Below are 72,089 nucleotides of genomic sequence, written 5' to 3' on the forward strand. Positions count from 1 at the left end.
CTACCTCTTCTTGTTCTTTTTTTCATCCAACTATTGTTTCTATCAAATTGACGTTTCTTTAATTAAATTTTCTCTTCTTCGGGTTTGCTAGAAAACGAAAGAAAGAGAGAAACAGAGAGAGAATTGTTTATAAAGTTAAATAATGTAGGTTTCACAAGGTTATATTTTAATATTTATTTAAATTTCATATTTTTATTGAAAGATTTCTTTATTACGTTGTTTATTTTACTTTTTTTTATCGATGTGTGTAATGATATATCGTTGTAATGTAGTGTGTGATGACCGAAAGTTTTAAGTCTATTTGATACTTCCAATTAGATTTTTTATGTTTGTGAAAAATAAAGTTTTCTATCACAGAATGTGTAACATACAAGAAAACACATTAGCAATCGGAATTTTTCCTTGATCTCGTAACATTTAATGACACGTCTGCGGGCACTATCTGACAGAAGTGCGTTGTCTATTTCTACACACGTTCCGTTTCTTGCATATGCGCGCATGATCTAGTAAAGCGAACTATGGATAAAAAATGCGCGCATATGCACAAAAAACGGAACACATTCTATATTTCTCAAAAAATACAATAAATTATATGTATATTTTTCAGAAATCTGTTATTTAGCATGTCACTAAAAAAGTCGCAATCACTTTTACGTTTGTATTATTTTACCGCACAATCGCAAATTGTTATAATAAAAACTCACAATCAGTCGCAACTCGTGTCATATGTGCCATACACATAATATAATATAAAATATATATCGCAGACACTTATATATTATAATATGTACACATTAATCGGTTTAGTTAATATATTTATCGAAAGATACCAAAGTGAATTTGCTCGTTTTGTGTACCTGAACTTTAGAATATCAATACAATGATGATCACAGTGTAACGGAATATATATATATATATATATATACATATATATATATATATATATATATATATATATACACATATATATATATATATATATATATATTTATTACATATTCGTTGTAGCAAGTAAGAAATATAATGAACGTCTTCCGTATAAGGGTCGTTTTATATTAAGCAATGCTCATTGAAGCAACATGCAGGTTTTGTTGCACAAATGTAATATAGCCTTTTATTTACCAAGCGTTCTAATTTAAGCAATGCAAGACAGATTGCACCAGCTGACGTTGTGCGCACAAAAAAAAAACATTGTACGTTGCTGCAATGAGCACTGCATAGTGTAAAAAGGTCCTAATACTTACAGCGTGCCTACCTTCAGACGTGTTGCAAGTGTACGAGGGTAACGCGGGGGTTGCTTGCGCAACGGATGATATATTATCGAGCGCTGTTTGCACTTTGACAACATCGCGGGGCATAAAAACGCTGACTCATTTAAAGCGGCCCCCGGGATTGCGCGGTGTGCTTCGGGAGGATCCGCGTGCCGGCTTTCCTCTCACCCTCACCGCGAGTTTTCTCCTCTCTTCCGATCCTCCGGTGTTCCGACCACCCTCCCTTTTCCGTTCCGGCGCAAACCACCACCCCAATTGCACCCCCGTTCTCCTTTCTACCACCCTCGCTTTGTCCACCGGCTTCTCCGTCCCGGCTTCCACCGCATCTCTCTCGACTTCCCCGCAGCTCTCCTACTGGGTCCCTCACACAAACTTACCAGGCATCTCGTGACTCTCTTTTCTTCCGCGCCAACGGCAACCGGACTCATCCTTCGTCCGCTTTCCCGCCTTCAGCCCTTGCCGCTGTCCCGTTGTTCATTCTCACTCCTCTTCGTTGCCCGCAAACTGTTCCCAACATTTTCCCATGACCTCCTCTCTCTTTCTTTCGCTTTCTTCTTCGAAATTTCTCCTTTTCCTCGGTCTCACTCAACTGGCGATTAACGATCGTTTATAATTACAATTCTCAGCATAATTTCTATTAAAGCTAATTAATCGCAATGGCTTGTATAATTCAGTTTACTATCGTTTTCCTCTTCGTCTGTTCGCGACGGTGACCGTTTAGTTCGGTTGGTATACAAGAATTACGAGAAAAGTTTGCAGGATCATCCCTTCGACAAGTGCGATTTTGTACGCGATATTTGTCGTGCGATTTAAAAAAAAAAACAGTAAAGAAAACAAGATCATATTTTAATTTATGCTGTTAAAAATAATGACATATACATGAGTGTTTTCTTGACTTGCGGGATTAGAAATCTTATGCGAAAGTTGATAAGTGGGATGGGGAAAATGTGGGTCGCGCAAGTCTCCCTCGAGTGGATTCAGTGGGGTATTCAATGGGGTAAATGGGGTATTGCATATTAAATGCGCAGATAGGGGGTTATAACGATAAAAGGAGAAAGCGGAATAGCGGGATTTAAGAGGAACGTGTAGAACAATGTGTGTAAGCTTGATGCGGTTATTGATTACAGATCACTGTCATTGACGGCTCGTTGTATGAAACAGTAACAGTTCTCGTTGCGCGTACATGTGTGTAGATTTGAAAATTGTAAACATTATCGTTTTGAATTTCAATATTTATTCAATTAGAAATGATTATTTCAGAAAATTTATTGCGTGTCAATCAAAAACAATCAAGACCTGTGTAATTAAAATTATTTTTAAATATTTATAACTCAAAAACGTGTGAGTATCGATATAGTTAAAAAAAAAAAAAAAATAGAACAAATAAAATAAATTACGAGAAAAAATTCAAAGTACTTATTAATAAGTCGCATTTAAGAGAAAAAATCTGTGTTGTAAATTACTATAAATCGCAAAACTAGAAAAGAATGGACAGAACGGTAGGCCCGACGACGTATGTCCCCGAAAGCCATGGAGCTTAGCGTTGAGTGATCGCCGCTCAGTCGACCTCGTAACCGGCGCCATATATCATTCAAGATGGCTGGCATCTCACGCTGTTCAGAAAGAGACAAGGGTGACAACCCTCCCGTCGCTGCTTGCTACTTTTGACTGGCTATGTCTACGCCTTTGCTGATAATCGTGTTAAGAAGGATATCAACCCTAAAGCGATAGAGTTTTTCTATCTATACCGTATTAACATAGAAAAAACACATGTTTATGTAAATGTTGTTATTATACGGTGACACACATTATGTCTTAACAACAATTAGTTTCTTTCTACTTGTAGATTCGAGTTTTGAAGTTTTCAGAAATGTAATGTGCAAATTCTTTTAATCGTGTTAATAATGCCGAGTAAAATTAACAAGTGACTTTGAAACATATGTGTTAATTTTAATATTTTGTAATAACAAATTAGGTAGCCACGCGTATAAACATTAAAAAGTAAATCAAACCCATCGTTAATATAACCGATAGAAATTCATTATATGAAAGTCCAATATTCAAAATATACCTACGTGTATTTGCATCTAGTTGTAATTCTCGGATAATGTCATTGTATCGATCGATCGCTTTGTATAAATAATCGGAGGATTATCAAAAGCTAATTAATTTGCATTTGTGGATTTAATCGCACGAATAAATGAATTAATCTCTCTCAAATAATTGAATGGCTCGTGAGAAAAGATACGCTTTAGGGTTTATCCGGAAATCCGGATTTGCATGAACAATTACACAATAATGTACGTTTAGCGTAATTTAATCTAACTCATGTGCGCGCCTTATACGTATGCACATGTACATTCATAAAATCCTCACACCTTGAAAAACCAGATAGCAAGGAAAAGTATTTTTCCTCAGTTCCATCTATCGTTTCTAAACGTGCCTCAAGCGAAGATACGTACCAAAGGTCGGTAAACTAAATTTCTTTGTAGCAAACTACTTTATTAACGTCAGGTTTAGAGAAAAACAAAAATTTAGTAAAGTTTGTTTTTCTACACTGACGCAGTAAATTTTTTAAATAATTAAATATTGATCTTACGGTTTTTAAATTAGACAATGAACAATTTAATAAAAGATTCTCAGAACTTACGTTCAAATATGTTTTACAGAGTTTTTTCATACGTTTCGTACTATGTTACAGCACATATGTATGAGAGAATTGTTTTAATTTATACATTTATTAATTTTTACTTCATCATTTTTACTTTATAGTAACAAAAAATAGATCGCACGACATTGCTTTTCGCTAAATTATTAAACAGACATACAGTGTTCGACGTCTACACTGTTTTGCGAACGAATATTATTGCAAAGTTATATTCAGTACATATTTTTCACAAAGAAACGACCAGTCTTTTTATAAAGACAATATAGCTCGTCTATCTATCATACAACGAGTAATATTGGCATGCCCCATCGGTTGTAATATTGAAATTGTACTTTTTGCAATATGAGAGAGTTATTTATGAAACGTAGCAGGCAATATAGGAACACGTAGGAAGGATGTCGGCGTGTGATGGTGGCGTTCTGATATGATGTGATGCGATGCGAGGAGAGGATCGAGCTTGTTGAGATATATAATGCTTGATGTATGAAGCGCGTGTACGGAAAAATAAATTGTAAAAGATTGAAATGCAAAATGACTTTGTTTTCTTTGTCACAAGTATAGTTTTGTCTACTCAATTTCATTAAACGACCCTACAGTTATCTACATTGCCATTATCCTCATTGTTTTACACGCAAAGTTTTATTTATTTATATTTACATACTTTTACTTTTATCACTAATGTCACAAAAATGTTTACACGCATGTTATTTGTTTTAGAAACAATATAATAACAATATAATTAAAATTAAAGCTTTGGTTTTATTTTAAAACACATAATACACAAAAAGACACGCGTTATTTATGCAATTGATTTTCTGCATCAATCTTTGTTTTTTTTTTTTTTTTTTTTTTTTGTTTTTGGTAGAAGTGCAGTAGCAACGTGTAACGTGTACGGTTAGAGCCCACCGAAGCGACAGCTGTTCGCCGGTTGGCTGCACTATTCGATTGTCTCGCTCTTGATGATTGATGATCGTTCGGGGTAGCTGCTACTGTGCCTTGACTCCGCGTCTGTCTTTTCCCTCTTTTCCCTCCAACTTTTTTCGTTTCCCTGACAATTTCAGTGCAACGTACTGAGCGACATACAATGTTGAAATTTTTCTTTGAAATCGTTAAGAAAAATCATGAAAATGGAGCAACGAACGTAAAGAGAAGACGGATGACAGGGGAAACCGGATAAACTTGAAACGATCGCAAAAAAGTCAGAAAAATTCAATTTTAATTCAAAAAACACTGTCTATCGCGTAAAAAAATCGAACTAACTACACGGTACGCACCCCTATGTTTATTATAAATCTCTGTAATTCTTTCTCGCTTTTGTGTTTCCCTTCTTGTCTACTTTACAAGTGTGACGCAATCATATCGTCTTCATGGGTATCATCAAACATCCGAATTACAAGCTTGCAAAATACATGTCTGTCGGTGCGAGATCAAAGCGAGTTGATGATCATCTTTGCATAAAAACAGTTGCGAGGCATCGCCGAAGACATCAGCAACACGGTGGCATCACATGCTACACAAGATATATCTCTCTCTTTCTCTCTCACGTACCAAACCCTCTTATTTCTCATCGCCAAGCTTCCCTGTACCCCCCGACTATATACCAACGCGACGGATTCGCCGTCTGCTACCGTCTCCGTTCATCCCTTGTTCCCCATCGTCGCCCCTGTCTCGCCCAACGACTACCAGAGCTGGCTCTCGTCATTAGGCCAACGAGATTTTATTAAACTGCTCCTCCTGCTCTCCTCCGCGCACAGAGAGAAAGAGGGAAAGGAGGCATTTTGTTCCCTTCCCTCTTCTGTTCCCGTTTTTGCCCATCGCTGGTCTCGCGTAGTTATTACATGCAAAGTGAAAAAGTTGCCCATAGGGCTTGAACATTATTTCATTCGTTGCTTGCACACGCATATAGCCTAGTCTCCACAGTGCGTGTGCAACAGCACTTATGCGAGCGCGTCTCTTCTTCTCTTTTTCGTTTCTCAGAACCAGCATGGCTAGCTTCGTGCAGCGCGTATTACAAATTAAGTTACATAAATTCACGCGTGTATCTCTGAAGATATTACAAACCGCGTGCGCGCACATATGCCGCCACAGCTGATTTCCGAGGACTAATTTCCTGCCTGCCTTCGCACAGAAATGATACATCCGAACGATTTGACCGAACGATCGCAGGTAAAGCTCTATACGCACGCCGATCGAATTCCACACTTGTCCGAAGAAATTTTCACTTTATCTCATGTCACAATGTGACATTGGACAATACATAGGTATTGCCAGATTGTCTCACAAAATTCAAGAAACTTTGCATCTATCGCGTGTAATTATTTATCGATTTACTGTCCCGGTTGTGAAATGCACAACCAGGAAAATGATTAAAAAACGCAAGATAAGATTATCTTATCTTTATTTACAATTATTTTATTTTTCTCACATTTGTTAAATTTTTTATAAAATTTTTCTAAGTAAAATTTTTTTATATTTTACACACACACTGCGTGCGTGTGTGTATACACTTGTCCGAAGCACATCACACACACAACGCTGAAATACTACATCTACACCCAAACACGTAACGCAATATAATTTAATTATTGAATACATAGCACAGTAACGACTTACCGTGACTTTTCCGCTGTTGCTCACGCCGGGATACGAACGTTCAATCGTAGATCGATTTGCGAAGTGAATTTCGCACCACAGGTCAAGCACAAAACACAAAAAATCAACATGTTGTACTTTAATCACAGCACAACTCCAAGAGATACGTGGAATTCGTCTCATGCCTATTGCGCAAATAGGCCAACTGAAAACGCATTGACATCGCAAGTCACTGTGTTGAGAGAGGGAGCATCGGAGAGGCGGCGGAAGAAGAGAACGAGCCTGGTGCTGAATGGCGCCCTACCTGGTCCCTGAAGTCATAAATCATTCCCCCGCAATACTACCCCTCGGCGTTTTCCTGCACCATAACATCGCTGATCGGCGAACGGTCAACATCACCTGGAGCGCACCAGAGAACCCTATCTGCTGTTCCGAAGAAACCACCGAAACAAGTTTTTCCGTAAGAAAATCAGGTATATATAAAACAGATACTTCAGCAAAGGTTTCTTTGTAAAAGGTTGAAGGGACAATTTTGCACGCTTTTGTGAAACGTCAGTTGAGAAAAGAGAGAGAGAGAGAGAATGAGAGAGAAAAAGTCTTTTTCTTCTTGTCTTTGTATATTGATGTAGTTTTTAGTGATGATTATTATTGCTTCTCATTCACGTAATTTAGTGTTTATCAACATAATGGCAGCCACTGAATGTCGACACTTTTTCTTCTTTTTGAACGCGATTCGTCTTTCGTATATAAATTATTTTCCCAAATTTGTAGAAAATAGAGCATGCAGAAATACCGAGCTGCTTGGCGCACACCAAACGTAAAATTAATAGCTCGTTTTTACTGAGCAGCACCGACGGTCGGAACTCTCCTGGTGGGAAGCCATAAATTTCCACGGCACAGATTCAAAATGCTCTCCTTTATTGCACGCAAGCTGAGTTAGTTTCACCGTAGCCTGCCTCCTGTACAGTCACACCGCCGCGGTTCCGTGAGCGGAATGCGATCTTCTTTCTCTTCCTTTTTCTGCCTCACCGAGAAACTTTTATTAGTTGGAGCGATTAATTGTATGATTACGTGTTATTCTTCCACGTGTGATTCAGCCATGTTGAATTTGCCGCTATATATCAACACCGAAACAAATATGATTACGTAAATAATAAATTAGTGATTAAACAGTGATAACAATGTTTACAAAGATATAATAAACTCGTGTGCATATTTGAAAATATATTACGTGCGATGCAAAGTGTAACATAAATATATACATATGTGTGAGATTGAATATTTTACTTGTATCAATATAATGTTTACTTTTAATATTCAAAAAAAGAAAATCAAACACATATAAGTGTAAAGTGAAATTGTGCTTTTAATTTTTGTCTGTTGTAAACAATACAAAATAAAACTATACAATTTACAATTCCACATATGTAAATTATTATACGGTGTAAGAAAGCGTATGAATATAAATATAAATAATGTAATATAAAATTTTCTTTGAATTTCATAATAATGGATTTTTAGTTTTCTTTTTTTTTTTTTGAATTACAAACAAGCTGACAAACGAACCGCCAGATGATGCCATCTGTTGGTGATCTGTGCACACTATAGTATCAACGAATATGCAAAAGATGACGTTGCTGTTTCTATTTTGATGCGCTTTTCATAGCATATATGTATAAAAACAAAATAAAAGAATCTTAACAACAAGTTTATTAATTATATTAAATTGTATTAAATAATATGTACGTTACAACTCTGTCTTTAAATAAAATCAAATAAAATGTTTATAATCGTGAAAATAAAAAGTATCAGATCAATACATGTGTCTATATAGTTTATATTTCTAAGTTTTTTAAATGTTATTTTTAAAACCTTGATACATAGTGCTTTATATTTTTTAGTGTTTGGACTATAATAAAAAATCAAAATTTTTGTCATAAATATAAAAAGCAATCTCTGTAAAAACCGCCTTGAATTTAATTAAAAAACTGAATGCTGTGTATGTAACGCACACATACAAGTTTCTTATATATTTGTGAATTAATAAAGATTCCCTATTTTACATTTGCTTTACTCAGTTCAAGAAAACTTTATCTCTCAGATAAACGCACGGTGTGTTTATCTTATTTACAAAAGAAAATGCTTTTACAGAAGATTTTATTAAATCAAGCTTGATATACATAACAGAACAAGATATCGAGACAAGTATTCGTACGAAATGAAAACACCATGGATTATGCAAACTGTGTGTTTTTAGTCATTCTCTAATATTTTATACTTGACATGTTTTATCGTTATTAATATAAAGATGAAAACTTCTGAAGAAAATTGACTTGATATCCACAAAAAGTATAGTTTAAGTAAATACTTCAACAATAAAATAATAATGAATAAAATTTTGATTTGTGTACTTAATTGTATAAACATATGTACACTTTATATCTTATATATATACATATGTATGAATATGCTTTGAAGTTTAAAATATATACATGCTTACATGCGGGAAAGCTGCTCTCTTTCACATATAATGATAAAGCGCACAACTTTTTGCATGTAGAAAATGTACAATAAAAAGTATTTAATTCAACATACACGTGTAAAGGCAATATTTGTTTTCCGCCTTTTCGAGAGAAAACGTTTTATGCATGGCGCGCTCCAAATACTGCAGCCATTTTATATAGATTGCAATGTATTGATCGTCTCCGCCAACTGCCGACATTGTACGTAGTATCAGAATGACAGGCTGGCAGATGGAATCGCAACTTCCTCTTCCCTCGCCTCCACCTGCCATCACGATCCAACCCCCTTCAATGCTTTGGACTGCCTGCCAACCCCTCGTCTCCGCCTATGCTTATATATATACATATATATATATCTATGGGTAGGTATTTCCACAAGTTGCGAATATACATATTATATGTATATAATATACATATACATATACATATACATATATATTTGCGAATTGTAGAAATACTTACCTCTATCTGAAAATGTATCTTTTAATTAAAATGTGTACTCTACACGTAATGTGTGTGTGTAATACGTTACATGTAATTAAGTACGTTGATTTGCTTGAAGAATTTCGAAGGATTTTACATATTCTTGATATTGTAATGATTTTTATGTGGGAACTAAAAATATGACATACTTTTATATACTAACATAATTTTAAAATTACGCAACGTCTCATTCTTAACAGTTTCTTATTGCCGCATAACGGTTCTCGTTCTCTTAAAAATCTCTTTCTTGTAAGAGACATGCGATAGATTACCTCGGTAAAGCCGCGATAACGTGTTCACGTTCGCATCCACTTCACTTTGACAAATGATCGTCTTTTGCGGAATCTCTCGCGCTTCCTAAACCATGTTACGGTGTTTTATAGTTCAATATTGCTGTTCACAGAAACATTTTTCTCGACTTATTTGCAAAAGTGAGAGTTGTAGCAAAAAGACAAAGTTGGCTAAAAAATAACGTCTGATTGATAAAAAAATTCAACTGCGACAAATGAAGTATATATATATATATGCGTAATATTTATTTATATTGCCACATATATCAACATAAGTAGGTGAGCATAGAGAACATAAAAAAATTTAAACAAAAAGAAAATAATAAAACAAAAGACAAACAGAAAAAAAACGATACAGAAAACAATACAGAAAGCAAAGCGCAAAACATTTTTTGTTTTTACGTCAAAAATAGAGAATGGTCTTTATTCGTAAAAGTGTCCCGCGGGAGCTGCGTCAACATCCTTACAGAAGAAGCCACCTTCTTCGTTTTCCCTCCCACGATCTTTCAAGTTGCGAGAAACCACTTCACGGATCTTCACGAATGGACAGGATCACAACGGCAATGAGAATTCTCTGAGAGCGGAGACGTCACTCAGATTCCGACCTTTCCTCATTCTTCTTTCCATTATGATTTATATGATTTATGATTTCCTTAATGCAACATACAAGGTTTTCTCGGTCGCAAAAAGTGAAAATGTTGATTAACTATTTTATTTCCAGACATTCTAAAACAAACATATAACGAGATATATTAAATTTGTTACTTTATATTTAACGAGCCGCGATCAGATATGTTTCTACGTAGATTTTTCAAACGTAGAGTTAGGTCTCTTTCACTTAAATGTTGTGTTATTTTTAACGAATAGAAAAGCCTTATGAACTTTCAAAAAATATATTACAATACATACATAAATTTAGTAAAGAAATATACTTAAAAAAAAAAAAAAATCATAAAAGTGAAAACGCGAATCTAAATTCTAAAGTAGGCGGTTTGCAATTCCCTGTTAAAGTTTCTCCATCCCGCCCTTTTCGGTACGGATTCATCTCAATAACATTAGCTTAATCGTTTAAGCTTTTAATTACACCGCTTATATATATCTGCTCTGTAGAAAATCTACTTGCACAAGAGCGGACACAGAACTTTTTCGTAACCATATGAGACATTCTAGATGCTAATTTAAAATCTTCCGTATATTATTCTATAGGGAGGCGCGGTATATTATAATCGATTAAACCGAGACAATCGTGTATATAATGATTGCACGATGTGATTTAATTTAGAATAAAAACGCAACCGATTCCTTTTTAGTGACTCTGATTTTAGATTCGAATTTGTCGCGAGTTACGAATGCTGATCGGCTCTCACGTATCGAAGTACAGAAAAGGAAATCGACTGGCGGTCGGATTATTATTCCAAGCGTGCCGCTCGGACGTTCATTCCTTCTGAAACATTCCACGATGCGATAGGAGGTGCCAGTCGAAGACAACGCTTCTTTCCGAACGTGCAAGTGCGATGCGAATGGGATACCGCTTGTGGAACAATAAATCTCGTAGAAGGTATTTGCTCTTTTTTAATAATACTATTTTAACACGTCTCAGAACCAAACAGCTGAAATTTGAGAGAACATTTTCTGATCCGAGCAATTTGCATTTTATTTGGTGTAAACGCACAATTTCTGTTTTAATTAAAAAAAAAAAAATACGCAGTATTTTTAATCAAAGTATTTTATTACTTTCACAAACCCAGTGTTGCTGTACACATATCTGTTTTTCACGTCGTTGTGCGTAATTTGTGTCATCGTTGCCATAAACGATCCTTTATGACAATAAAGCCTCCAGTAAAATTAATCAATAAATACGTAGCCGCTGCGTGAACTACATACATTATATACGTTTGGCTTGTAAACGGCGCAATGTCTGCGAGACGCGCCGTTCGATAGCGCTACAAATATTTTCAATTATTCAGCTCAACTTTAAGTACCTATATATTGTTAAAAAGAATAAAAAATATTTCAAACAAATTAGAAGAATTTAATATTTTATTTGTTGCTCACTTTACATAAGTGCGCAATAAAGATATCACGATTGGTACTGGAAAATATACAATGTAATTATTCATTGTATTACACACTTATGCACACACGAAGTGAGACACACATTAAGTGAGAAGTACGCTGTGCGATTTGTCATTTGATGATTAATCTCTGTTCAGGTATTTAATCAGCTTGTATATCAGCGCGAACAACTTGATAAAGACATCTGCTCAAAATTCAGGAATGATCGGAAGACAGAAATTCTCATGTTAATGTCATGAAATTTACATCGCAACTTTACCCAACGATAAGACGCGGGCAAACTTTAGGAAGACATATTGTGTGTGAGTAGACAATGACAGGTAAAAAGATGGTTGAGTGGTGTGTGATACGTAGGTTTGATGTTGCGGAGAGACGGAATACTGTGGTTGTGAGATTTATCGAAGTTAAGTCTTTGGTTCTTCTTTGTTGAACTTTTATTTCCCGAGGAGTATGACATGCAGTATTGTGTTTTCCTTGTTTACGTCTGTTTTTATATTTCTTCGAGCGCTTTGATCATTCTTTTATCTTTCTGATTGGATTTCTTAATTTAAGAATTTTTATTTTTTTTTGACAGTGTATTATTCTTTTTCTTTTCTCGCTCCTCTTAACCGTCCGTTTGTTATACAATTCCTCCGTCTCCTTTCGTCTCTAAGCATCAACGGGAGTATGCTCTATGGCACAACTCTTACCCTTACCCGCCGTAGACACGTTCTCTCCACTCTTCGTTTCCCTCTGGTGTCAGCCTCCGCAGCTTCAGGAGCAGAGGGACGATCAATACGTTGCTCTAGAATGGAGAAGGAACGGAAGCTACGTCATTGGGAGACTTTGGGCGCTTGTGGGGAGAGTGAAAAGGGGTCGAGGTAAAGGGACCTTTTCCAGGCGATTCCTCGAGAAGCAGAGGAGAGGAGAGACCAGGCCTGGCTCAGACCAGATATGCTCAGCTATGAGCGCGAAAAGATGATGAGACGAAGGGTGGTCGCGGATTTTGCGTCTCTCTTTCTCTAGCGAAGCGGTTGACAGGGAGTCCGTACCGAGACCACACGACTCGAACCGAACGTCAACGAGTGCAGGGACGGCTGTGCGATCGGTCTAAACGCTGATAATCTCATCAGAACTTCTGATTTGCGATTGCTAATGTGTGTCCAAAAAATATTTCATGTCCGACGCTTAGTTTGAGAGCATGTCTTGTATCTATCTTTACCACTCGCTCAAACTGTTTAATAATCATCAATATGCTTTATTGTGCAAATAATATGAAATAATACTTGCTAAAATCTTTATGAAAAGTAAATCTGGTAATCTAACATTTGGAAATTAGAGGCTCTATGAATAATTTATACGTCTAATGTAATTGTGTCATGTGACATAGACATCTTCTTTCTAGGATGTCGACAGTCTCTGGCGACATTTTCGAAATTTATACAATCTGAATCACAACTGGAAGATATCGTGTAACATAGAAAGGATGTACATATTGATTCGGTGTACTTGCAACGGTACATAAACTTTCATTGCTTTTTCGGGTACATTTATTTTGACTTTTCAGCAAATGACGACTTGCAAATATTGTATATCAGATATTTTCAGTAACTTATAAATAATGTAATCAATGTGTATGTGTTAATTTTGTTGTACGTTGTCTTCAAATTTGTTTTTTTGACACACATTGAATATCATTTAATTCCATTCCATTGATACACACATTCTTAAATTAAATATATCAAATATATATAGTAAATATGTATGAGTAAAAAAATAGAGTAAATTCTCTGTTTTCTAGCATAATATCTCATAAACCAAACTTGTTGTCAATAACAATGTACGCAGTTTCAGTAAAAATTAGATAACTATAGTTTGTTCGCAAATTAAAAATATACAAAGAGTAGTGCAAAATATTTCAAATGTACTTAAAATTCGATTATCACCGATTTTTATCAAAAACTTGTACAAACTAACGATATCAACATTCGCACATCTCATTGATAGTTTAAATGGACTCGATATGGGATAAACGTTTGGTCATTCATAAACCAGAATTGCGACGTATCGAGTTGCGAAAGCGCCAAGCAAAGTCTACGGCCCTGTGCTGTGGCATCCCCCGCAGCGGGGTGAGGGTGCGCGCGGTCCAATCATCGCAGAATCCAGAGAAAGCCCCTGGCTTCACCCGGGCAGCCGTGGGAGAGACGCCCCGCGACTCGAGGATTCGCTTGTCGCCGAATATCTTCTCTACTTCGAGTCGTAAAGGACAGTCAGCGGTACAGCGTTTGGTTAGAGGGGCGTTGGCTCATTCTGTTGCCCCGTGTGTCCCTGCGAATTTTAAAAGAAAATTTGCTCCAGGATCTTGTCATCTTGACGTCACGAATGACGAACTTGACTGCCACACAAATCTTCAGTGATAAACTCAAGTCGACCTCGGGTGACCTCGAGAACAAATCGAACGTGGAATAATGCCAAATTCCGGAAACCTCTAGTGTGTGCGTGGAACTTTTCGAGAGGTTTTTCCAAAGTGTTTCTTCTCCAAGCACGAAATTTGTACAGTTTGTTAATAATAATTATTTTACACAACTTCTTGCCGAATGCGAGCGTGTGACGTGTGTTAAATGTGCATGAATGTGTGAATTTTTCCTAGAAATATGTTTTTCTGCATCATCTTTTGTATTATTAACTTTAAATTTACAATTAACATTGTATTGTTATGTTATAATGGTTCGATGTCGTTTCGATATTATTCTCACGATATCTTCGAGAGAGTTATTTTGGCATGAACATTTTTAATCCAAACTCTACTTCGTTGTTTACAAGAAATTATTTAATCATGTATTTACAAATACCGCATATGAGAAATCATGTGTACATGTATTTACATGTACATAATTTTAATCTATTTGTATTGTGCAAGCATGTGATATTTTTATTGGCATGTGTTGATGATATTTTTTACACTTTAACATTTCAAATATTTGTAATACAAATACATCTTCTTAATATGTTGGCTTCAACTGTAATGACAAGTGGTTAGTATCTCGTTTATCATTTTCATACTACGATGTATGTACATATTCGTATAATTATAACATTGATAACAGGAAAATTTCTCTCGTAATTATACTGCAAAACTCATTAGAAGAGAGTTTATTATTTTATTTTATATAACACAGAACTATACGTTATTTTTTTTGCAAACATTTGTATATTTTGTAATTATTTTTATTTTTAATGTGCCTATCCTATAACGCAATCTTAATCAAAATAACGTGAAAAATAATCTCAAAATTAGGCAAAATTACTGATATTAAAACACACATACACATTTTATATAAAAGTATAATATAAACAAATTGTTTGTGTTTATATCTTCTCGTTTAAATATATTACTTTAAAAGAGGACAAAATAATATGGCCCTCGAAATACACAACATAAAGTACCAACCTAACAAAACGCGATAGAAAATATATTTTGCGCATAACAAATATAACAAAATATCTAACATCGTATTAGTCGTAATGAATAATTAAAACTCTTTGTTAAAAGTAATAATTTAATTTAAAAAACGCAAATACTTCGTAATATTAATTGATGTGACGATGATCATGAAACAAAACACACAATGCAACATATATATATGTGCTACATATATGTAGCGGTAAAATCATAGAAAGGTAATCGTGTCAGGTAGGCGCTATTATAATTCACGACTTCCTTTAACCATAATCCGGATGTACATGCCGGGTCACGTCCTGCTTCAACGGAGGTTTTCCGGCGTCACGTACGGTGGCGCGACTAAAGAGAAGAGAAGGGATGGCTGGACATTTAATCTGACACAACTTACAAATAGTTGTGTGTTTTTATTTGCACTTAAATTTAATTAAATCATAACTGTGATGTAATATTGTTTAAAAATATAAATCTAAATCTTACACAGTTCTCCACTCACTAAATAGTTACGCTCCCGAAAATAAATACTGATGACATTTATTTTTATTTGACCGTCTATCATAAAAGTTTAGATTATTCTATGTGTGCAATTGTCACGTGTTAATGTTGAACACTTTTACAAGTAAAAAACCCAATAAAACAATAGAGAAAATGTATACTAAAAATAAAAATATTTTTGTTACAGAATATTACAAAATGGAGGAACAACGAGGAAGAGTTTGTAGGCTGCAAAGAGTAGGCACATTCGTGATCTACCCTGTAGATCCGGGCTTTTGTAGATTGTAAATATCAGAAGCTCGACTCTACAGGTATCTTACGGATGACATGCCACGCGACTCTAGATTTCAATACGTGATGCTATCCTTCGAACACAATACATAAGTGAAAATGAAATTATTCAAGAACTGTTAAAAGAATATGTATTTTTTTAGAATAAGTTAAGAATTATATAAATTATAGGAAAAAAATAGTTTCTACCGTTAAATCGAAAAATTACATTGTATAAAATCTTCTAGAATACTTAGTGTGTACAAATTTGTTTTAAATATACTTTATAAAACAAATATATGCATTACAATAAAAAACAAATGATAAAATATTGTAGTACATTATACATATTTATTAATAACAAGACAGAAACTTTTATATATACTATAATATATATTATAATATAGATTAACCCCGTAATAAATATTTCTTGAAGAAATAGAATTGATAAAAGTAGAGTGTATTTTATTTGTATAATCAAAATAATCATTTTTTAAAGATATCTTATATTCAAAGAGACATTTTAAATCATATGTGTACACATATACTACTTAAGAAAATGTTCTCTTTTAACAAACAGTAGTAACATTTCTTCTTTTGTATTCTTCTCTTTCTTAAGAGATAATTTAAGATGTTTAAAGTTTGTTCTACAAACTTTTACAACAATTTTTAGATTTTTTTCTTTAATAATAGACATATTTAAGAAAAATGGAATATACTTTTTACAACGAATACTACGCTTACTCATATCTTGCGCGTGTTTGCTCTAACGGAAAGGCTCAGTACTACAATAATATACGTGTTGATACGACAGAAATCTGTTTTTATCATCCTTTTCTTATTCACTATAGACACGCATATATATAATAAGTACATAACTATGAAAAAAATATAAACTTGCTAGTTAATTTGGCAAAGACGGCGAAGTAACATAATATACAACAGAAATTCTTAATCAAAATTGTTCATTTGTATATTTGAACATTAGATAAGAGCACATTTTGATTTCTATTTCTTCATTGTTTACATTACCAGTTAGCGCTACTAGATGTCACTAAATGTCTGAAGAACACGAGAGTAAAAGAACACCATTGCCATTCGAGTAACTGCTGGTGAACAACCAGGAGAACTGTAATTTTCAAAAATCTTCTTTGAAGCTTTAAAACACACAAATTATTTTAATGCAATATTAATAAACATTATCAATAAACAACACTATTAATAAACACTTTTAAGCAGAAATTTAGGAAACTTAAATTTCTGAATTATAACGCATTTCATTATATACAAAGCGCTTATATTAGATTCTTATAAGTTACCATATAAGATGTTTAACTTAATAAGTACATATAGTGTATATAAATAGAAGCTTTAAACACTTATCAACGTAATATATAAAATATAAAATGAATATATGATTATTTTAGATTTATTTTCAATATAATTTTTTAACGCAAAATTTTCATATCATATTCATATCATATTATATAATCAAATAACAAATTTAGACATAAAGCGTGTAAATGGTCCATGTGTGCAGATATAAAAGAGCTGAAGACAACGTATATCTCAATAAATACATAGCCAGCATGATGTTTGATGGTGTGATAGCATGATGGTACCTGGGGCGACGTGGTATTATATTATTGATCGTTCCACGAGCTCTGTCCCCATCAGCTGTCGTAATATCCGGCGTCCTCCTGGTACTACCGGGTTGCATGCCAACATAGTTTTCTAAAAAAATCATTTACGGTGGATTGCATTATACATACACAAGACGCACTATGTTGTACCTTGTTACATTCACTTCGTCAGATTCAAATGTGTATTGTGAAAGTTTTTGACAGCACAAAACTCGAATAAACAATTATTAAACAAATAAAAATCTATAGAACGAAAACTGCTTCAAAGGATACATTAACGGATTAAAACTGTGACTTTGTCAGTGCGAGCTGCCACTTCTTGAGATAATAACCATTTGGTTTAGATCTTAAGAGATAATGAGTGGTCGCGAATAAGAAGATTTGTAAAAAATAAGGATTATAAAAAAAGAGATGAAAAAGATGCATAAAAAAGAGAAAAGAGGGAAGAGAGTGCATGAAAAGAAGTAGCGCAGAGAAGCGAGAGAAACAAACGAAGGGAAGGAAGGTGTACAAATCTTCCCGTCTTGAGTACTTTGAAGTGCCTCTCTTCCAGTATCCTCAGTTATGCTGTAATTCTCGTCTCCTTCCGCCTGGTCTACCGTTCTGAAGGTAATATCCTGCTATCCTGAAACCTTAACATGGCTTGAACTCTTAGTGTCGTCGTCCTCCGGTCTCTCAGTGTGTTCCTCTCGGTCTCTTCTCTCTCAATTTTCTCTCTCTCTGCATCTCTCTTTCGCTTCAGGACCACGGCTCAAGTCTTCAGCGTGTTACTAATACCACGAGGATTAATGTTATGTGCCAGGACTTACTCTCACACTATTAATTTAATTGGAGAACAATACGCTGTGATACTTATGCGCTGTGATACTATTCTGTCAGGAGATATGTATTTTTTTAAATTGTCAAAAAAATAATTTTATTGTAAATCTCGATCAGTGTCAAAGTGTAGCGCCCGCGGGAAATCAAAAGAATAAACAAAAAAAAAAACGTATCGTGTCTTACGCAGAACATCGTTCAAAAAGAACTTATGTTTTATTCACAAAACAATATTAAAACAGCGATTCTATTATCTTGAGTGAACGAGATGATGTTTAATTATATTTCGATATTTACGTGAAAATCTATATAACAGTTACGTAACGCAGGTAACACAATATCTCTTCGAGGCGTAAACGGCATTAATATCAATATTGGTTAGTGCGAAAAATCAAGTTAAATTATACCTCCGCCTGATGTTTTTAAATGCATCTATAGTCCGAAATCAGTATAATTAAAGATTACTACAGCTCGCGATAACATCCAACCGCAACTCACCGGGTTTGACTGACGATCTTTTAGACAGCGCTGCAGGAGCACGCTATTCGCGAGCCCCGAGTGATATTTATCTCCAAGTAATTAGGAGTTGGGTTGGAATCACGCATGCTCATCCTTCACCGTGGCAAACGTTGTTGTTGTGTTCCATGCATAATGATTATTTAGTTTTACCCCATTATCCGTATCAGAGACTTATATCTGCCAGGAGATCAGTTTTCTCACTTATATCGCGGCAAGCGATATAAACAACAAAGTCTATTATCGCGAGTAAAAATTACAATTTTTTTTTCTGTAGCAAAAGTTTAACAAGCTGTTATTTATCCACACATGTTTTAGAAAGTAACATAACACATTATACATTACAATACCAGACCTTGCGAAGTAATGTTTTGTTTAAATTTCTACAAAAGAAGAAAATGATGTTCAGAAAAGCATGTTCTTTTGATGTTTCTTTTTGTGAGTGAAAAGAGTTCGAAGGAAAAAGAAATTTTGCGCGAATAGATGACAAGTTACGTGAATGTCCTGCAATTATCTTTTGAGTGACAGAGATTTGTGAGAAAATAATCTGAGAAAATAATGAGCATTTAACAGTTTTTGAATTACAAACACTTTTTACACTAGGATTTCAGAGATTTTACAAAAGGTTCTGAGAGCAAATAGACTTTTTTTTTTTAAAAACATCGCAACGGAAGTTACTCAATGGCTTATTGATGATTCTGAGAGAGGAAGGTGACAAAAAAAAAAAAAAAAGAACAATGCCTAGACTCAAAGGCAAAGACAACTTCTGGTTAAAATCGATAATTAATCATTCTCGTGTTACCATTGTCGTAGCCTTGTCATGTTCAATTTGGACATGTGAAATAAAGTAGGCTGTGAAAAGAAACGCACGTGCAAAATTATATTATTTCACGTGTCTTAAGTAGAACGTTTTTTACGTATACCACAGAGTATAAGTTGTTTGTTTTAAAAAAAATGTGTGTTTGGATTGATAACAAATTAAATTCTTCAAAAATGTTTATATAACGAAAGAAAGTAAACGTATTATTAGTACCCTGTAATTTTCTAATATGTTTACTTTTTGTCGGTCTGCGTGTATGCATCGGGTAATAGCTTTTGAAAAGAAAATCGGCAAATTTCTCTTTCAATTACAAATGCGTCGATCGTATATGGATGTAGATTAAACACAGGAATATCCTTATCGTTCGCATACCGATAATACTCCGTGCAATATTATTCACGCGCTCGGTTCTTGTGGGCGACGATAATGGTAATCGTCCTGTCTCCGTGTCGTCCGCCGAGGCTGGCTGCTCTCGGTCTTCAGCATGATCAGAAGAGCGGGAGCATCCTGGTCCTCCCCTTAGTAGCCTCATACCATCGTAGCGTATACCCTTAGTAAGGTACCCCTGGCGGCGTGGTGCTAGCCGTGACACGAGAACGTGATTAATGATCGCAACGGAGAGCCATGCAGCGTACCACTCTTCTCTCGCTTCTCTTTCTCTCTCTCTCTCACTCCCTCTCTCTTTCACTCTCCCGCCTTTCCCCCTTCGTCATTCTGCTTCTCTGTTTCCCCATATCTATACCCCTTCTCTTTTCTCCTCTTTTCCGCCTCTTTCTTCGCGACCGTCACTCTCTTGCTCTTCTCTCTTTCAGCAACCCCCGGTGATGCCGGCAGCATTGCTGCCGTTGCTGCGGTGCAACCGTCCAAGCACAATGCGAGTCTACGATTGGATTCAGAATGGCGACTTTCTTTCCTTTCTTCTTCTTTTGCTGCTGCGAAAGACCGCGGCCATGCCGATCATTTTTGTGATTATTCGTCACCGGGTCTCATATTACAATTTTTAACCTAATTTTAGGTAGAAACCTTTTAAGATAGGAATCTATTTTAACATAGAAAAGCGACCGATAGGGATCTACCTAGAGATTGAATTAACTTTCTATTCAACGAATGTTTGAAAAGTCTCTGTGTCTCTCTTTTGTTAACACTTACAAAAAAATTCTTAGGAATGTTGCATCATTAATCACGTTCCTGACAATATTTATTCTGGTGTAAAACTATTCATTTTATTTTTTCGAAAACTTCACTTTAGTGTCATTTAAATTGTTGTTTTATTTTTTAATATTACTAAATTTTAAAAAGTCTTATACGTATTTTATAAATAAATAATTAAATTTGTTACGCGCATTTGGGGCAAATACAACCTACGCGGCAGAGAATGTATCAAGGTGCTCATGTATTAGTTTCTAAAAAAAAATTGGATTTCATTTTACTACGTAAAATGATCTTTACACGTAAGCGTCAGTTCTAGACGAGTGTTTTCACTATCGTCCGCGCTTCTGTAAATTGCATAAAATAAAGATGTCCGTAAAAGAATTTTACAGGAAAACGAGAATATCGTAAGAGTCGACAAAGAAATCAGTCAATCTCCTATCGGTCTAGGATGACTTTGAATCTGTCGATGTACTTCCTGCCAATCTATCTCGAGAACAGCACGTCTTTATTTTGTAATAGAATGATTCATGTTACTCCACACACCAAAACTTTTACGTGATTAATATCAAAGTAAAAGTGAATGTGTATGGAAAAAAAATCTTCATAAAAATGCCGATGAACATCGCGCGATTGAAACAACTTTGCTAATGGTAACTGGCATTAACCGGCAGACTTGATTTTTGATCTCTTTTTGTCACACTCAACGAACTGTACGAGACCGATTGCTCTTTTCGATGCGCGTTTGACTAATAATTCCGTGATAGTCGACTAATGGCTAAATGATAACGTCTGTTAATGGCCGAAAAAGTTAGATGATAGACGCAGAAATCAAACTTTCATAGCCGGTTCGCATTTTGTATGTACAATGCGTAATTCTGTTGATAACATTTGTATATATAACTCTTATATTAAAATAAAATTAACCAAGAAATAAACTGCGGAAAATAAATTATCTGCTGATTTTATGTTCATTTCACAGTGGAAATTATTAATACAATCGGGAACTATTTTTAGAAACAAATGATTTCCGTTCACGCGTATGTAATATTAATTCGCAATTTTCGTAGAAATCAATAAACGCGGTATCGAAACAAGATCGGATTATGATTGTACGAGCGATATTGCGAGCTATGTGTGTGCAAAACCAGTCGATAATAGCAACGCAATTGCATGTATTTCGATAGGGCATCGTGCCGATGTTAACCAGCGCACAATCGAACCTCGTGCTCCCCGCGGAAATCAGCAGCGGCCAGTGTCAGTTCTGTTGGATGCGGGTGTGGGAGTTCGGTGAAATTTCCGGCGTATTGTCGGCGGGTTCGGTTCAGAGTTGGATCATGTGCCGAACCCCGTCGGCGTCGGTCCCTGCGTGAGGCAAGCGCGGGTGAATAGCACGGGAAAAGGGGGAGAGATAGTGGATAGTGGTCGCCCCGAAGCGCCACAGACAGAATTGGAACGGGAGCGAGTCTGATGGGACGTGGTTACTCGTCCCTGGCGACGTCGGGACGCTGACGACGTGCCACGTTACCTACGCGCGCTCACACCCCTTCGACTCTATTTCCGCATTTTGTTTGACGCGGCTGGGGATTAAAAGCTCTGCCTTCTACCGCGCGCTTATAACGCTCACGACACTTATGACGCTTGCGCTCTCGACTATGCGCTTTTTACAGAGAAGAAAAATAAAATATAATTCTCTCTTCTGCATTTAAATTTGTATGGTCTGTTACGTGATTAATTTTCCACAAAAGACTATTAAGAGAGAAACAAATTTCTATTATTTACAACTTGATGAGTACTAATCTTTTAACAAAATCTAAATTTTGTTAAATTCATAATCAAAATATAATCGCGCGATTTGATAACTTTCTTAATTATTGCACACGTCAAAGTACAAAATGTACGACTGATAAATAAAAGCAGAAAATAATTTCGGAAGTAAGAAAGGTTTTTAAATATATATTTCGAGGACCCCGTCTCTTTGAAAAAAACTTCCTCTACATGTCGTGCGAAGGTGTTATCGTTGCTGTCCGTCCATCAGAGTCCATCCCTCCTGGCAATATTAGCGCCGCCAGCGGTGGTGGCTGGCTGGCTGGTCGCTTTTAGTCAGGGGGATGAAATACTTGATGATATTAAACATGAATAATGTAACAACTCGGCTACGAAGGCGCGGAATAGCGAGTACGATAAGACCTTGTAGAATGCTGCATACGTAAGATGGTATAATAACAGCATTTTTGTTCAGTTCACCGACATTAAATAGCATTATTTTATCAGTAAAATTAGAAAACAAGTGATAAAACTTACATAGGAAAAACGTAAGTGCTTTTTTTACGTGCTTTTATGCAATTCAAATATGCAGACAAAATCGGCAACGTGTTACATTGATAACTTAACAAACTGGCGAAATAAACTGTTTTGCAATTGAAAATATCATATGACGTAACAAAAATGTAATAATACTTCGAAATAACCTAACTAGTAAACTCACAAAAAATAATTCGCAAATTACATGAATCAATAAACACTGACTTCGGAGTTTGAAGTTGAAGTTTCAATGGTGAAAAATTTGTATTTCTTAATTTCAAGTTCAATTGTTGAAAAATGTCTGAATAATGTTGTATTGCAGACTGTCGCCGTGTCGATGTAGAAAAACAATTCGATATTTAATCTATTATCACTTTGTATCTCACTTAAGTAGCAGCAATGCAGTAGGTTATTCAAAACAAGGGGGTGCAGAAGGCAGAAAAAAATCTGTGCTGGATGACTTTGCACTTTCGTAAGCGAAGCAGAGTGACTAAGTGTGAATTCAATTAAGGGTTTGTTTTAAGCGTCTATCAGGCTCTGTTTACGGACTCGTTCGTTATCCGGATAACAAGATAAAATTGACAATTTAAGGGAACTCGATCGATACAACCAAGAGCTTCTTAATCAAAAACTTCGTTACTTTAACACAGGAAAAGAATTCATTTACGGCGCTTGCATTATTATCTTGCAAAGTTAATATAAAATTTACTCTTTTTGTTAAACATACGTATCAAATTTTTTTAATGTAAAACTGAACAAAGTATTTTAACGAGACCAAGAAATATCGCGGAAACACAATTTTCTGCAAGAGCTTTTCAAACTCTTATCTTTGGATAATGTTTATATACTCTGACTTGACCAATTGAGGCATTTTTTTAAACAACTTTATTTTGAATCACCGTGGATAATTGTAACTCGTGACTACATTGTCGACGCGTTGTACTTTAAACAGGCTGCCACAAAAGATCAAGATGACTGGGATGAAAAAAGGGCAGCTGTGAATAGGACCTCGAAATGGCGATTCTCTGCGCATCAGAAAACGCGCGGCATTACCTTTTATCAGGCGAGTTTGCGAGTCGATTCCAATGACCCTGAATCATTTATTAACAAAAGTAATTGACGAAGAAATTTAATTTTACAGTAAGATAAACATTATCACGTGAAAAAGAAATGTCTAAATAACGTACAAAACAATTTCGTAAGATAGCTTTATCATCGCACGAGATTAAAATTACCTAAATATTTATAATTTTTATATTACATTAACACTTTATTGTAATGGTTTTAAATATCACTTTATATCTGTACGTATACGTTTCTTCACATACATTTCTTCAAATTATATTAATACATGTGTGTCAAATATTGTTCTCCTTTTCTGTCTACGAGATACGAGGACGCGTCCACAGGATTACAGGATTAATTACATGAAGGGTGTTAATACTCGATTCGGATAGCGTTGAAGAGGGATGCTTATGGCGGATTAGAACAGTGATATTAGCGGTCACTTAACAGTTCACGCAACAACTTTGGAAACACCATCAGATACATAAAACACATTTTTTTATCAGTGAAATATTTCACTTGTCAGCATCTTGTAATACTTGCGAAAAGGTTTACGATCTCCAAGAAAGAAATATAATTATATTAAAAACCATTTTATCGTCGAGGTAACGCGGTATAAATTTCTGGCACGTACATGTTTTATTTGTGACGCGGTAACGCAAATATTCAATAAGCATCTAATCAATTTTCATACACAAATTTTTTGATCACCAGGATTCATAGTCGCTGTCCAAGACAGGGTAGAGGCTCATTGCTATTCTGCGAGTAGATCGTGCCGAGCATTATGGTAGTCGCAGTTGGAGCTCTACTAAATTGAAAACAAGATCCATCACGTTTTCACAGAAGCAAAGGGAATTTTAATGAATTATAAGAGAGTAGGAAAATAAAATTAGATAACAAAAAGAAATTAGTATTCAATTCCTTCAGAAGTTATTAAATTATAAAATAAATGGTTTTTTTTTTTTAACTATAATACGCGTGGAGTGATACCGAGACTATCTGGTTTTATAGTTCTGAGAATTCCGTAGATACACATGTTTGTGTAAGTGTGTGTATGCGTGTGTGGGTGTGTGAAGCTAGAGATTCAGACGTAAAAGAAATTGGTCAGCGTGTGGATTGGAATTAAAATCTTGCAGCGTTCTCTCTCCGCCGCAGCGCGTTGTCGATCCGAGGGGTTTTCTCGCTCTTAACTTTCGGGTGAACCGAACCGAGGGCAGAGTCCTGGAGGAAAGAGTTCGAGAGAAGCAGAAGAAAAAGGAGCCGAGGGACACGGGAGAGCGAGGAGAGGAAGAGGAGGTGAAGGAGAAGGTGGAGGCGATGGTACTAGGGGACTTGATGAGAAGGGGTGGTAGGAGAGGGTTTCCGAAACAGCTCGCCGCTATCTCGACTGATCCGATCAAGATTAATGAACGTGCGGCTTGCGAGTCGAAGCCTTTGCGCCGCCCAGTCTGTCGTTCTCATTCTCTATTTCTCTTTTCCCTCTCCTTCTTTCTTCTCTCGTTCTTTCTCTCCTTCACGCTTTTTCCTTTTCTATACAGAGGCAACGCTAGCGACAGGTACCGTCGACGGCTTCTCGTAATAGTGGCACTTCGTTGGTGCTTGTTGTTGGTGCGCAACCTTCAGGTAGCATTATCGCCAAGAGGAAGCTAAAAATACACCGCTCGCTCATAGGAGAGATGTGTGTCAATATATTCGACGAAATAGAGAAATTGCTCGATTGTCAAATTGCATACAACCGAGATTTCAATTCTTCGTGGTAAAATTCACATTATTTGTCTCAAATCACAAAATGATAACTCACTCGCCACATGTCCTTATTCCGCGCACATTAATACAATTTACATTCGCTGCATTATCGCGCAATAATATTTATAATGCGTCGCACAACGAAAGTAACCTCATAAGATATACGACATACACCGCGAACCGGTGCTGGCGTCGAAGATTATCAGCAATGGAACGTGATGACAGTGTAACAGCATACTTTCTCTCTTTATTCGACTGCTCGGAGGTAGTCCACGTCACCGTGGGCTAGCCCGTAGATAAAAATACATGTCGCTCTCGCGGTCAGTTGGTTTTAATTAATTCTAGAGATGGACGTGACCGCCCATGTCAGCTTTTGGAACCTCCCGTTCGATCATCGGCGCGTGTCGTCAGACTGCTACTGTGCTGCTGCTGCTTCTTCTTCTTCTTACGACGGGAGTCGATTCATTTATCTGGTTACTCGAAATCAAAATGAGCCACCGGATCGAGATACCTTATCTCTATCGGCTTACGATCTTCATTCAACGGAAGCGACAATTAATAGCGCCGCGAAGATCAAACATTTCCGCGCGACGTCTGTAACGGTGGATTCAAATCTAATTTCGCGCTGGTTCTCCCTTTCGATGACACGGTGTGATGCCTGTTATCTTTAGTTACAGGCGAATGTGTATTTGAGATGCGAAACTGTCTTTGGGGGATGTCAGTCAACGGCGGAGCGGGGACGCCCGAGCGAAAAGCGATGCGGTGAGAGAGAGCAAGGGTAGAGTGTTCAGAGAGGTGAGAGGGAAAGAGAGAGATGCTTTGTAATTACGGTGGCTGATAAATGGAGTCGTGACTCGTTAATCCCCACCAATTACATCCTATGGGGACCGTTCACACCGGATCTATCTCGTATCATTTTTAGATTTTTCGGTTTCGAGTAATTGGTAACGTAATTTCATTCAACGAGACACTCGACTTTTGTTACCACGCGTATTTCAAATACAACTTTGAACAAATATCTTCTAACAATATTATGTAAAATTTGTAACATGTAGGTTTACTTGCTTGTGAAGATTTTAGAATGCGTTTTTGCCGAAACTAAAATTGCTGAAAGCACAATTATGCTTGGGTGGCCTCGCAACGGTCCAAGTCTCGACGATAATGCGAGATATGACGCACTACAGTAGAGTGTGTGAGAAATCCTCGTTGTCTGTCTCCGCACTCGCTAAACGAGCAATTCCAACGACCACCCACTTCACGTTCAGCACGTACAGGTTGTAGATCGGAACGATTGTGAGGCGGATATAGACGAAATGACCAGCGTATATACATCATTTGTCTTAAGAGAACGGATATGGAACGGGACGCGTGGGTGTAACAACGGTGAGCGAAAAGAAAGCCCGGAAACGCATCGGTTAAGTGCTTATCTGCAGAAATATATATGAAGGTGCGAAATGAAAAGTAGATCCATATAAAGAAAATAAAACAGATTACTCGATTGACGTAAAAATTAAATTAAATTTTAGCGGAAGAAAACAGATGAAAACAGATTTTAAATGTACTTATGCTTGGATATTTAAAAAATTATAAATAATTTGATAATATAATTAAAACACAATAATATGTTGAGATATTATAATTTTTGCCGTTGCCCACAATATTCATTACAATTATTAGTAAAACTAAAAATATACTCATTGTTCTGTGAGCAATTATTTGTTTTCTCTTTTATTTATTAAACGGATGAACTCTCTATTACGAGTAATCCGTGGTAAACGTAAATGTAATCAATTTCGTAATTATATCTCGTTCCACTTTGAAACAATAGGGAAGCCAAAATGTCTACAATAATTTTCAACCAATCCACATCCGAGAGAAGTTAGGGAGAAGATGTTTAACATTGAAACTTATGGTTTATCTACCCACGGACAGCAACTAGACAACAGTACATAGATCTTGCAATTAACGCCTCTTGTATACTTCCTTCCTACTCCCTTGCAAGCTTGCTATTAATCGTATCGTCTTGAATACAGAGGGGGAGTATACGTAGGTATAGAGTAGAACTAATACACACAGAGATTACATCGCTTCACTACAAAGACCAGTGTAAGAGCTGTACCACGTGTTTGAAATAATGTTTTTCGGCTGAAAGTGTAAATAATCTCTACTACTAGATTAATTTTTTAAATTACTGAGAAAATTCACCGATGTACTCTACTTGCATATTTTAAATAGTAATATACATTATATGTATTAGCAATATTAATTTATAATAACACAATTTATAATATTCTTACATTAAGAATTAGTGTTATTCACTAAATAAACGTACGTATGCTTCATTGTCTTGAAATATCTATAAAAAGAAATTAAATACATAATAAAATACCTTGTAATCTTAAGAAAATTCTATAAGTTTAAAAAAATATATAATATTTTTTTAAATAAAAAGTAGTTTTTGTATATAAAAACGCAGATGTAAATATTGTTTACGTTTATTATAATTATGATGATAAAACATTTACAAAAGTTTTGCAAAATTTAATGATAGATTGATGTTTCTTTTATTCATTTAACAATCTTAAATAATTGTGACAAAAAATATTTTTGTTGTTTTAACAAAATGCGAAACTTATCTAGTCACAGAATCAACGAAATTATAATAATTTACTGTTAATTCATTGTTATTTTGCGAAGAAAACAGATATTGAGTAAAAAAAACTATGTAAAAAAGCGTGCATGCAAAAGATACAGATTGTGTGCATATGAATAATTATTATCATTCTGTAAAACTCCCGTGACTCGCTGTAGTGGCTTAGCGACCTTGGCTCACGCCATAACATGTCTGACTTTGGAACCCGCTTGGTAGCAACATATCTAGGCAGTTGGCCGGGATGTTCAGGCATGGGCGGAGGCAGGATTGTACACCGGCCCCCCATTCGCTTTCCGGGTGCCACCCTTCTTTTCGAGCTGCCGGCGAGATATCCCTTGCTTCGGGTGCGGCAATCACGCACATGCTTGCGCATGCGCAGGCGTACGGCAACGTCGCACACGGGCGCCTATGATTATGCAAAGACAGGAGGGGATACAAGAGAAACAGTAAATACTATGATACTGCTCCTACAATACTTGTAAATTATAACATATTCAGAACTGCTTATTTTTCTATTAAGCAGTAATATGTCTGTCATATGACACTCTGTTATTTCGTAGGAATCAAGTTTTAGTGGGTTATCAAGTGCGGTTGTTAAAAATAGAAGTATACGGGATTGCCAAGATCCCGTTTGCACAGAAAATTTTTGTACAGATCCCGATTGCACAGACATAGTATAGATTAGTTTAGATTAGATTTTTCGGGGAGGAGGTGCAGGGGGAGGGGCGGAGCCCTTCCCCCGCCCACATATGTACTATATCTGTGTGATATAAACGAAATATTTACTTCGCAAATGTAATAATAACGAGTATGTGTAATCGGGATCTGTAGAAAAGTTTTCTGTGCAAACGGGATCTGTGCAACTGTTGATCTGCGCAAAAGAAATCTGTGCTATCGGTGCCCTGCCGAAATATACGAGTAAATTATATCGGAAAATTAATGTAAAAAATTCATAAATAATTACTTAGTTATTTCCACTGATTTATTTACATAAGTTTATATTTACATAAATAATATTTGTAATTTATATACGCAAAAATCAAAACATTACAAAAGTTTTGTAAGAAAAAAGAATTTGTATTTTGCTGAAAAAATTAGTGTTTGAAACAAATTTATTACTTTGTTTATGAAGAGTTTCGAACTTTCAATTGTCTTTGAAAAAAGACAAGCAATATCCGTGATAGCGTGAGCTATTCTATGTGTTAATCATTATAATAACTTTGTTACAATCGCTGACGAAAATCTTTATCTTATAATACAGTCCATGTACACTTTTTTAACTTGTTTTCTGTACAGTTTAGATTTTGCTTTGAGCTAAAGAGTTATTAAAAACAGAAAAATAAAAAAAAAAACAGCAACGCGCTGCATTACGACCGCAACGTTCGTATAAATATAAGGAGATAGTGTCAAAAGAAGGTAGTGTCAAGATAATAAAAGGAAAGAGTCAAGATTAGACATTTCCTGACAGAATAACAAATAGTTATAACAAATACAAAGAAAAGTCGTGAAAAATATGAAAGCAAAAAGCTATCACACGTAGATAAAACACTATTATACATAGATAAAAAAGCGTCGCATGGACACATGATGGACGTAGTCAAATAAAATAAGATACATACAGGAATACGATTTGGAAACACGACATTATTGTAAATTACGAAACATTTATTTACCTGACGTTGCATCGATTTTTATAATCAATATAAACATAAACATTGAAATGTGTGCCCACTTACGTTCTTATGCTAATATATACAGTTAATAATTATAGCAAAGGAGACATGTATGTATATAATGTCACATTTATGCAATTTTGAAACTCGGACACTTACGTCTTACAGTTTTTCGCTACTTATACTAAAGTTCAATTGTTTTAGAATTAAACATATTTCTTAAGATTCTCTGTTTCTTATATCTATCAGTAATGTTTTGGTATCGTCACAGCTGTTCTGTGCATTAATTGTTTGATTACTACTCATTTAATATAACGTCCGATTCATTCACAATGCAATTATGTCCTAATTATTATTGGTCATTCTTTATTTCCTCACTTTAAAAATATATACTATCACTTTAAACTTCGAATTATTTACAACTTCGAATTATTTACGTATATCTTACGGAAGGATGTGTGTTTTAATGTGGTATTTTTTAAATTAAGTTTTATTATTTTATGTATATTTATATACATGTAAAATGGTTTTCAAAAAAATGATAAAACATTTTGTTTTTACGATAATCAAATCTTTGTTTGCATCAATAATACTTTTTAAAGTAAGTAAATGTAATTACGACGCGTGTTAAAAATTATGTTTAAAATATTATTGATATTACTAATACACAATTATCAATTGTACAACAATGAGCAAACACTTTATTTAAAAATTCAAGGTAAGTCTCTATAACGTATGTGTGAGACATTCATATGAACACTTAGACAGTAACATATATGATATAAACATTGTTTTTCAATCGTGTGTTGCGCAATAAAACTTTTTTTACATTAATATATATACATACATAAAATTGAATTATATTTACACTTCTTGTGAACTAAAATAATCAGGTTTGTTTTCAAGTATATTATTATTATATGAATGTGTGATGCAGATGAATATTTATAATTGAAATTGTGATAATGTTGCTCTGTTGTTCTGCATAAAGCAAGCTCTCTAAAAAAATAGAAAGTTTGGATATAGTTCTGAAAAAATCCTTACAATATATTATAAACATTCATGAAAATAATATTCAAATGACGTGAAATGCGCAAACGTACGTAAACAAATTCGATTCAAATAATATTCAAACAGAAATAATGAAGGTAGATCAGAAACCAAACCTATACATATATAAATATATAAATATATAAATATGTGTACGGTATATATAATTATATATTATATATATACATATAAATGTATATAATAGAATATGTAGAAATATTCATTACATAAATATATGTGAATATACATAATAATCATCTCTACAAGTTGAAAAATCTGTTTTTTTTTTATTCTTCCAAAAGAACTGCAGTCATCTTTGTATTTAAATTTTCATTTTAACTTACTATTTATATTCTAAGACACATATAGCAGTGTTAAAAATTTTTCAATTTAATCTAATTAAATCCAAATGAAATTCTGATTTTCAAAAACCCACACTAAGATTGTGATTCAACCTTTTATGCAAAGTAATATTTAAAATGCGAATAATGAGTGAATATTTTCAGCAACTATATCCAAATCTTTCTTTACGAGTATATAATTTGTCTCTCTCAATGGAACAATCTCTCTTCTCGTCTATAAAAACGCTACCTTCTAATTTAAGGAATTCTATTTACACTTTTTTTTGACCACGAGTTTGTTCGCATGCATGTGTGGAGTTGTCCGACCTAGAATTTTTATCTGTTAAAAATGTTCAACTTTATGTTTTACTGAATGTATGCACGTTTTTCTCTATTATAAACATCATGTATGTATATGTACGTGTACCATATACGCTACATGAAGTTAAACATAATAAAAAATAATTCGACACATATGCATCATATCTAAACGTGAATGCGCATCATATGCATCACGTTTAAAAATAAAACTACACTATGTGTACCGCGTTTTAGTAGTGTACGTCTCAGCAATACATGAACTTAAAGTGTATTTAACTTCAATTGTAATTACCCATAAATTTATTTTAAATTATACACTTCTAAATAATGGAGTTTCACATTTTCCAACTGTAAAATACGTATCGGAAACCTTTGGTCAGCCTTTACTATCATTGTAAACAAGTAATGCAATAACTTGCAACGACTCGAAGTCTTTTTGTTATTCGCACGTCTTAGCGAGGAAAATTTTTTACTTTTTCTCATCAAGCCGTAATAAATTATCGAATTAAATGTGTGAAGGAATAATGAATTGATTCGAAGAATGATGAAAGAAAAAAAAAACAACAATGAACGAAAATTACATCAGTAAATATACTTCCCGTAATGGACGTTATAGAGCCGTGAGTCCGTAGTCGGATTTTATTGCCGATGGTAATACGGGAGCTGGTACTTGCGACAAACCGGGTGGACTGGTAGCCGGAGCAAGAGGGCTAATATTTTCGGAACTTATGTGTCCCAGCGATCCTCCCGTTGGTCCGTCCATCATTCCACCCACGTGATGATGACTCAGCTGCGCTTGGAGATGAGCCAGAGAATGAGGGTGACCTTGAAAGCTCGAATGTACCACACCAACGGGGTGAGGAAGACTCGAAGTGACCCCATGAACCTCGTTCATATCGTGGCCGATACTCGAGTCGAGACTGCTCTCCATACCGCTGGACGGAGAGTTATTGTTGTTTTTCCTTTGGCTGTTGTTATTACCGGTGCTGGACTTCGCTCGCGTCGTCGAGGTCTTCGTCGATTTCGTCGTTGTTGGCGGTGCCTGCCCGTTCGGATTTTTTTTGCGCACGTTCTTTGTGTTTGGCAACTTATGGTCCTTCTTCCATTTCATGCGACGGTTCTGAAACCAGATTTTGATCTGTCTCTCCGACAGGACGAGAGTATGAGCGATCTCGATCCGTCGCCGCCTCGTCAGGTACCTATTGTAATGGAATTCCTTTTCCAATTCGAGTATCTGGTGCCTCGTGTAAGCCGTTCGCTGTCGCTTTGGCTCCATTCCAGGTTGATACGAGCCGTTCGCTGCAAGAAGGAAACAGAAATCGAAATATATTAGTACGACAAGACCGTAGAAATACTTTATTTCGACATCGCAATAGTGTAGACCTCATAATAACACTACCGGACTTATTTCTGGCGATGCTTTCCATTCCCGCTGATTGGTGTGCGCACATATATGCTCGCGAGTCGTGCGTGACACACGCACTCACGAGCTGTGACAAAATTATACATGTAATAATTTTATTCTTAACAAACATAAACACACGTCATTTTATAACATTTATTTGAAACTGCAAAACTCACTAATAAAAAAAAAAAAAGAGAAGAAAGTACATCTTTCAAAATATTTTACAGAAAAATTTAATTAATTTACTGGCATTTAATGTTGCATGTATTGTAAAAGTGAAAACATTTAAATAATAGCTGAAACGGAAAGTTCAGCACGTACAAAAGATCCACGCAGCAGGGAACGCGTTTCCTGCAAACGTGTTGAACAACGTGATAATAGTATCGTTTATGTGCGTTCTCTGAAAGTTTTTTGTAAGACAGATTGTAGATAATTTTACACGCATCTCTATTCACAAAGAGAATGTAAATCAAGACCCTTTATGAAATCCTTTTTTTGTAATAAAAGTAATAAGATTTTAAATTATAGCAGTTTGTCTTACACACACGTGTGTTTACAGAAATATCATATTATACATGAATAGTATGTTTTATGTCTTAAGTGACTTGTCGTGTCACACTTGTTATATTGAATACGTTTTGAGTCGGCTGAAGTGACTTTTGTAATCTGATCAATTCACGAGATACGTTACAAAGACAGAGTGCGCGTATGCAAATTTTACGGAATAAAAAATGCACACTTGCTGCGGCTGTGTTAAAACAACATCATAAAAAAAATGCAAGGACAATTGCAGATCTTTCACAATATTCAGATTTTTGTTTACAATATTCAGTATTTTATAATTGTTTTGTTGATTATTCTTGTGTTGTTAATTATTCAGAATAGAGATGTATGCAATTAACCCTTCGCGAACAGACATGGGTCTTTCAGATCCATTTAAAAATTGCGCATCGGCGTTTCTAGTAAAACTTAGTTTATTTTAACGCTTATATCATCAGAACTACTAGAGATTTTTTAAATTTGGTTTTTGTTTGATCAACGCAGAAACGTTCAAACTTTCGATTCAAAAACAAATTTTCTCGGAGATATTCGATTTTAAAATTACGTGGGTTTCATAGACCCAGTCTGTCTGACTTGTAGATTATTTTGGAGGCCTGTCCGCGAAGAGTTAATTAAAATATTCGAGAAATATTTATAAACTATTTAAATGTAAACGCATGTAAGTATAAATAATAATTATAAAACAAATAACAATTATATTAATTATAAAAATATTCAAAGTGAATGTACTTGAATATATAATCAAGATATTCTCTTTTGATAACACACGAATAGAACAACTAAAACAGACCGAGGAACAGACCGAGAACCAAAAAAAGTTTTCTTTGTTGTGGTACGTTAATGTTAATTTTTGTGAGTCATGATAGTAGCAATTCACGGTGGTCCGTTCATTTCAATAAGAGGAAACATGGGAATCGAGTTCGGTTTAGAATCTGTGCAGACACATTCCATTCGAGCTGACCGTCGGTCTAACGGAGGTCCCTTTTACCTCCGACGTCCGGCAACCGTACCACGACAACCAAAGGGGAGAGATTGCAGTCTCTGACAGCAGGAGGAACATACATACCAAACTTCAGAGATTTCAAATCGCACACGTGATGCATAATAGAAATTGGAATTTACTACATTGTACGTGTATGCGATCTCCGTGATATTTTTATATTTACGCAATAAACGGAATTGGGTACAAATTATTTTTTACCAGACATTGCAATCTCGTCATTATTTTTATAATTAAGTAATTAAGACTAATGAAACTAGAGTTAATCAGATTTTATACATACTTATGCAATTATTTTTACAAAGAAATGTATTTAAATATGCAAAACAATTGCCAAACACGCTATTATTTGAAACATAATTGCGTATACATATGCAAATACACTTCATTAGATGCCTACAGGATTAAGAATTCTCTCCAAACAGAAGTTTTTTACAATTTTTTGCTCCGTCATTTAACGTGTCCGATTTCGAAAATCAAGTCGCGTAAACGCGAGATTCTCTTACTGAACAAATATATAAGTTTCCAACAAAAAGAAATAAAAAACTTGAATAAATAAATTATATATATTATGTTTGCAACAGTTTTACATTTTGCCTGCATCTTGTACGACGGAGTCAAAGGAAATATTCGCAAGCTAGAATGAACAGCACTTTCCAGTCGAGCGGAATAGAAATCTATATGCTAGCTACAAAGCCAGCCTAATTCTAAAGAAGTATTACGTTGCAAAATTCCTACTTTTGGGAATTTTTTTTTTTATAGATACCTTTTCGAACTGGTTCCCGACACGATGTGATACAGATACGACAATCTGTGAAAATGAATGAACACAATACAAATACACTTGCAATTTTTATAGTTTGCGAAACGTTAATTAATATGCTCATACGTTAAGATTGAACATCAAACGTCTTTTAAATCTTTTATGAGGTTAGGAAGTGCGCGTAATATTAATTCTGGAAGTAGTTATGTTCATTAATTATAAAAGAAGAACTACATTCGCGTTAATTGCCTTAATTATAACAACCGGAGAGGGAGGGGGCATTATACCATCACAGGCGTTTGTTCCGAGCCCCCAAGCACTTCACCAACCGTGCACAACGGTGAATGCCTGTGTTCAAAATACGGTGTAGAATCTCTCTATTGCCGAATTTCGAAATTTATTGCCCATAGTGTTGAATTGTGCTCTTTTGACGTTTCTATTCTTATACGGAATATTTGCCAAAGAGAGATATATTAGGTGTAACCAAAACTCATCTATAAAATAAGGTGATTTCAAAAAAACCCGCGCACAGGTGATCACAACACAGCGTACGATAAATTTCAGCCCATAAGTCTTCCGACCGTTTCAAAGCGTGTCACCTTGCACATAATGTATATAATCTGTATCCATTTAAACACACAAACAGATTCTTTCGACAGGTCCGCTTGTGGATGCAGAAAAACGGTGGTTGCATCAAATCCCGTGTCAAAACATAAACATTTCCTCGGACCCATAAATAACCGTGCTTGTTTGTTTTATTATTACAGCAATAATTACTATATGATCGACAAAGTAAGAGAAAACAAATAGATATCGTTCGAACAAAAAACGGTAATTATAATTGGTTTTATGCATTTTAGTATTGTAGAATAAGACAGATTATTTTTTAATAAAAAAAAAAAAAAAATAAAACAAAAACCATATATCGATGTACCATATAATTTTATAATATGTAAGCTCTATATTTGATTATCAAAGCATGTCATAAAAAGCGCAATTATATTATCGGCCGTCGGATGCGTTGTTACGTGACGATTGATTATACCTAACATATATAAGCAAAATATAATTATACGTAATAAAAGTACATCGATAATTGATTGATTGTTAAAAACTAAAACCTAGATTAAAAATTCATTCTATTTTGTTAATCAAGATATGCTTGGTATGCAAATAAAACTTTTCAAAGAAAAAAGTAAATATATTATTATAAACAGTGCAAAAAACTTCAAGAATAAAGAAATAAAATAAGAAATAAAATATTGTATAATGAAAATTTGCAATAAAATAATATATAGACAAAACAATAAAAAAAAAAACTAAAAACTAGAAGATGCGTCTTTATCGAAGAAAATCACAATTACAGTTTAACAAATACGCAAACGACAAATTTACAAATAATGACTCACCGACTCCCGCGACATGTATCTTCTTCATCCAGGGGTAAATAGTGCGATCCCTGTTCTCCTCATCTTCTTCTTCTTCCTCCATCATTCCGGGTGAGCTTTCCAATTGAGCGTCTTCCGTGTCATCCGCGTCCGAACTGTCCTCTATATGATGTTGCTGCTGTTGCTGCGATGTTTGTTGCTGGCTACTTTGTATATGCTGAGACTGCTGAGACAAGGATTGTTGCGCCTGAAGATCCGGCGAGTTGTCTCGATGCAACTGACTCGAGCTGGCCGGACTACAAGCAGTGTTCTCGTGCTGCTGATGATGCTGAAGAGCATCCGATTGTTGCACGTGATTCTGCAATATAGACGGCGACAGAGGAGTGGATCCGATGATGGTTGACGTAGGTACAGACGGCTGTTGTTGCTGCTGACTTTGTATCGACGACGGACACGTGAGCGGCGGCTGCTGGGCTTCCGGCGGCATCGCCAGAGCACCAACCGCGTGATGATGGGAATGTAAACTCGGGTGATGAACCGCATGCACTTGATGATGATGAGGTCCGTAGTAACCACCGTATCCTGGATATCCGCCGTTCAGTTGAACGGCAGAAGTAGTTCCGTAAGGAGTCGACGCCGCTTGATGATGATGTTGAGGGTAACCGTACTGCAATTGGGATTGCGCGTGACTTAGATGATGACCGCCGCTACCGCCTGTGAAAAAGTCTCCGGTCGAAGGTATGTAATTATTCTGACTGTATTCTTCGTTCGGAGGAAACTTCGGATCGACCATTACGGAGGTGGTGGCCAAGTGAGGATTTCCAGCCTGTTGTTGATGTTGATGATGGTACCCACCAGCGGCGGACGGATTCATCAAGAAGGAACTCATGTTTCGCTATACTTTTTTTTTCTTCTCTTGGTAACACACACAACACTCACAATAGTCCGTAACCAACGTTCGCGCAAAAAAAACCCTTCGGGTTTCTCGCTTTTTTATCTCGCTTTCTGCATCAGTTCTTCGGTATGAAACACCATTTCGTGTTAATATTCATTCTCACGAGCTCACACTGCACGACACTGCGCTATGGTCCATAGTCCACACCTCACCCGCCTCCTGCGAAAAGGGGGTGACGTTTTCTCGAAAGGAGGAAAAGAGAGAAAGAAGGAGAGGGAGAAAAAGAGAAAAGAAATGGAAAGAGCGGGGCCACAACGAGTACAGGACTCCCGGTGGACAGCTGCTTATTCTCTCCTCTCCTTCCGCCACTTTCGCGATCCTCCACGACCTCGTTCGCTCCTTCCCGCCCACCGGAGCCCAATTACCATACCACGTGACCACAAAACCGACCAATCGGAGCTGTTCCTACTCCGCGACCATGATGGATAACCACGGCACGCATGCAACACGTGAGTGGCGCCGCGAGAACCACTACGGCAGGTGCAGCAACTTCCAGCTGTACTTCTCTTTCACGAGTGTCATTCGATTTAGAATATATTCTAGTGTAATTTCTTAATTTCTAGGCATATTGTTCATATATGTCTTCCTTTATTAATTAATTACGTGCACTTTTTTTTTTATTTTTCTCCATAAGCTTTCACTTTTCATTCACACTATCAGATCAGATAAGCATCGGTCATATTTACACGAATGCAATTCTGCTCAATTAAATGTTTCAATCAGCGAGTCATCTTTGTTTAAATGGAGAACCACACCGCGCACTTCTGTCACTAACTGATGCGTCACAAAAAGTGTGTAACTACAGTCGCGTGTGAAGAGAAGATGATGTTCGGAGCGCTCCGACGAGAGACCAAGCTGTTTGCTCCGCGTCGGCAGAAACTCGTCTGGCAACTATGGTCCGCTTCAACTCCCTCCAACTCGCCGGCTTGCTGTGAAGCCCCGATGCGGAGAACCGCGTCTCCCTCTTCGCGTCACACGCGTCTTCTCCCGAGTCAACCCCACTCCGCGACGGCATGAGACCAACCCCTGCCACGGAAACAGTGGATCTTGTGCCCTTATGGGGCATACTCGAGGGGTACCTATAATCGTAGAGTCACTCCTACATATTCCCAACCCGCCTCCGTGCTTCTGGAAATCCTTCTTATAGCCAGGGAGTCAATGCGAAGCAATAAGCGTTAATAGGCGTTCTTGATATTGAATACCGTTGGAGGTAATAGCTCAACTAATTCCGAAACTATTTGTTGTAATCAGCGGGGATGTTACTATACAGCCGTCGTCGATAGTGTGCTAAAACATGGTGTTAATTGATCTGCTGCAATTGACGTCGCTCTCTTACAGCGATGGATTTTAGCGCTCGATGATACGTGTGATTAACGAAATACTCATATCGATCGCATTATTCCAAAAAAAAAAAAAAAAAAAACCACGTTTAGTACATAATTACATATTTCTACGCACACATACAAAATAATATTTCAAATATACATAGTTTCAAATTTGAGTTTTGAACGAAAGGATATATGAGCAAGCCAGGGTTTAAAAAAATGTTACATAAGACGAGATCGGTCGAATTGGCTAAATTAATAGTAATAGATCCGCCGATTACACTCTGCGTGTATTAATGCACTGTCTCGGCGTACTCGGTCAAGTACGTCTACTCGCGATCAGCTGCGTGGCATAGAGAATATAAAATGCCGAGTCATTACGCAAAGAGCATACTCACTGTGTTTTGCTTTGGTACGACAATGCAGCACGGTAAATTTAAGTCATGTTGACTCTGCCGTACAACTGATCCGCGCGTAACGCACACACACATAGTCACACGCGGGGAATATAACAGTAATGAATTTTATTGTAAAATGGCATTGCGAGACAATAGAAAGAAAGGCGTGAAACAATTCGTCAAAATCTGTATAATACACGCACACACGTATAAATGAAGAAAAATTTTGCATATTGAGATGAAATACTTGATTAGATGTCACCTATTGAGAACAATGCAAAGAAAATAGAAACGATTCAGAATTGAGTGGTTTAAGAAGAGCGCTAAAACTTGCCGCTCGTTTTTATTAGATATTTTTCTCTCTCTCTCTCTTTCTCTCTTCTTCGAGTTAGTTTTTCGTTTTACGGATATATCGAGGTTTATTTCTATTTTTCTTATGGCCACTTCATGTCGCTCCAAGCAGAAGAGCGAGGCTTTGAGTGGAATCTGGGAGAGTCCAGAGGGGTTGGAGAGGCCCGTTGAATGACGTAGAAGAGACTAGAGGGGGTTGTCTCCTCGTTTTGCGACACAACCTCCTCGTCTTTATCACCGACGACGCGCTCGGGAACTTCTGTCCTTGTCTCTTTCCTCATCCACCGCCATCTTACGGCATCTCTCCGCTTTCGTCGTCTCGCTCCTTTCCTCCAGTTTCTAGCCCTTCTGAGTCTTCGGTGTGCTCTTGTCTTCCGGCGAAACACGATCAATCACTTTTCCCGGTCTGCCGGCATGACACCCCCTTTACACCCACAGCCGAAGAGGCTCTGCCGTGCTCAAAGACAAGTCCTTTCGGCTACTGGACGAACGTGTGAACTTACGAGTAACGATTATCGTGAGATCGCACACATGGATCTGTCGCGTCGCTTTATGAATTTTGTTTGTGGTCTCGCAGAGAGGAAGTCGTCGATGATCTTCGACAGAGTGGATTTACATATTTATACGACTGTGAGGTAAACTTATATAAAAGATTGTTATAATGGTGACATAACGCGCGCGAACATTGAATTGATAATTGAACTTTGTGCTTAATGAGAACGTTTTCAGCACGCATTCTAGAAAATATTTCTAAAAAAGTGAAACGAATATGACAAAAACGAATCTTTTGAGCTCATTTGATAATTGATCTTAAATTATAATGTGCGCTATCTCTTTATCTTTAAAAACCCGCGCTTGGCAGGAATTCTTCGTGGATTCAAGATTTAAAGAGTACAACGAACTTGCATCATGATAATGATTAATGAGAACGAAACAGTTTACGATTTAATATCAATCTTGGCCAAGGCTGGTGCTTATTATTGCCCATTAGTAAAGTTTTAATAACGCAATACGGTGCTCGGACGGGGGTGGAACCGTTGCGATTTATCATTTTCATCGCTTTATTAACGGCGTTTCAGTTATATTCAACTTGTTGATCGCTTATGAAAGAGGAGCATCGTCTCTGATATTGAAGTTGCGCGAATTTGCGTTTCCGGGATTATTTGTAGCCAGATTTCGACTGATTAATTGTCTTAACGGTAAAGACAGAAAACTGCGTAGATACTTCAAGACGAATATCAAGTCGTCTGTATATCAAATATAGAGAAGAACAAAGACATTCCGAGATATTAAAACAATAATATTTAATTTATGATCTATAATTATTATATGTGTAATTATTATATGTAGTACACTGAAGAAGACCCAAATTAGGGTCGAAAACGTTTGTCAAGTTTTTTAAAATAAAGAAGTTTATTGACACGAAGATCTGGTTATTGCCTCGAATTGACCACTTCCCTACTATTGTAAGTTTTCACGAGAAAGAATACTGAAGAATAATATTTAATTTTTAAAATTATTATATAGGAAATATAATTTACATATATAGACGCGTGTACAGATGTTAAACGTAGTCGTGACTTTAAATTGTGAATATTATACAATGGTATTTCCCGAATGAAGATTACAATAACCCGCGCGTTATAACCTCAGGGAGTCATCGATCGTTGCGATTCGTTCCAAATTCGAAACACATTCAAAATATTTACAAACCAATAAAATCCTTCACAATGTGAATCGCGACCGATAAATCTTACGGGAATAATCGTATACGCAGCGTATTTTATACACACACACACACACATACATACACATATATTTCAGATTTTTAAATTTAGAAAATGTGACGGTTTTTCGCGCTCCTTTCCACCTCAAGGTGTTGGCAGCGGATCTGTCCAAGGTGAGAAACATGAGTCTTCGGGGATTCGATTTCGCTGCTGAGTCACGATCTCGAGCTTGCCGACGTGAAAAGGGCTTCTCGTCCCCTTGGGGACATCCAGTATACATCTGATGCCTTAGATATCTCAAACGTTCTTCGAGACTGCTTCTTTTTTTCACACTCGGCTAAACAACGCAAGTGTGTGCTATTTTTGCAATTTTATGATGTTTACAGGATAATAGTTTTTATAGAATAATAATAATACAGAGTCTGTGTATTCTAAATATAAACCTTATAACGTTTATATATCCTGTGTGTATGTGTATGTGAACATATAGTAGTTAAAGTATCAATGCAACGCGTGCGCGCGCGCGCACACACACACACACACACACACACGGAGAGGAATACAATGTGTTGAAAGGGGAAATGTTTTTAAAAAGACTGAAACATACGGCATAACGTGACAATAATTTGGCGGGCGCGTCGATGACGCGTGTCTGATGGCAATGAACATGACATCTTTCATCAAGCAACTGCACAAATGCTCCAAGTTCGACGTCTGCAGCAGTGTGTGAGTGAAAGTGTCAGCTGTAAGTCGTTTCTTGGCTAACAGTAGCCCCACTTACGGGATTGAGAGAAGATGAAGAGTCACTAGAAGCGCGATAATTATCGGCTGGCCATCGCGGCAAAGATGTTAACGCGACCTTCGATCCGTAACCTCGGACAATTACCACCTGACACTGCTGCTTGAAAGCAATTTGCGTATATACAGCGCACTTTTCCAGCTTCCTTGAAAAGATAGCGGAGGATGAAAAAGTGCCTGCGGCCTGCGTTTATGTCGACGGCGCGCGTGAAGAGGAGCAAAAGTGGCTCGTTACTTTTGCACCTCTTTGCAACTCGAAGCGTCGTTAGCGCCAATCCCTCTCGACAATCTTGACACTCTTCCTCAAACAAATCCGGGGTCAGCCAACGACGGATGTGGAATGCGCGGTATTACACGGACGCGCATGCTGCGCGAATAAAAGCACAAAAAAATTGTTTAATGCAATAACGAGTAACAATTTCCGAGAAGTAAGATGCAGATTCGTCATCATTATGCTAATGGCGATAATTTATGCGACAATACATAGTTTATACCGTGACTCTTTTTCTAAGCATATATTAAATGAATACGTGTGTGTTTGATAATTTTTATCTCTTACAAGACATAATTATATTTTCAAAGAGTTCAATATGTCACAAAAAAAAAAAAAATTCTAAAGTAACTTTTCTTGGAAACAATTTTTTTAACGTAAAACAATATTTCTTTGTAAACATTCGATGCGTATCTTCCCGGCATTGTTAATTGTTTTTTATTTGTCGAAGCAGTAGCAGTACTTTTAAATCACGGTGATAATAAATAAAAACGTTTTTATTGTTCTTCTTAGGGTCGCACGCGTATTTTTGTTTTTTGCCATATTTGAAAAAAAAACTGATTAACACTTTTCAGAAAAAAATAATACATTTAGTATTTGTGTTAGCGACGAGGGTAGCAACAAGGTAATAGGTCGTTTACCACCCATGATTCTGACATTATCGTTTGACATCCTTCGTTCTTCTTTTAAAACGATTTTGCAGACACTAGTTCCGACCAAGAATGTCCCGACATTGTTCGAGAAAACCTAGGCAGTACCCGTTCGTCAACGCACAATAGTGTGGGAAATGTACAATCATTAATATCTGTTCTTTTTTATAAGCATTTGAACACTACAGCATTTTAAATAACCTGTTTTGACGGATTGAGAAAAATGTGAAAATTTTTGACGGATATGTTCTCGAAAAAGTATGTCACTAAATACAAAAAAAGCAAAACTACTAAAAAAAACACATGCCAAGTCGAGATTCGCAGCTAGTCTCAAACACATATAATTATTAAGAAAAAAAAAATTGTTTTTGTAAAATACAGTACAAGATTAAGTTAGCGTGTATATAGCTTCTGAATCCAAATTAATATTATTATTTGTTTATTTTATATATAGACAGTAAGTACGTGCATTCTAGGATTATCGATTTTCTGAGGGGAGAGGGAGGAAAATAAAAAAGCATTTTCTGCAAAAGTTGCAGAAGGAAAGTGCAAACGAATGTCTTCGGAGGTACGAAGGTTTGGAGAGATGGGGACGAAGAAAGAAAGCAAGCGATAGAGCGAAGCTAAGATTAATGGATTCGTATTGTCGGCATTTTTTCAAGCGTTTTAGAACCACTTTTGAGACGAGAGCAGCGTTTCATTTTTCAAAATTCTGGCGTATGCGTTTGGGCTCGACAGGAAATCACAATCGATTCGCATCACACTAATGATTTCGAATTAAACCGTGATCTTCTCTCGCATACAGGTAAGTCGCATAGGTCGCTCGTCACGTGCTTGTGCGTTAGATTCGTTTAAAAATAAGTATTGATAATCATGACATCAATTTCCTGCGCACAAGCATGCGCCATGTTTGCAGACTTACGTAATATTCGCGCGGATAAAACAAGGCTCAATCTTCATTTAATATCTTCGTTCTGACAATAAGTAAACCGAAATCACACACACGGAAGCTTGGGCGTGCTTCGCCGTCCAAGTGGACGTGTTTCTTTTGTAAAAGTCATTCGACAGGTATTCGGAGATCGCTTATTTACAAGGCACAAGGGACCATCTGTCTCATTTGCGTGTCACCAAAGCTGATGAAATAACCAATTTGTGTACAGCTGGTAATTTAGAGATTTACAGAAAATCAGAAGGCGAAAACCCTTCCCTCTCCCTCTTTCTCCGTGCGGTGTAGCTTAAACGGTGTAAAAAGGACAAGAAACGCGACGAAGACGAAATAGAATAAATATGGCGCCTGGGGACCTTCGATCTTTCATACGAAAGGCGAAGATAGGAATTACAGCAGCTGATGAGCCGTAACCGATGGACGCACAATAACCCTCCGTAAGCAGTACCGCTATCTTTCATTCCCCCTTTAATACTCCTATCGACCTTTATCTTACTTCAACTTCGCTTCCCAAGTGTATAAGAAAATTCTCAACAACGTCGATTGTGCGTCTCTATGTAATACCTCTTCTGACGCAACGTGTCAATCGACACGGTATCCTAGCATGCGTACATATTCTTCTATTGAACTTTGATATTTAGCAAATATCTGTTACGATATATTATGTATTATTTTTTTTTCAATATATTTTATATAACGAGTTTTTTACGCGTTATTGTTTGATATCGCGTGTTTTTTTTTTTTTTTACACTTGTTAGTTGCACATTTGCGCGTTTTCAAAGCTTCTCTATTGCTGATAAATACATTTCGTTGTGCAAACATCAACGAAACGACAATGAGATCTTAAAATAAAAGAACAAACAAAGCTGTTTTATACAAAAGTTCGATTTTCTACGAAGCGAACGTTTATACGACCGTTCCGTTCACTTTGCCTTGCTACTCGGAAAAGAACTTTAATATTTTCCCGAGAAAGTTTGATGAGTCTATCGAATACTATGCTCGCCTCCACTCTTTTGGTCTTCTTCGACGTTCTTTAATCATTCAAAGTAAATCAATCACCCATCGAGAGGCTTGCAATCACGCGAGTCACCCTCCACTCACCGTTACCCAGAAAACTTTGGTGTCCCTCATACCCAAAGTTCATTCGCAGACTCGACACCGAATGACGTTATCAAGAGCGAACATTTTCGGTCGTTCTTTTTCTTCCCTCGAGTTCTAATAACCGAAATACCACGTAAAATATACATTAATTCAATTTTTTTTTAAAGTTTATAAATTTTGCTTGAACTCTAATCAAACTTTCTATTCGTAAATCAAGAAATAGGATTTTAAGAGCCTTACGCCGGATGACGTATGGCTGCGTGCAAAATAGATTTGTTTAAAATATACATTTTCTATGTGTATAAATTAATACAGAAAATTCGAATTGAATAATTCTACAATTTATAAAATTATTAAACTGTTACCTTTATACCACCAAATATGAATTATTCATTAAATCCAATGAAATTTAAAAAATTCAAAATATAGACATCTCTTCTTGGCCAGAGAACTCAAACCCGGATCTTTCGCATTTCCTTATTAGCGATTTAATATTAAAAGTTATGCAAGATTCTTTTATATATTTGTAACTTACTTTCTCTTGATTGTACATACGATTTTAATCTTTTCTTTAGTAAGATTACTTACATAAGTTTTCATATATTATAGAATGCTATTAGCTTTTACGACTAAGATTATTAGTCCTGTTGAAACTAATTGGAGAATCGAATAATTTTCGCGAAATTACATGTGCGTAGCTGATAAATACCTTATTCAACTTTGCTGTTATTATGCGTTATTATTGATTTCTTTGATACTTTAAGAATACAAAGATTAAAAAGAAAAATTTTTTTTCAACGCGCAAGAGTACTCGCATAGCATTTGATTAAGACTGTTAGTGGAATTTTCGTTGTATTCTCTTTACGCAAGGGCAGAAATAGGTCTTTTTTCGACATTTCGAAGCCCTGTAGATCCCGCGTTCACGAGATTTCACGTTCTTTCTCCCAGTCGATTCCGCCGGAGAGAACCAATCAGCGATCCCTCAAAATCCTCTTGCACCCTGCAACCCGCAGCCACGCCTGCCAATATAGGGTAGGTACCCTCGTCAGATCGACCCTTTCCTTTCACCCGCCTTCGTTCTTTTCTCTCATCTTGCCGGACTGAACTCATTTCACAAAATGGATTCCGTTCTGGTTAGCGATACAGAATACTTCATGTGTAATATTAAATACCGCATATGTGTAATATTAAATTCGAGAGTTAAATGCAATGTAGGTATTTGTTTTTTAGTATTATTTTTTACAGCATATCGGAAAGTAACGACATACAATATCTTCTTTATGTTACAACACGTACATACGTTAAACTTATGTCGACAAAAAGATTTTTCAACGATTATTACCTTTATCGATATATTATCTTCTTGATAAAAAATATTTACTCAATTTTGAAAGATACTAATTCGACCGATAATTTAATATATATTCAATATATATTGATAATTTAATAATATATTTAATAATATATATTGTCGATAAACTTGCAAGCAATCTTATGGCGTTGGACATTGTGTCAGTGAAATCGGAATTTATTCACGTGTTTAAAAACTGAATCTCACCTCACTTTTCTTGTTTGTTGTTTTTCCGTTTGACCACATTTTTAACACATGTTACAGCGCACATTAAAGATATTTTGTTAACATGATATAACCAATCTATCGAAATTCGGTTATGTTTTGAAAAGTAAATCTGATCACACATTTCCTGGGTTTATTATTCATCATTTTGACATCTTTCTTATCTCAGCAAACACGACATCCTCTTACTAATGTTCAGATATTTTGAATAACCCCGAAATTGGAAGCGTCATAATTATTTGTTATACGAATATCCGTATAGTGTCAAATTCGAAGAAACCTTGGAGAGAGAACCCCCCGGTATAACATATTTTATGTATATTATTCTATGCGATGCACAAATATATTCATATTCGAATACTTGATTTGTCTTAAACTCCTCTTACCTGTGACTTCATCAAATTGTTACTTTTAACGTTGACAATTACTTGATACACAAAAATAATGTGAAATCGATTTCGCGAGTATAATTTTGCCATTTCTATTCTTGGATGTTGAGTTACTCGAACCACCGCTTAGATAAACGAACGTGATGATAACCGGTGACCATTTCGATGTCTACTGAACAGCCGATGAAGAAGGCAGATGAAACGTACGAGTTATAATAATCCGTGATAGCAACGGTGGCGATGTCGAGGAGTAGAGGAGCGGCTGTGCTGTCACAAAGGCATGCGCCACCCACCTCGACCTGGACGCTCACATCGTTAATCAACTGCAGCGGGACCCCGTAACTTTCGAGGTACCGATCCACAGGTATGGCTCCACCTCGTTCTTCCTCTGATCTCGATATCTCTACCCAAACGCGGTGTCAGATAACTAAATATGATTCCGAGCTAAAGTGCATTTTATTTTTAATTAAACTCCACTTGTTCCCGAGACGGCGATTAATCAAATAATATTCTTGCAAAATGTGTTTCTTCATGTACGCGCTCTCACACAGCTGCTACGTCATTTCGTGCATTTACTTTTGTTTGATGTCGATGTGTGTATCGACAACAATAGATATCGCGATAAACGTTGCGTACTCGGGTAGTATCCGCACAGGATTAAAGGCTTTACAAACTATTATTACAGAGAAAGCTTGAAGAAAGCGCAGAGAAAGAAGAAATGACCCCAGTTGGCGCGTATATGGTGCTTTTAGAGGGCTAAGAAAAGTACGAAATACGAAGGTTTCTCCTTTCCTACGGTAGCACCCCTCTATGATATTCCCGTGTAGTGGGCCCCTGCTTTCACGAAGGGGTGTACTGCGAGCAGGATGGAAGCAGATTAGGGGGATTGGGATGAGGAGTAGAGGCGAACCAACCCCCCCACCAACCCGCCCAGCCAGCAACCCTCTTTCTTTCCCCCAACTACGAGGTTGGCTCAAGGAAGGCGACGTAACAGGAACAGGGGAATAAGGGGAGAGAGTGCACAGAGGTAAAAGAGGAATAGAGAGAGAAAGGTGAGGGAAGGGGGGTAAGAAAAGGAAGAGAGTAAGAGAGAGAGAGAGAGAGAGAGAGAGAGAGAGCCATGCCGACGCTGCTGCTAGTCAAACCAAAACTCGGCATGATTAATGATCAGAGAGAGGCAGAGCGCTGCTTCAAACAACAAACTTTTCCCAAGGAACGCTGGAGAATACAAGAAAAAATATATAAGAAAGAGGGAACTCTCTTTCTTCGCATCCACCCTTCAGACCGGCTAATACCCTCCTAGATCTCCGTCTTCGTCTTTCTCTCCCGTTTTCTCGCTCTTTTCCTGCAATCGCATCCTCCGCGCTTCTTCTCTCTCCCACTTTGCTCTACGTAGCTCTGACAGGCTTTCATTTCTTTCCTCTTTTCTTTATTTCTTTCTCTTCCATCTAGATTTCCGTCCTTGTCTTTCTTATTTCTTCGTTTCACGTCTCTTCCGTTGGCTACTTTCGAGAAATGGTCACCAACGACTCCAAGTCTCTTCTTCTTCTTCTTCCTACTCGTATTCCGGCTATTACGTGGCTCTGCGCGAATAGTCGAGATAATACCGAGTGATCTGGCCACTGTAGAATCACGTAAAGCCGCATATAACGCGCGCATCATACATGTAGGTCTACTCTCGCTTTGCAGCACGAATGCAAAGAAGTGATATCTCTGGAAATTTTTCTGCCGAGATATCATTCTAAATTTTCCTTCACTCTCCACATCCAAGAAGTATTTTTTTTTTTTTTTTTTAATCGATATTTTACTATTTTACGCGTATATATAGTTTATTTAAAATAACAGTTGACACTTCCAAACGAAGAATGAGTAAAAGTACGCTTTCATTAAATCAAAATACTGTGTTTACATAAATTGTTCCGCTTTCGTATCGGACACGCCAAGGTTGGAAAATGGATATCGTTACGGGCGTAATAGTATTTTCGCGCACACTAGTTACTAGGCGTGTACTACTATTGAGAGAACTTTGACGAAGAAAAGTTCGAATACCGTGCAGTGAAACTGGACTTGTCAATGCGCGCAATGTGCGCCGATGGCTATTCAACCGTGGCTCAGGGCAACTTGGACTGGTGCATAACCGGCGGTCTGGCCGAGTCTAGACTTGGGCGCGAATATGCTTGGTCATCGGCGGCTGGACGAGGGAGTTCAGCCGCCTAACAGTAACTTTCTCTCTCTTTCGTCCGCGTCGACGTAACAGTACCTCCTTCTCTCGTTTCTTCCTCTCCTCTTCCGTATTTATGTACCTAGGTATCACGTGCATAACGTCACGACGACGGAATAATAGCACTTATTAGCCTGCTACTATTTGCTGCTGATTCACTTGATGAGCGGCATCCTTAGTCGACACGTCTCATTGTGGCACCAATCACTCGCCTTTCCGTAGCGGCTAAGATGCAAGGCAAAAGTTCCGAGGATGATTCTCTCCTCTTCCTCTTTCTTTTTTTTTTTTTTTAAGGGAGAGTTTCTTTCGGTTGTGCGCTCTGACAATCTGAATTTATAAACAAATCACGTGGGCCGTATAATACACACGTGTATTTGGGTGGTCCAGTTCTTTTGTTCCTGTGTACACTACTCAAATTAAAATAAAATTTTACTTAGATTAAACTAAAACAAAATTAACAATTTATAAGTTAGCTTAAAGTAATATAAGATTGCGATAATAGATGCGAGAGAGAAACTGTTTACACATTATTGATTATGGTCTGTGTTCTATCCTCCGCGTAGATTCGGTAGTAACGTCTTGCGCGAATCATTTGAACAACTACAAGAAGATTTTTATAATTCGTAACACTTATTCCGAGTTAATTTTTTGCAAACAAAAAACTGTAACTATAAAGCGCGCGCTGCGCGATGACTAAGACCAGTCGCTTGTAAGTCACTCGCAAATTGAATTAAACGCAACTCTAAAACCGTGACACGTTGCGACGTGACACGGCGCAAACAATCAATGTCTATTCATTGTTAGCCAGGAAAGCCGAATCACTGTCTTCCATGGAAATCGAGAACTGCGAGATGCAATTTACCGCGCTTAATAATTCGTCACCTTAAATGTTTCAATTTGTCATCTCTTCTTCCTTTATCAATTATTGAGCTTCTTGGTACGCGTTGAAATGTTAATCATTACTTTAATCTACAGGTATAACTTTGAGAAAGATTTATACTGTCTTCTTCTTTTTTCTCGTCTTCTTCTTTAGCGCTATAGTTCGAACTTTATTTTCAAAAGTAGTTTTCACGAATCAGTTCACACATCGACGTAGTTGTGCGCGTGTGACGATTGTATCAATTCATATAATCGAATTTTGATATTTCAAAAATATAAAACATTGCACCCAGCAACGCGTTTTGCAAAGAGTTGTTCTCAACTGCGCGAGTTGTTTTCTTTCCAGCCGGATGTTTCAGCGGATAGGCTGTAACAGCGAACGTTGTGCCAATCTACTCTTTATTCCCGATCGATGATGTATTAGACGACGTAAAATGTTTTAGTACACCTACAATGCTGGGCAGACGGGGCAATCCATCGTCAATGAACATCGGGATTACACGGCTAAATGAGATTCTAGCGGCGGAATCAAAGAGGCAGCAGGTGGTCAGGGCCACAGCCATCTTCCCCGCTGGATGTATCCTCCAAAGGTACCACGATCTTCCGCCATATTGCTGAAGAATCGTAAAAATCACTTCTCAAAAAGAAAACAATTTAATTTGTAAACCCATTGTAACTCTCGCAATACAGACATGCAACATAATACACAGATAGAAACTTATAAAAGAACGACTTAAGATTAATGTGTCATTTTACAAAAATCATTAACAATTACACATATTAATTGTAGCATTTTATTTAAGACAAAAGAATTGTCTATATCATACACCTGAATTAATAATAAAAAATATCTATGAGTAAAAATTAAAGTTTCAGATAAACAATATTGTATAAATTGTATTCTTTTGTTTATATCGAGATCAAGTGTAATCTAAACATAAGACAATTCTCAAGTAATTAGATTTGTGTGTCAATTTAGAGAAATTTAAAGTTCAACGATGAACAAAAAATACACACGAAAATAATGCACAATTGAAAAATTTAATTACCTATAAGTTACATCAGAGGATGACTAATAAAAATCGTAAATGGCACTGTAACAAATAAAAGCGCAAAAAAAAAAAAAAAAAAAAATTGAAAACTCTGGCGATCATAAATTGGAGGTTTATCAACGCCAGACAAATTAATAAATGAAGTACGCGCATAAACTGATTATGAAGAAAGTGCATCCGTGCCTGAAGAAAAAGGACACTGCAGGACAGAGCAAGTAGACAGCCTCTTCTCCGAGGGGCGAGCGAGTCATCATTAATATTATACCGCAGCGGCGCTCATCGCGGGCGTCAGATCTATGCCGACCTCTTTCTGTCCGCGTCCGATACAAGATGCACGACTGGACCGAACCGAAGGCCAGAGGCATCAAAAGATGCCTTCCCTTCTACATATACGTCTCACCAGACTAGACCTACGCCACGGCGCGCCTTATCGTCTGTAGATTCGTTATACCCTACCTTCTGGATCACAATTTTGAATTGATGAACGTGCCAACCTCACAATTTTCAGACACCGAGTTCAAATAACTGCCACTCAAACACATATAACGCCGGTTGTGATTTCACGAGCCACATTCGTCGAATAAACGCGTCGTAAGTAATTCTGTCGTGTGTGAAACAAGTTTTCATACCTACGTATTTGTCTGACAGCTCGGGACGGGAGTCGCAAAACAAGAATATATATATACCTACAGAGAAACCCCGGTGTAACAATATTAATATGGAACAGTCAGCGTTCGATTAAACGATGATCGTTCGCATCGCGCGAGAATATTAAATCGAATGACGGTTAATATGAAATGTACCGAACGTGTCTATGCATACCCAATGTCCTTTTTCATTTCCTGCAACGGCGTGGCGGCGTTTAAAGTGTTGGCAAAGACCCTTTTGTGATTGAAGACGTCTCATCATTCACGACAACCAGGACAGACACGAATCTGTCAGAGCGACCGAGGCCTGTTTGCATTGTACGTGGGACTCACTTACTTGTCCAACCCCTTTTGTTTCCTCCGTTTTGGTTTCACGAGACGCACGCTTTAAATACATCAGACACCTACTACATTCATATTCCATTGTGAATGCCGATATTCAAAGAGAAAGAGAATGGTGAAGTAAAATGTATTCAGTTTTTAAAAATATAATTCATATTACATGAACAAAATAGTAGATGCAACAGTATAGTTGAATATATATATAATTACACTATTGTTACGAGATTAAATTAACACGTATGTTAAAATTTTAATAATATTACAGTTTTAAGGAAAAAAATTAATATGTATTACTTAATTTAAATTTATGTTTACTTACTTAGAGAGAGACAAAGAGAGAGAACACAAGTGTGCACTTGTTATACATAAGAGTGTAATTAGATGATGAGTTTTTTTATTTATATTCGTAACTGTATGATGGAGAAGCGCGTTCGATTTACTACTAATACAAGTTAAAGATTTATATTTTTATACACGGCACAATCCCGGCAGCAAATGAATGCCTCGCGTCAAGCTGGAATGTTAATCGGCTAGAATTCATCAATCATTTACCACGCGAAGAAAATATGGAACGATGTAATTTACGAAAACTAATCAGATAACCGCGCGTTAGAAGCCGGATAGGGAGAAATAGATAGGCATAACTCATAATTGACATAATTAGCATATTGCAAAAAAAAGTGACGAAGTTATTGTTTTCTCTGGGATTTTTTTCTGTCTATTTGTTTTATTTTAATAAAACATAATTACTCTCTCGATGCGTTCGACATTTCAAACGATCGCGAAAACAGTTTTTCTCACCTCGCCTATCTTAATTATTGCATCGTTCACAGAAGCGATTATCTCGTTTCATAAATTAAATGTTACATGTGCGTGGAACAGTATGTGAGTGCGCGCCTTCGTGCATAAAATTAAAAAAAAAAAAAATTAAAAAATAAATAAATCCTTCAAGTTGAACGCGCGTGAATTCTTTTTTTTACGAGAAAAACGAGATATGAGAACAAATCATCATACGTAGCCATATACTTTCTCGACTGTTTCTCCGTATCTTTCCCCCACCCCGCCGATCAATTAAAGAACGTCGCTTAAAGTGGTGCGGAATCCATGGAATCGGGTCAATAGTTTCGTAAGAAGGCTCGCCGCCGCTGCGTGACGAAGAAATACGGACAATGCGCTATGAGAAAAGTGGCAAAGCTATAAGTGCCGCAGTTCTCGCGTTTCCTTGCGGCGGCGGCGCCGCAGCCGTCGCCGTCGGCGAACGAACAGGCTGGCAGGCAGGCAGGCAGGCAGGCAGGCAGGCTGGCGGTCTCTCTGCGCGCACCCTCTCCCTCGTGTCACACAAATCATTAATCTTGCTATGTTTTCTCGCACATTCGAATGTGGATTTAGACCCGAGACGAGACTCCGTGCGCGCGCGAGAGAGGATCTCGGGGAAACGTACGTAAATGCGTCCAACCGTGTCTGCGGCGCGCGGCCGTTTGTCTCCATCCCAGGCAAACGCCACTCGAACCAGAATGGCGAGTCTCCGATGACGTGAACGTCCGGCTAACATCGCGATCCGATGTTCGAGCCGATAACACCCGGAGTGTCTTGTATGTTAGAGGTATATAGCGATACACCCGATGCTTCCTGCATCGAGAACATGCAAACGTGATTGGATCTTTCACATCGTTTCTCCATGTTGCGTTACGTTATTAGTGAATCCGGAGGTGGAATTAAATCAATACCGTGTAATGGAACATTTAACATACCGGATAGTTTTTTTTTTTTTTTTTTTTAAATTACTCTTTGTCAAATATATGCTAATCACGATTTTGTGTTATTTCGTTTTTATTAGATAATTAATTCGATCGCGCAGTTAATAACATGATTAATGTCGAGATAAGCTGCAAAAAACACGAATAATTACAGGTTAATTAACGTGTATTGTAAGAAAATCAGCGTAACGTGTATTAAAATCGCGTAGTAGTAATTTACATTCTATGTACACATCTTTGTAATGTACTGTTGTATTTAATTACGTTTCGAGATGATAAAGTGTTTATATTTTTTATGCCAATGTTTTTGCGTATATAAAATGTCTAGTTGAGTAAAGTGGAGAGAAGTAAGATACCTGCTTCTTTCTAAAACTTTCATAGCAAGTTTTTTGTATCTTTTCTACTTGCGTTAGAAAATACGTCTATTAGTATTATACGTTCATGTTGCAAAGCCAAAGGAAATCACGTCTTATTTAAAACATAGAGAAAGATACGTACATATGTACCCCACATATAAAGATATGCATAAGGAAAACTATATAATAACGCTTAGAAAATGTGTAATGCGAACTGCCAGGTGGAAATCGCTGATTTATGTGAGGCGGTAGCGTTTTTTCTCGTCATGTTATTATGAAACTATTTTTTTTTCTTTTTTTTTTTTTTTTAATCCTATAGATTATGTTACGAGTGAAAAGTGGGCAGTCTACTCGATTGGTAATTACACCTGTGTATGCACTTCATTAGCACTTATGAGCAGTTACGTAACGACTGGCATGTCATTTTAACATGAACACGATCAAAGATTAATGGATTTGCAACAACCTTTACAGAAAGATTCAAGAAATCGTGCATCCGCATGTGATATGTGTCCATTCAATAAACTATCCTCGTCAGAAGAAATCTGAATTCTAAAAATATGCAATACAAGAAATACGCGGCAAATATATCCGTTTTCAATTATAATATTTACGGCATATTATTTCATAAGTCATCTTTTAGGCATTGGTGCATGTATAATATACATATACATGGTATATGCTCATATATTTATATATATATACGTTTTAAACAATTTGCATATTTTAAAAATTAGATAACACGCACGCTTGCACACATACATACTGCTATAAGTTAAGGTGTCTCTTGCTGAAAAAGTAAGACCTTCTCTCTTTACATGTCGCAGAAAAAAATGTTCAAAGTACTTCTCTGTCAAAAAGCATTAATCGTAGTATGTATTATATGTAAATAAAATAAAAAGAGAACAACAGTAATCTTACAGTTTTAATCTTTGAAGGTTCTTTCCCTCTCTCTCTCTCTCTTTCTCTTTCTCTTGTATAAAATATATATGCTAGTGTATATTTTATATGTACATAATATACATATATATATATTTATATATATATTTAATAAGTTAAATATGTAAATAAAGTTTGTTTTAGAACTCAACAGCGTTGAGTTAAAATTTGCGTACAAATGGTTTGATTTATACTAATATTGATTACACATATGTAAATGAAATTGTGTGTAAATATAATTTGAATCTACCTGTACAAAATAAGAGAATGTGCAGTTTAATGCGATGTGTGAGTGAACTTACATATGCAACAGGTCACGTTAGACGTAGCAGTTCATCATCGACAGTATATCAATGTGAAATCCAAGTCCATGGGCGTAATGACGCTCATTAATTTTTTTGTGTATTTATATTATTTTTCTATCACTATTAATAATATGCATGAGTGAATTCAGAAGTATCTCTAACTAAATTTAACTGTAATCAATTAACTGGACAATCATGTGTAAATTGTGTAACATGCAAATCACACACACACATATTGCTCAAGAAGAGAATATACCTTACATATTATTTATGAATCTTAAAACCTATTTATAGCATAAAAGCTTTTTGTCACAGTTTTAAATTAATGCGCGTTTCTTATAAACGCATACATTATTTATAACACAAGCAATTAAACTGCGTTATGTTTTTTACATGTATCACACGCACACAATAGAACACATGTTACATATTTACGAATGTCAAACACTAAAAAAAGTGATAATTAATGATAAACAATACATGTATATATGGATATATTTTACATAAACTGAGAGAGTTAAATGGTTTATATAAACTAGATTATAGATATATATTTTATATAAACTGGATTTATAATTCGAAGATCACCGTTGCTTTGTATGCACCACACAAACCTCTCTAGAACCGAATTTGTCGCCTCCTATCAAACAAATTCGGATCTACAGGGTAGATGTAGAGCATTAACTGGGCTTTTTCTTGTTACGGCACATCATTCGCTCTTATTTTCTTATATTTATTAAAAATATTTAACATACGTGCCGGTTCTTAACTTCTTTGTCCGCCCAGTATGTGATCTTCAGTAGACTTCACAGGTACCATTTTAGGAACCTGAAAATATTTCCCCTATTAATAATAGTTTCTTCACATGTCAATTTATAGTAGCAAAATATATTTTTGTAACATTGTTTATTTTTTCATTATCCAATCAATAAAACAACATGCTAAATATAAACATTGTTTATGTTTTATTGATTTTCTGACGCAGCTGTTTATAAATGTAAACATTCTTGTTCTTTTAACAATTTACGCTTACGTTAAACAAACTGGATATGTTTGAATTTCTAGAAATAAATATTGTTAAAGTTATAAAATATCAAATTAGCTAACTTTAAGGTGCATGCGCAAGCTTATAAAATGCATAGTCATGCGGAACTAGCTTGAGCAAACTGTGTCATTCAGGAGAAGCAAGAGAAAGGTTTACTAAACTTCAAAACATGTCTTATTAATAAAAATATGAAGAAAACAGAAATATTTATAATGTGCACAATACACCTACTTGTTTTTAATAAAACGTGAAAGTTTTCAAAAGTTAGTCAAAGTACGAATAATATAATACAAGTTCAATTATCGAAAAAAAAATAATTTTCTTGTCAATTTACATTTTCAATTCTTATATATGTGTGAGCTTCTTTTCTTTTTTGACCAAAATAAATTACTTGTCTTTATATTATATTTTTAAATTAAAACCGCATTACATTATCAATCTTTTCTAGTTCTTTGGTTATAAACAGAATTTGCTTTTGAAAGAAAGCACATACAATTTGAAATCTGTGCGTATTTACCGCACATAAATACACAAATGTTTTGCAACATCTCTTATGCGAGTCAAAGACCTGCCCTAACAAATAACACGCTATTGAAATAGTTTCTTTTAGTATTTAGATACGCTGATATAGATAATCTCTGTTATGTCACTTGACACGCTTCGTAAGTGAATATCGTACTGGGTTATCTCAGTGACAATGATCGCATTACACCTGCACTACCGATGATGATTGATGCTCGTCCCTGGGATCGAAACCACCTGAGCGTTAACGGCTCAAGGATGACACAGCTGAATGTAGCAAGGTCGCGTTCTCCTTGGTTTTCTTCTCCTTCTTCTTCTCCTCTTTCTTCTTCTTCTTCGTCTTCTTAGCGGTACAGCTCCTTTTATTCCTGTACGTGTGTCGACGTACCCCCCTTTCATTTCCAGGTTACTTGGTCATGTCGTGTACGCTGTCGTTCGCATGCAATTAACAAAGAAAAGACTTTTAAACATCTTTTTGGTACGTCGCACAACAGTATAATATAAAAACAAAATATTTTTAGAAACAATATTTTGTCACAATATGTTATAATTTCAAAAATATTTAGTTTTAGTGTATATTAGGTTTACTTTAGAAATATATACGCAGTCTCTAGAAAAAAGAGGAAACAGAGAAAAAGGATACTTCTCACTTACAGAAGAAACATATTTAAAATAGATCCCTAATATATCACGAAAACTACGGCTTTTCAAACATTAGAATGCTAGATATCCTTTTAAACGTGGTAATCTCTCTCTTTTAACTGCAACAACCTGCGACAAATCCCTTATCCGGATTAAAAAGTATCGGAAGGTGACTTTTCCAGGCAATTTCACATTCTTTAGCCTATAATATGTTTAGGTTTAGGTAAAGGTGTTTAGATAAATATCCCAAGAGATTAAGAAATCTCTAAAGGGACAAATTGCTGTCTTATGTAAAAGTATATAAAGAGACTAAAATCACAAAGCGAAAGAAATATGTTTTGAGACAACATTTTACAGACAGAAAGAAAAAGAGAGAGAAAAAAACAATAATGCAGTAGTTATTTAATTAAATACAAATAAAAATAAAAAACTACTTGGTTTAATATAAATGTACATTGTGTCACTGCGTATGTTACTTTTATCTCAAAGACAGTGTCTTGTTTAATACTCGTTTTTTGCTTAAATTACAAAAAATGGTTTGTTAAATAAATTAAATTTTTTTTGTAAATCTATATTTGTTTTTTAATCTAAAAAATTTTAATTATTTTATTTTTGCAAATTGACCTTACATTCTTGAGATAATATATATATCTCTTACTTGTATTTTATCTAGTGACATCTCGTAATTGACTTTACCGACACATGTCGTAATATGAAGAGGTTTCTCACACACAAAAATTCCCTAGATAAAAGTTGAAATTTCTCGCTTTTTCTATTCAAAATCGTGTGCACATAGTGTGTAATAAATTTTGTCATACAAGTTTTATTGAATATAAGGAGTTGATTTACTTTTAAGCAAAATCGATTACATTTTAAGTGGCGGTGCTAACTATACGTCTCTGGAGAAAAGTCTATTATAGGTGGGGATAATCGACGGCAATAAGAGCGTATTTGGGTTTCGTAGGCAACCAGCCTTCATTCTATCGACCCGAGCGTCAGCCCCCAGAGACGCCATTACTGAATATCATCTATGTGCGTACGCCGCCAAAATCGTACGTTTGTGATATTATATATTGTACAATATTGTACGATAATAAACTCCACCACATTGTTGTGAGTTCATGTGTAGAAAACTCGAATAAATTGAAAGTTTTTTTTAAAAACCCATGTTATATCTACGTATATGTGTTATGTGTGTGTATGCATGTGCATAATTATACAACATCAGTAACAAAATGACATCATTAACGTAAAACTATCAATAACATATAATATCAATCAACATATAATATCAATCTCATAAGAGCTACAAGTTTTACTAGATTTGTTTACTTTGATGTGAAAGTTTATACACAATAAGCTCGATTATATAATAGTCTACTTCTATTTGTTAAGTGTATTTAAACATGTGTGTAAAAAGTTTCATTATTACCTGTGTAATCAATCTTGCACGTGGTTGGTGATGGCAAACTTGTTTTTCTCTCGAGAAGTATATTTATTGGCACATCATTACTTTCAGAGCTGTAACAAATCAAAAGATAAAATTCATTCTCCTAACTCAGCATTAGCTTTAAACAAAATGTTTTATCATTATAGTTACAAAAATTTGTACATCGCTTTACCTCATATGATTATACAACTTTTATAAGGCTACCGTGTGGTTGGGACAGTATCAGACGCATGAGAGAAATTTGCGAAATAATAAAAATTATTATCCGCTGACGCAACATATTGCATTATCGATTATCCTTGGCGCTGTAAAAGAGAAATAAATAAAATAAAACGTAGAAAAACAAATCTGTAACGCTGAGATGTTTTCCACGTGAGTTGGATCAACGTGAATAACCGTCAGCCTTGAGCTACGTATGGTGTACCTGTAGTTCAATGCTGAAGATTACTTACGTACAACGCGAGTAAGTAGCTCGCGGATGCGTTTTAATAGGAAGAGCAGTTGTAGCCTCGTTGCGTGATACTCTCCAACACAAGGAGAACCTCCGGCCTGTTTCATGGCCGGAACGTCATGGCTGAACCGACGAATAAACCAATAAACGGGGCAACCATCTGCTTGCCAGCCGGCATCTTTCCCGTCCCTCTCGTTTCCCTTGCCGTTCCGTAGCTTCATTCTTCTCTTCCCCTCGTGCGTTTCCTCCTCCTCCCGTCCTCACCCCGCAGCGCACCATTTTATGCGATCCTGAAATGAAATCCACGTGAGAGCCCCGCAGCATCCGTAGGGAACTCATGCGGCTTTTGTGCAGCGATAATAAGTGACTCCACCTACAATGACGAATCTTTATCGGTGCAACACGATACAGTTGAATTAAAGAGCGATCTTCAATTTTGAGAAATAATTACATTATTGAATATCTTAATTGATGTGATATAATTAATGCGGCAACTCTGATCGCAACACTATGAAACAAAGCCTGTTTTGTGTTATACCACGTACGTTTAGAAAAATTTGTAAATAATATTATAAACATTGTTAACATATAATATTAGAAATGCGTATTAAATTAGTAATACAAAATACTAACTTTACTATAATTTGAATTGTATAAACTTCTAATAAAATCTTGAAATGTAAAACTTTTTACAATTATTTCCTACTGTTTTCTTGAAAAATTGTAGTTTTATAGTACAATGCGACGTCTTGTGATGGTCCATACCTTTTTTTTCGGGAATTTTTTTACAAGAATAGATCGAGATAGTGAATTTTTACGACGAAAGCTTTGAAGACGTTAGAAATACGCAGCAGGTCGCCTTACAAAACCGAAGGTCAAACAGGACGTCATTATCCGAGACCCATTATTTATAACAGACCGTGATACCTGCTCCAATACCGAGAAGAAAAACGTTCAAAGAAATGCTTCTTCTCGAGATATTTCGAGTATCTTCTCTCTACATCTTACTTTAATATATATGTAAAAAAAACTACAAATATATAAAATAAATATATAAAACAAATATATATAAAATTTAAAAATATATAAAATATATTTAAAAAATATTTAAAATTTGTTGCTGTTGTTGTAATCCTCATTATTTTCGTTTTGCAATAAAATGCTACTGTGTTTAATATCAGGATATAATTTATTTAATAGCAAATCTCAGAAATATGTTACTTAATAAGATGTATATTTAGATCTAACTTGTGTAAATTATATCAGTTTTACGGACAAAAATATTTTCGGGTTATTACACACGGTAGACTGTACGGTAATCAAATGATAATAATCTGAGAGAATAAAGTCAGCCGTGTGGTCGCCTGCAAAAGATTAACAAGACCTCGTTGTATCTCCCATCCACAAATTGCACAGCATGATGTCATTTCTTGCGGAAATGTGTTAATTTATGACATTGGTACTTTAATTCAGCTGCACTAAGAAGCAACAGAAAATTGCGCGATGTTTTATTAATGCGTTTCTAATGGAAAATTGTACAAAATCAAGTGTTGAATAAGTCTTTTGTTTTCATTCATTTTCTAAAGTTTACAACAAAGCGTAGCGTTAAATCTTACCAAACAAAATTCTATAAAACCACACACACAAATGTAGGTCTTCTTCATAAATATTATATTACTATTTTCTCAGCCCAGTAAACTTGATTGAGTATTATTGTAAACTCTTTCATAGAAAGTAAAAAGAAAAACAAGATATCACAGTACGCGTGCCAAACACGTGTTGCTTGGACATGTTGTTGGTGAACATTCTTAGTGAATATGACAATCACAGTGGCTATACTTCTTCTGGAAATCGAACACATCGATCATTTAACACTTTGTCATGTCATGATACCTCTTCTTCATCCACACGCGCCGTCTTATAACTCAATTTATATTTATCTTCGATACGTTTTGCATTTTTAAATCCCCCTTTTTTTCTATCTTTTAAATTCAGGTGTGTGTGTCTCTATATATATTGGCGCAGACATATATAGGAAATGCAAAATACAGGTTTTTTAAAAAATAATATGTACTTGAGATCATGTTTAATACATGAGTAAAGTGTGTTTAACAGTTGTTTAAAAATTAAAAAATATAAAATTGTTTTCTCTTTTTCTTTCTTTTTATCTCTTTCTCTTTCCATTTTTTAACAATTTTTTGTTAAAAAACTTGATTGTGTTTACAAATTGGAAGTTTAGTTGTGGAATATAAAAAGTAAGCTTGTGATTGGATTCTCAACCGGTATATGCACTAATGTACATATGTGTTCTTGCTTCAAATTTTATAAGTTTTTACATAAAAAGAAGAGACGTTTCTAGTAGATAAGTTTATTTACTAGATACATTTTGGAACAAAATCAAAATAATGCGTATTAATACGTTGTTTACTACCAGATATAAAATAAACTTAGTTGATATTTTTTTTTTATATTTTTCCATCATAAAAAAACATTTGAAGAAAAATATATACAGACAAGCTGTATAAAATTTTATCAAGTTTATACGTAAGGTAAGTTCTTTTTATTCATGAGAATATGTGTTTACGGGAAGAGCCGACGTTTCCATGTTGATATTTATTAAAAACCTTCGTAAAAATAAAAATTCTCATTCGTGAAAATCGTCGTTTTACATGCGTGCTATCGCGCGAGTTACAAAATGAACTGAAACGGAATTGTACGCGGGTGTGAGGAACGCTGTGCAAATCGATCGGCATCCCGCCAGATTGCGAGAGGCTATAGAGAAATCGCGAAATTCGCCACCGTCGGCGCCACCGCGGGCGATGGTATATACATGTGTCGAAATATATAACTCGATGTGACTATCGACATCATGTTAATGATATTTCTCATTTAACTATGCATCAATAGAACAACCTTGACGAATTATGAAAGAAGCGGAATTAAAAAATATCAAGTATATTGTCAGTGTTGAACACGAATAAGAGATTCAACAACTGAAGAAAGAAGAATCAGACAAAATAATTACGTTTTGTACATTTTTGAACATGTTTAGTGGTCTAAGATCTGTCTCTCAGATATTGCAAAATACGTAAACTAGTAATCTACTTCGAGAAAACTAGTTTTTGATCATAGTAGGCCAGTTAATATACAAGGACAAAGCTAGCTAATACTTTGCTACGCTCTTCACAGTCCGTCGGACATGAATATATCGACATATTTATAGCTCGGAGGAAATTATTTATATATTCATATGCGCGCAATCATTTTTGTACCGTAAAATATAGAACAGAACACTCTTTCTTTTCTTTTAGTCATTAATTTGTTACGTTGGTTAAAGTTACAAATGTGCGTTATATATTTAGGTGTAAAGTAAATACGTAAAGTGTAAATCTTGTGTGTGATGCGATGTGTTTTCGAGATTAAATATATTCCACATATAAAGAAAATATAATGTATGAACAGTTTATTGTTGTAAAGCAAAAAATGAAATATTTTACCATTAATTCTTACAAATCCTGAAAAACTAAATATTTAAAGAGAATAATATTGTTTACAATTATGTGATTTTATTTTTACAAGCTTTTGGATTAAAAAATATTTTGCTTGTATTGTGTAGCTTTAATTTGTATTTAGAAAGAACAGAAATTTAGAACATAAAAAAAGCCAATGTAACGCGTATATGTCAAGAGCCGTTTTATCTTTTTACAACGTCATGTGAACTAACAAGTAAGAGATATTTTGTTTTTCTCAAGAGAATCTTAGTTTTAAGAGCTATTAATATTATCAAATATCAGTTTTTTTATATGTATCTATAATTATAAACTAATTTTTTATTTAAAGAAAAGAAATACAAAAAAACTTACCAAGAATTACATCGAATATGATCCTTCACAAATCACTAACTTTGTGTTAATCCACTAATTTTATCACAATATAGTGTTTTCTCTCTTACGACGAGTGCACAAAAGCATCTATCGAAGCCATCGCAGAACGAGACCCTCCGAGCTGGGGATGAAAATGCGCAGGAATCGACGCTGGGCGTCGCCATCGTAGGGATGGAATGGTCACGGCACGATAAGGTGGTGAATTCAGGGTTGGAGTAGGGAGAATTCGAAAGTCGAGCAGCAGCATCGTGTCCGACCGCTGCTACGGCGACCTGCAGACTGTTCTGTTGAGCGACCTCGACGCTCCTCGGTTACGAACAGTCATTAACATAAATTGTCTTCGGTGACAGTTACCACCACTACCACTTCTCTATCATCAGACAAAATGAAGAGAACACACAACTATACTACTATGCACACACAAACACAGAGTTTTATTTTTGATAATTTTATATATATATTTCTTAATATGTTTATAACTTATCGTATTTAATCTAAATCATTCCAATGAATATTTGAAGAGTAACAAATTTTCGAATCGTTTTAGCGAGAGAAGCGTATTACTTATAAGTGATGTAATAGTTTCGTTTAGCATTGCTTAATATACAACTATATAAAAAAATTTATTTTTCTTAAACAATTTTTATATTTAATTAATATGTAAACATAAAAAAGAATATCTACACACAATTGTCCTTAAAAAGTTCTTAATAGGACAAATAATATGGTTGTTAATCTTACATAAATAAATCCTTTCTTACAAATAGGGAAAAAAGAATAATTTGTGCAAAAATAAAACTTTCAAAACTCTCATATCTTTTTTGGCTGTTATAAAGTTATTATTGTTCTTGTTGCATTAAAAAAATACCGAGCTTGTTAATAATATCAACTAAATGCAAAATTATAGATTTCAGATTTTCTTTCAATTTTTTGTGAGAAAGTACTGTTTTCCAAGAATCTTTAGACTCTTTTCTTTCATTTTAGAAAGTTATTTACACAAGCAATAACGGAGAAACTAAGAAATCTGTAATCTTGCGTTTAATTGATATTGCAGAAGCTGTTTTTTTAAATAAATATATAATATATTTCAAATAACACAAGCTCATTGTACAAGAGCTTATTGTACTTTATATATTTTGTTTGAAAAACATCTTTAAGTGACGTTAAACTTTGCAAGTTTTACGCGATGACAATTCATATATTGTCAGACGTAGAGATGTGACAACAAGAACTTACAGTTCACAACATTACCGACAGACAAACATTCTGCAATCTTTGGTTATCATATGTAAGTTCTATACTTATATGATAAGTAATTTTGAAAATCGACAAATTCGTATAATTGATACACCAGATACAACCATATGTATCTATCGTTAATATACAAAATATTCAGATAACAAAATGATCGCGCAATGCACCTATACCAGACAACATAAAAAAAAACTAAGAAATCTCTAAAAAACGTCTTTAAGAAAAATCTTTTAGAAACATATGATGTCTAAGTACAACTTTTTTCGCTTGTTACTCGCAATAGCGAAAACTCTAAAGATTTAAGTTACTATAGATTTACGTACATTATAAATTTTTAGGTACTGCCAGAAAGAAGCCTGAGAGCGGCCACGGCCATAAGAGTTTCTGCGATAGCTTTTCGTGGACATGGTTCTATTCCGTGCTAAGTTTGTGGACATGGTTCTATTCCGTGCTATGAGAACACCGACGTGGTGGGGATACGCACACAAGCGAGACCGTTGTCCGTGTGCGCTCGTGGAAGAGTGCAGACATATTATGTCGATGTATGACGACGATTTTTGCTTGTGTGCGTATCCCCACCACGTCGGTGTTCTCATAGCACGGAATAGAACCATGTCTACAAACTTAGCACGGAATAGAACCATGTCCACAAACTTAGCACGGAATAGAACCACGTCCACAAAAAGCTAGGATAAGAAAGAACATAGCAACTTTCTACATAACATAAATGTGAGAAAAGTTGCTATGTTTTTTCTTATCCTTTTCTGTTCTCCTTTCTTATCTTCTCATCACAAGACTGGTCATTTTAAATTCCAAAAGTAATTAAATCCACGCTCGCGAATATACTCATACGCCTGAAGAAGATGACCATTTGGACTCGTGCACATAGCAAAGAATAGAACCGCACGCTGTGGACATAGTGCACCAACATGTCGCTCGTGGACATATGGCTGCGTAGTTCCAATGTCTACCCGTGGACGTGCGCTAGTTTACGGGGCGCAAAAGTGATTACACATTTTCTTATGGGCCTGGTTGCTCTCAGGCTTTTCTTTGGTAATAGACGCAGCAACACCAAAAAAGCATTACTATATCATAACATTTTGTTGACATAAAAGCACACAATAGTATGGGTAGCACAATGTTAACACACATAACATAGTTTTTACATTCTTTTAGTTCCACCTACCAGAAAAAGCGTGTACAAATAATCAGAATCGATTCTATCGATCTTGATTGTTGCCTCTTTTCTGCGTTGCCGATTGGTTGGTTGGTTGATCGAGTCGAATCGAATCGGTAAGATCGAGAGAGTAAATAATGAAAAGCGATTTTGAGACAGTTCGTCGTATATGTAGAGAAAATTAAAAACGTAACTAAAGTCACGCGACAGGAAAAAGTAGAAAAACAACACGTAAAAATAACGTGATTGTAATTTATATTATATATAACATTAAATAATACATATTATACATATACTTTATTATATATTTATAATATTTATAATATATTATAATATTTATTTATAATATATTATACTTTATACTGTATTATATGTATTATATACATACTACAGTAATGTCACTGACCGCGGGCGCGCGGCCTTGGCGGGGTCACTGACCTCGGCCGCGCGGCCTTGGCGGGGCACTGACCTCGGCCGCGCGGCCTTGGCGGGTCACTGACCTCGGCCGCGCGGCCTTGGTGGGGAGGGTCACTGACTTTAGCCGCGCGACCGCGGCGGGGTTACTGACTTCGGTTACGTGATTACATATATGCGTATGTGTATGTATTATATATAGATATAGAATATTACACATAATATATATAATATTCTCTTTTTTACCCTTTTCCCTGTCACGTGACTTTAGTCACACGTGTTGTTTTTCCACTTCTCTCTCTCACTATTTTTTGAGTTTGATTTTCATGCGTTATTTCTGACATTTCTCATATGTGTATTATATGGTTTATAAGACGTATATACTATCTGTCATCGCGGTGACAGGTTGTGTTTACTGACAACACGTTAAATAAAAATAACAATAGCGTGCGCGTAGCGCGCGCCTGTGTTGTCCTAGTTATTATAAATAGTTTCTAATTTTTTCTATTTTTAAACATTTGATTTCACATTTATTTATTATACATATTTATTTCTTAACACATATCAGATTAAACAATGTGTGCGCTAATGTAGTCTTTTTTAGTATGAAAAAATTGCTAAAGAAAATATCTTGATGACTAAAGAATTTGTATAGCAAAGTTTCAGTCAAGAATACGCCGGCCCTATAACAGTTTACGTTCTTTCGCTATCCTTCTCATTCACTGCTTCGCGAACATGATGCCTACGGACACTTTCAAGCAGCGTAAAGTTGCCGATCTCAAGTCTACGCCAATGCTGCAACTGCAAGTATAGTCACACAGCTTACGCGTGGTAAACTCCACCCTTTGAGTGGTAGGCTTAACCAGCAAAGGACCACCTCTCGTCACTATCATCCCCACTTCTTTTCAACATTTGATTCATGATGGCTGCGTTTCACTTGTACTGCCATCTATCGAAAATTCTGTAACTGTAGTAAGATTTGCCAATCGAAACTAGCAGCTGGTAAGCACAATTTGTTACTGATGGTACGCGTTGCCATAAGAATTTCTGGAGTAGACTGTTCAACTGTTATATCATAGAGGGCACAAATTCTGCTTCAGAAAAAAACGGAATTAACAGAACACACGCGCGTATTCAATTCAAATACCTGATAGAACCTAATAGTTTGTGGAAATAGTATTTTTATAATACAAACAGAAAAACGATAATTTATATATATAATATCAATTGCAAGTTATATGTACATATAAAAAAAGCAATTTTGATTTTTAAAATAGTTATTTACAACATAGATAATAATATTATAAAAATATAAAACAACAATAAATCATAATACTCTTTTTCATTATAGTCGAATATCTTCAGCGTACTGTTGGTTTGAATAAATGTCTAGTTACTGTATATCAATGAGAAATGGTATTATAATAATTCCTCTCGACCTACTGTGCGCATGAACGTCACATCGCGTTTGCAGACGCTATGGTACGCAACCTAGCTGTCTGTCTTGTCCAACCTTTGAATTCCCAAGGGTCCAGTATTCTGAAAAATGTAACTGATATTGGTCAAAACTAGAAAAATGTGGTTCTTTCTTCATAAAACATAGCATCTCACTCTCTCAGCTGAATTTGTTACATAAAATGTTTTATGCACATCACAGGATGTGTTTTAAAAAAATATGTAACAAAAATCACATAAAATTTTAATTAATTTATATTGAAAATTTTTTTGATCATGAGGTTTTTTAATATTAAAATTGTTATATATCATGTATTTTTACTGTAATTATTAAAGTCATAATTACAGTACAGTAAACATTGTGACAATTGAATAATGACCACTCGTATAAAGAAAAGACTGTGTTGACACCTTGATAACTTGTGAATCAATACAGTGAGTTTCTCAGAAAAATAATGATGGAATGGACGGAGTTGTTTGCGGGTAGAATTTCCCCATGCTACTCTTCAGCTTGGAAGCTGCTACCAAATCTCAGCCCGTCACTATCCGCGTGATTGATATCTGCCTTCCCCTTTTCTTCATCCGTACAATTCGCGTCACGAAAAGAGAAAACTATTTTGTTCGCACTTTTTTCACAATCAAATTTCCACTTTACTCAACAGTACATTAAACATTCAATTATTTTTATCAAATATAAATAAAATTTATATTAATCTCAACATATAAGTAATATTCTAATAAGAAATTTGCTATGAAGAGGAACATTTTTGGAATATTTCGAATTATATCTCTCGCTTTATTCTCAGATATATTCCAATATAAGTAATCAATTAGATACTCAAATATAAGTAATTAAATATAATGTTAGTTAAATAACAACGCAATAAACCCGTTTCTATGCTGAATGTTCTATATTTTATGAAGTAGCAGCGTTGCGAAAACTAGCACGCTCGACTACCACTGACGCCAATTTCAGGTAGCGCAAGCAGCAACGTCGGCGGGTTAGGTGAGCAGGCGATGGAGTACCAGCCGAGTTCTGCAGCCGTCACGTCGGAGTGACGAGTGCCTTCCCCTCTACCCGTTCTACGAAACCCATCCACCCGTTTGGCCGCCCAACGTCACCCAACGCCACCGCCGTCAGCCACATACCCTCAGAGGGGCCCTCCAGGTTCTCCGGAACCGCGAAACGCAACCCCCTTTCACTCTTTGCTTCTCTTCGGCCTCTCTTCCTTCAACTACGGCCGACTAGTAGTCGAGGAATTCGAGTTGCTATAAATCTCCCTTGACGGGCGCGATGCCAACATGGCGAGGAAGGGGCCGGGACATGGGTTGCGGAGAACTGCGAGAGCGAAGAAGGGAGGTGGCGTAGATAGGCGGCGGAATGGGGATGCTAGAAAGGAGGGGAACGTGCTTCTCGCCATACCAGGAATTGTAATAGTTTTGCTAGCGGGGTTAACGCGGTGTGCCCGAGAGAGCGCCCCCGCGAGAATAGAAAGAATCCGAAAGATCGGGCGATGTGGCTCTGTCTCGATCCTCCGTGCCGTTCCGGAAACCGAGGGAAACCCTGAGCGCTTTTGTTAACGTGGTCTGTCACTCAAGATTTTTATGTTACGCCGAGACATGACCTTCCGCGGAACTTTGGAAAATTATGAAAGCAATTTTTGTTTCTGCCTGCAATGTTTTCTCACGGAAAAGAAACTTATAATGAATTCACGATTTTTTTTCAGCAAATCAAGATATACGATTATAGCATAAGTTACTATAAATACGTAGAAAAAAATATATAGAAATTATAAACTTGGCTAATTTCTTCATAGTTCGCGTGCTGAAGGGGGTAAAAAAAAAATTTAAATACTTTTATAATTTAAAAAGTGTATCATTAATGACTTTAAGAGAGAGAAAATTACTTGCGTTGAAATGAGTTTTTAATCTTAAGGCAGTAAGAGGAATAAAGCACAAACAAATTACGATAAGAGAAACTGGAAGTAGACATTCTTAGGAAGCAACAAGAAGATCTAAAACTTTCCAGGTGTCGACTGCATCGTCGCCGCACGTGAACTATGAACTCGTCGCTGAGTTCATCAAGTAAGTTGAATTGAGGTAAGTCTTGTTTTCTTTGCTGAGATTTAGGAGCCCGATAAGACGCTCATGATTTGACTAGAGTTCTATATCTATCCTCTAATGATCCGTCGCGAATGGCGAGCACCTTTAATTTACCGATGTTACATCGATAAAGATCTTATCAGTTATATAAAGCTGTTTTTTTTACAATGCTACTTAATTTTTTACTTTAAATTTGTCATTATATAGAAATCTATAAGTAAAACTAATTATTATAGAAACGTCTAAAAAGAGAAACTTGACGTGAACCTCGAATAAATGAAGCCCTATACAGAAAATAAAAATTGCAAGAATAAATCATACATCGATCATTTATTGTTACTTTAACAATAAGCCAAAATCATGTGAAATTAGACTAATCTCTCTTTAGTTATGTATAATACTGGGACCTATTAAGATAAATACTTGCTTTTATGCCCTTTAATGTATTCACTGACCCCAAAACAAATTTTTTGTCATGTATCAATGGTATGATTAATTTAGTTTGTCTGTTAGAGAAACTCTTTTGAATCAATTTCGTGTAACATATTCGTTTTAACGAGGTAATCTTTATTGTTGGCTTTTCCATGACAGTGTCTCAAGGTTAATTTTACCAATGACAACAAAAGAATTAAAAATTTAGCAATAAATCTTATTTTGACCCCTTGTCTAGAAATATATCATGTACACGTAACTGTGTCACTTCTAATTTTTCACATTTTCCCAATGTGACAAGAACTTTACAAAAAGCGCAACCCCGCGTTTACATTGTTTTAGAACTTCGAAAAGATATTTAATAATAAATTGGTTGTATTACGGTTTTTTTTCCTTTTTTATTAGTAAAGAAGAAAAACGTTTATTATTACACACGATTATTTTTATACACGATAAATATATTCTTTTCAATAGATTAGAAGAATATTATATACTTACGTTGATGAATAAAATTGTATATCGCTTCTTGAAGCGGCAAAAAGCATGCTCAGAGGCATAAATCAATTAAATTATAAATTACTATACAGAAGTTGAGCAAAACGACCACCTGTTGAGGGTAGGACAAGGAAAGTAGGATGAAGGGATGAAGTGGGGTAGCTATCTCGCGTAAATTCCATGCTGCTACCTCTCTCTGTGTCCACGTATGGAAGAGTGTGTGTTTATTTCTTATTTACGCTCCCGTCTTTTATCATATATTCTATATATTTAAAAACGTGTTCTTTATATGCAGTTCGATAAAATTATCTGTGCGTCGAAATTTGGCAACGTCATTTCGATTTTTAATATTACGTATATATTGTAATATAATACATTACGTACGTTTATTATACTTATGATTTAGCGATTTTATCTTGAGTATTTTTTCTTTATCATTTGTAATGTTTGCTCGTCATCA

The 72,089-nt window shown here is 35.8% G+C and overlaps 1 protein-coding gene and 1 long non-coding RNA gene across 2 annotated transcripts; both read right to left on the reverse strand.

The window, feature by feature from the left end:
• Positions 1 to 31,811: 31,811 nt before the first annotated feature.
• On the reverse strand, positions 31,812 to 39,131 carry LOC109852873 (homeobox protein Hox-A4). Its single transcript, XM_020424429.1, has 2 exons — positions 37,342 to 39,131; positions 31,812 to 33,502 (listed from the first exon to the last, which is right to left on the reverse strand). The coding sequence occupies exons 1-2, from the start codon at positions 38,207 to 38,209 to the stop codon at positions 32,814 to 32,816; spliced, it is 1,557 nt and encodes a 518-aa protein (XP_020280018.1). The 5' UTR covers positions 38,210 to 39,131; the 3' UTR covers positions 31,812 to 32,813.
• An 18,728-nt stretch (positions 39,132 to 57,859) lies between these two features.
• Positions 57,860 to 64,531, reverse strand: LOC109852863. The gene is made up of 5 exons (XR_002250044.1): positions 64,279 to 64,531; positions 60,417 to 60,705; positions 60,137 to 60,269; positions 59,947 to 60,035; positions 57,860 to 58,300 (listed from the first exon to the last, which is right to left on the reverse strand). It is a non-coding gene; the product is annotated as an uncharacterized LOC109852863 (long non-coding RNA).
• Positions 64,532 to 72,089: the final 7,558 nt, after the last annotated feature.

The sequence above is a fragment of the Pseudomyrmex gracilis genome, unplaced genomic scaffold (genome assembly GCF_002006095.1).
Source record: "Pseudomyrmex gracilis isolate BER0280 unplaced genomic scaffold, ASM200609v1 scaffold_38, whole genome shotgun sequence".
Classification (NCBI taxonomy): Eukaryota; Metazoa; Arthropoda; class Insecta; order Hymenoptera; family Formicidae; genus Pseudomyrmex; species Pseudomyrmex gracilis.

Excerpts from the sequence above, each read along its gene's own strand:
- LOC109852873 (XM_020424429.1), bottom strand. The coding sequence starts at position 38,209 with ATGAGTTCCTTCTTGATGAATCCGTCCGCCGCTGGTGGGTACCATCAT. Across the intron at positions 33,503-37,341 it reads GATACATGTCGCGGGAGTCG|CGAACGGCTCGTATCAACCT; the intron begins GTGAGTCATTAT and ends TCCTTCTTGCAG.